The sequence below is a fragment of the Cimex lectularius genome, unplaced genomic scaffold, assembly GCF_000648675.2.
Source record: "Cimex lectularius strain Harlan isolate CLEC.00 unplaced genomic scaffold, Clec_2.1 scaffold213, whole genome shotgun sequence".
Taxonomy (NCBI): Eukaryota; Metazoa; Arthropoda; class Insecta; order Hemiptera; family Cimicidae; genus Cimex; species Cimex lectularius.
In genome coordinates, this window is record NW_019392753.1 from 15,705 (window position 1) to 87,793 (window position 72,089).

The 72,089-nt window shown below is 31.9% G+C and overlaps 1 protein-coding gene across 2 annotated transcripts; it reads left to right on the plus strand.

Moving 5' to 3' along the window:
* The first annotated feature begins 5,579 nt into the window (after positions 1 to 5,579).
* Positions 5,580 to 55,429, plus strand: LOC106669203 (potassium/sodium hyperpolarization-activated cyclic nucleotide-gated channel 2). 2 transcript variants are annotated; one of them, XM_024227276.1, is made up of 10 exons: positions 5,580 to 5,776; positions 24,224 to 24,360; positions 26,619 to 26,756; positions 43,289 to 43,390; positions 44,992 to 45,141; positions 45,213 to 45,431; positions 45,712 to 45,858; positions 46,282 to 46,399; positions 49,810 to 50,086; positions 54,941 to 55,429. In XM_024227276.1, the coding sequence occupies exons 1-10, from the start codon at positions 5,632 to 5,634 to the stop codon at positions 55,269 to 55,271; spliced, it is 1,764 nt and encodes a 587-aa protein (XP_024083044.1). In that variant the 5' UTR covers positions 5,580 to 5,631; the 3' UTR covers positions 55,272 to 55,429. The 2 variants fall into 2 exon arrangements, with proteins under 2 accessions (XP_024083044.1, XP_024083045.1); XM_024227277.1 differs by lacking the exon at positions 43,289 to 43,390 and having other exon boundaries at positions 54,941 to 55,427.
* Positions 55,430 to 72,089: the final 16,660 nt, after the last annotated feature.

Below are 72,089 nucleotides of genomic sequence, written 5' to 3' on the forward strand. Positions count from 1 at the left end.
CTATAAGATTCATTTTTTGTTTGTTTTTATTGTTACTAAGCAATCAAAGTACAAAATAAGTTAGAACATAAATTTTTACGGGTTGCCAAAGCTCGTGTCTAAGTTTAAGTGAGATTTTCTTGGTACTTTTTTTTGGAAAGGGTGGTTCTACTCACAAACTGCAGTTAGTGAGTAAAAATCGTTTCCAAAAAGTGAATTGTACTAACCCACCTCAATTAATTCTGTTAAACCTTTCTTAGTTCTATTTGGTGGTGCAAAAAAAATTGCCCCTGCTATCTAGCATTAAACAAATGTACTTCATTTCTCAATGGTCAGTTATCACTAATGTCATTGTAGTGTTTAATATCTAATAATTTGACTTTTAGGTTATATATGGTTTGAAATTAATAAGTCATTAGGATATTTAAACTTCTAATCAAAATAATGAAAATTAGAGAAGAGATGCAGGATGAATTCTTAAGAGGAATAAAATCTGTCAGGAAAAGTATCATACTTGCATTATTCAAGGACGTGAACATGTTGAAAATATAATTTAATTATTCCAATTAATTACTCTTTTCATCTAAGGATTTTGGTTAAGATGAAAAAAGATTTAATTGTAATAATTAATATGGTCAATGATGGCACTAAACAAGTATGGATTAATTGAATTGAATTTTTAAACTTTTTTTTGTTATGATCAATTTTGTGCGAAATTTTTTTGTTTAATTTTTATTACTTTCACCATTTTTAATAAGTATACTTTTCAAAAGTTTAATGATACTTTTTTTACCGTAAGTAGCTCAGTCTCTGCGTATTTTAAATTGTATTTCAATTTTCTGTCTCTCAATTGTAATACCCATCAAAGATATGGAATTGCATAATTTCTGGGTTATGCAAAAACTGAACAGCTTGATCAATTTTGGAAAAGCACACAAGTAGAAAGTGGATGGTTTTCCACTGTCTCACTCACTCACTCACTCACTCACTCACACTCTCTCTCTCTCTCTCTCTCTCTCTCTCTCTCTCTCTCTCTCACACACACACACACACACACAATAGTAAAAATGGGAAGAACTCACCCTGTAGTGAGTCTCGTATAGAAGAAATAAGTAACTTCGTCACTATGTAGGGGGCATAATGTGGTCATTGACGTTTCCGTCCATGGGGAGGATTACCTGGGATGGTGGTGGAATTGAACTGATGGACCAAGGCATAGGGATGTGTAAACAGGGATTGACGGAACGTTTGGCAATAGTTTTTATCTACTTCTGGAGCAAAGGAATATGTGTAGGGTGAATTTTGATACATAAAAAGGAGGGTTAACTATTTTTCTGAAGACATTTGATTGGATTCATTGGATGCGTTGGGAGATTTAATGGTTGGTTGACCCGTACAGTTTTATACCATAATTCCACATAGGTTTGAGAGCCATGGTGTAATATCGACCTTTTGTAGTTAAGTGGCAATTGGGATTCTCCTTTGACATATGGAAAATAAACTGAGATGGAGCGAGGCAGCGTCTTGTTTCATCGTACTTACAATTGATCGATGTCGCATTTTTTGAAAATACCGCTATTTCAAAACTACTAGGAACTGAAAATTTGTTCTTCTGGGTTTCATGAAGTTCATAGTTTGATGACTGCCTCTGGCTTACTATGTTCTTCCCTCAGGCGTCGACACGGCTTTGGCAGTAGTTCCTTCTTACAAACAGCAGTGAATGAAGATGAAAAAAGGAAAAGGAACCCTTGTCGAGTAAGGAGTAAGGGGTTTCGGACAGATGTTTTGTCTGCTGCTGAATAACCGATGTGTGAGAGTGTTAGCAGAGGCTCAACTGGTTTAAGTGAGTCATAAATCACTAATGGAGCAAGCACCTATCAGATGCTACAAAGATGGTCCTCTCTACAGCTAACACTGTCACACATCGGTTATTCAACAGCCGACATTTTTACAGAAGTCCGAAACCCTCACTACCTACTAGACAACGGTTCCTGTTCTTTTTTAATAAAATATTTTTCTATATATATTTAAGTGTATACAAATGGGTTGACTTGTTCTTTAACAGACTGTAAGTTTTTCGTTGACGCCAAAGTGTCCTATTGTCGTGGGTTCGATTCCCACCGTCGCCTCTGGCCCTTTTTTCCGATAACCCCCAATTTGAACACACTAGTATTCGTACTATGGCTAATATGCAAGATGATAAGGCCAATAAAAAAAAAAAAAAGTGTCCTATTAACGTTATCACTTGAAAGGATTGCATAAATAATTGGATTCAAAATCATTTAGCTTGTCAGAAGGAAGAGTTTTGTAATTTTAGTTTAATAATGCGATACTTGGTAAAACGCTGCAACGGGTGTTGAAACAGCATAATTTAATTTTCTGAAAGCCCAGAAAATAAAAGATAACACTGACTGATTGTTCGATAGGATTGGAGCCGGGCAACATCACATTTCCCCATTTGGAACAAATATGAATTCAGTTTTTATCGAAGATGAGTAAAATTTCCCCTAGAAGAAAAAAACGGCATTTCCCAAGTAATAAAAGAAAATTATCTCAAACTGTCTGTAGAGCCATCCTCAGCTACCATTGAAATTGTTTAATCCAATTTGCTTCGAACTTTTTAGTGTTATATTTAGTACGGTTTAAACCTTTCATTTTAAATGTTTACCTGTTTCTATAAAGATTGTATTTTGTAATATTGAATGTGCGGTGAAGATAGGAGGGTTGCTATATATCCTCTAAACCCGAAACGAACGCGAAACACCTGCTGGTCTTGAGTCAGATGCGGTAGAAAAAAGAATATATGAGCGGACTCGAACCTTTGGGACGTTTAGGATGCAATAGGGTTTCGCCCTAAACCAGAATTCCAAATAATCTATATCGTAACAATAGTCGCACGCGACGGACGTAGGACTCTTTTCACTATTTGTTTATATTATTATTATTGAATATTATTTTTATTAGACTTTGAAATATAAATTAAAGAGGGGAACAAATGTCCGATATATATGTCGGTATAATTGGATTTTATGTTATCCTATCATCTTTGAAGAGGGAAAATGTATTTTTTATCTTGACATCTGTGAATGGTGTTCTCCATCTTAAGGATTAACAATTCTTTATCCTTTTAACTCCGTTACAAATGTTAATGCGACCATTTTGTTATACATCGGTATAAATATATTTTTTGATATACAATTTTTCTAAATTTAAAACTTTTTTAGTTAACTAACCAAGATCGCTGTTGTAAAAATAACTCCGTTTCGCACTACACGTGTTATTCTGCTGTTCCTAATGCGTACTAATTGTTTGCTGTTGTCATTTGTAAACTTTTTATATTCAGACAAACAAGTGGTACTGCCACTGTAGCCGAAGGGTTAAAAAAACCGAAGGGCCTAGGGCTTGTGAATGTGAAATGGGAGTTGTTCTCTAAGGGCAATTGCAGTTGACCTCAATTCATACAACAAAACAACTGAAAACGAAACCGACTATTCGACGCGACAATAGGCACAGAGAGAGAGGAAGCGCGCCTTTTTAATAAACGCCCAATTTTAATCATTTTTTCCTATAGGATTATTTAATAAAATAATTGTTAGATGTTCCATACAGCTTCACAATTGCATAAATGCATTGGCAAAAAAGATAAATTACAATAACTTTTTGTGGTAGTGTACCAACGAAAGAAAAGGTAGATCCGCAAACAATTCTACAAAAAAGATAGGATTATTTAATCACATATGAATTACGTTATTTAATTTAGATTTAGATTTAGTTGAAATTGTAGATGTGTTTAGTCAGAAAGGATATAATTTTGACTGATTAATCCTACCATTTCAACTAAATGCGGTATAAATCTTACATTGGACAGTCTACAAAAACACAACAATATCATTTATTTAATACAAGAATTGATGCATCAATTTATTTGTTTAAAACTACGCAATGCTGGTAACCTAATAAGTAATTTTTGTTCAGTAAAAAAGTCTCCATTGTTTTTAAAGGTAGACAAGACCAACCACACCCACACGGGATAAACCCCTCCGCATTTGTGTACTTATCTAAAAAAAATTTAATTTGTTCAAAAATGTTTATGCGTATTTGTGAATGCGGGACGAATAGTTATGGATAATAAAAATTTCATAAAGTGAATTAGTTTAAATTTGACGGGAATTAAAATTTGTAAAAAGTCGATTTTACTTACTAATAACTTCAAACTATTTTTGCTGATAAAGTCTATTATTTTTATAATTCCTTAACGCTTACTCCTTGAAACTATCTACTAAATGATGTTAAAATTTTCTGGATCAAAATCACTTGTTAGCATTAAGAGAAAAGCTCATGTGCGTGAAAACAGAAAAAATATCCATCAGGGAGAGGCCAGAGGCTTCCTAGGAGGTCTCGTAATTCTAATTTTAACTTCTGTTCTGAAGTTCTCAAAAAATTAACCTTCGAGCAATAAAAAATTCAAAAATCTTTAGCCAAGAGGCTGCCAAAAAAGCACTAAAACCAAAAAATGTTAAAGGTTAAAGAAAGAAAGGCGTATAGATGTGGGGGGTTAATTAATATGATAATAACTATATGAATAAGTAATAAATCAAATAAATTAGTTTCATTTTTTCTTTCCCTAAGAAATTGAAAAACCTGCTAAAAAATATTACAAAAAGAAAATCAGTAAAAAGATAATTAAAATGAAAAACCAACACTCCTTTCTTCCGAATCTACGAATACCTAACTTCCAGTTTTTAAATTCTTGTTTTGAAAACAACATTAACTGCAGAAAAGGCTGAATTATCTTCTAGGCGAATAATATTTTGTTTAAATGTTTGGTCTTGTCTGCCCTTAAGTCCAAATGAATTTCTGTTAGACTTTCTATTTGGTTAATACTACTTAAGCACGCTGAAATATATTCGTTGAGATAATTCGAAAATAAAGGTCATGAAAATTTTAATTTTGTTTCCTTAATAAAAAGAAGAGGAAAGCGTACATCGTGCTAACATCTAGATCCTCAAACTATTTTGCCATCAACGAAACATGAATTTCTAAAAATACCGTGCGATAATGCATCGCAAATGAAGGCCAAATCATAAGAAAACAATTATTGTAATAAATTTCGGTTTATTTGATTTTTTTCGATTATCAAAATTTACGTTATCTACCTAGTTTTATTAAATTTAAATAACTGTTTATGAAAATTTTTCTGAATAAGTTTTTTTCTACGTTTTTCTGATCCGTTATTCAATTGGTTTTCGCCATTTTTCATAAAATCGAAATGAATCTGCTAGTGAAAATGTAACGTAGCATTGAAAAAAAGTTCATTCTTTACCTTTTATAAGAAAAAGAACAAAATTCAATATTTTTAAACTAACGCTTATGCTAAAAAAAAACCTGTTAATTTTTTTCTAGGATGAGTAATTTTTCAAAAAATAAGGGTGTGACAGTAGTAAGTTGCACCATATAAAACAATCGATGGACTTACAATCACAATTTCTATTAATTTTTAAGTGGATATAAAAGTATTTCTTAATTGAACGGTTCTTGAAATTATTAATTATTATTTAGTTTGAAACAATTAAGGCACATGTCTGTTTATTTTATCTTGCACACTATCTGACCGGATGTTTTAAATGTTGCAGGTTTTATTGGGATCTCTGTATGCTCCTTCTTCTAGTTGCCAATCTCATCATTCTCCCGGTTGCTATTTCATTCTTCAACGATGACCTTAGCACGAGATGGATCGCCTTCAACTGTCTTTCCGATACGATATTTTTGATAGATATCGTAGTTAACTTCAGAACAGGTAATGTGTAACTTCTTTTATTATTCGCTCTCCAATTCGATTGCGATATTTTTAGTTTACCTAACTCTTCTTTTTTTGAGTTGACAAAGGTAACTGATAACTTCTATCTTTTTGCCTTATTCAGTTTATATTATTTTTACCTACTCATCATACTCTGTAAGTTCAGTTATTACATGTTCTATCCCCCATACCATAAATTTAAAGAAAATGTAACTTTTTATTTAAATAATTTGTCTGTAGTTCAATAAGATGACTGTCATAAACTGACTTTCAATTAGATTAAAGATTGATAGAAGGGTAAAAGAAATCGATCACTGGAAGGATGAAAGGAAAATGTGTAAGCATAAAAACCGAAAAGGTTTACCTTTCGGCGTGCTCTGATGGCGATTGCGTTTCACACCTTTCTATCTCTCTCGTCCATACCATCAACGCCATCACGACAAATTTCAAATCTGCAAATAAACCAGCTTTGATGTTTATTTTGGTAACGGATGATGTTAGCGATTCGATTGTCTCTCGCCGCCTTAGAGCGAATTTGATGGACACGTGTGTTGTGGTTTATTATGCACGGCGTTGTTTTACATATTCTGTTTTCCTCGCATACATTTTAATTTTTTTCTAGGGATAATTGTACGTACAAATCAGCCAATATGCAAATTTATCATATTTCTATTACTTACTGAATATTACAGTTTTTTGGATAACCTCTAGTTACTCGGAAGTTTGGATTTGGTGTTCCCCATGAGCTGCAGCATTTTGGCTTATTGTACAATTCCTTGTTTCTTAGTCAGTTGACTCGATCCTTCAAGAAGTAGTAGGTAACTGTCCTTGCAATCGTTTTTTTGGGTCTTCTTGGTTTAGCCTAGGACCTCTCCTTTGAAGATGAAATGGGTGCAGTTTCATCCTCCTTATTGCATATCCTTCCAATGGCGTCATAATGCAATATACTCTTGTTATGTAGGTTTATCAGATGCCAGTGACCAATATCGAGCCCCATCATTCCCCTGAGTTTTTACCCTGATTGACTGTAGCAATGTGTTTGCCAGTTTTAGTGAGAGTTCTTGGTCATGAGCTTACTGTGTCTGGCTTTTTTTTAACAATCTGAGATCCGGAAGACTTATGTTTGGCCTTGATATCTCAATTAAAATATCTGGGATAATAGTTCAACTTTCAGATTCTGCTTTGTCTAGTTTGCCTTTTGCTGGTACAGAATGTATTACTAGGACGTTTTTCCAGGTTTTGGACTGATTTGTTTATGCCCTTCTTACGGGCAATGAATGTAGGTGGTTCTCTGATCGTACGAGGTATTTTTCGTCCGTGTAATTTCATTAAAGATTTATCATGACGCAAGCAATAATTTAAATATATCAGCTTGCCAGACCGATGTGACCATCCCTAATTAGTGTTTGCTTACATTTTGGGCTTGCACAGAATGTTCCTGACGCTTCATTCGTTTTGAAGCCATCTGCATGCCATATAATTATATTTGACTTTCTACTGATTTCTTTTTTTTTCCTTACTCTGTTAAAACATTATGTTGCGAAGTTCCCACGGTCCATTTTAAAGAATGGATGACTGATTTCCTTTGTTATTCCTCTACCCCGAAATGTTTGTTCCCATTAAAGTTATTTGTTTATGAGCCTGTATGAGCTTTTCTTAACTTCTTCCAGTCTATAAGTTCCCAATTGATTAGGTTAATAGTGTTTTTAAGGCAGTTGATAGGTTGGCGTCATTACACCTGTGAAGCACGCATTTGCCATGCGGTACCTTGATTGAGCGTTCCTTCCATGAGATTAATGAATCATAAGATCCCAAAGGTCTTATTTTTTCCGTATATAGCTAGTATGCTATTTTTGGTTTTGGTCAAAATTTATCTATGGTTTTTCTTGTTGCTATCAGTGTATTTGTCGCTAGTTGATCCTTCTCTGCTTTTGAGTCTTTCTGACTTGTGGCTATTTGATCTTATGAGGATCAGTGTATCCTCGTTTAAGATTATCTATGGCGCTGCTCAATGACCAAGGGGCATTTTCCTAATGAGTTTGATTGTTCATATTATGGGGTTGCACGGAATACCTCACTATTTCCTTCACTGCTTTTGAAGCTATTTGTAAATTGTAAGCGACCGTATGATTATATTTAATTTTCTACTAATTTCATTTTCCCTTTTGCACTAAGTTAACACTTCATAGGATTTCAGTTAATTATACTTTTTTATAAGGTCTTCTGTGAGATGAAAAAGATAGTGCCACGAGCGGGATTCGAACCCACGACCTTGTTATGATGTTTTTACTTATGATGTGTAGGTGTGGGCTTCAGGTTAATTTATTGACAAAGATAATTTCTAGATATTTAATTTCATCTTTAAACTGCAGCTCTTCGTTTTACAAACAAGGGCCTCCGATTTCAATGTTTCTTTTCCTGGTTAATTGAATACTTTGTGTGAGCACTTAAAATATATTGTTCTAAAATTTTCCCCTGACTAAAATGACAGAGATATGAAATAAATTTTCATGTTCTTCTAATTTCTCATTTAAATATTATCAAGAACCTGGTTTTTTTGTGTTTTTTTTTATATTGGTTGAGTTGCGCGTTTCCATCGAGATTTGTGGTTTTCCTCGACTACTTTCTGTCAAAACATTTTTTTTTAATTTTACAACCAAGAGACGAAACCTAGTCTTTAATGATTAATGGAATGCATTCATACGGCAATGAAATATACTATGTAGATTTGACGGTTACCAGAACCGTACAATCAGCGTGAATACACCTATAGGGTTGACCCAAACCCCACGGGATTTGACCTTTGGAATAGGAATACTGGAGTAATCGGAACATGAATTTTTTAATTAGAATTTTTCAGACTTCATGATAAAATAAATTATTTTATAAATATTGGTTTATCTTCTCCGCCATTTCATTTTTTATCCACTCCCCGTTTTACAGATTGATAACTACGACATATTGATTTCGTAACTTCTCATGAAATATCACAGCTTAAAGAAGCATGGAAAACTTGATAAAAACGGTGCAAAAATATTTTCTCACTATATCTAATCTCTTGAAATTGTTCCTTTAGAAAAATGAAAATCAATATCCGATTTGTTTTTTTTATAAACTGACATAAATAAGAAGTCTCTTGCACATTTACTAGGGATATTTTTTGAGGGTTTTTTTTCTGCACTGCTGTTGTAGAATTTCTGTTGGGATTGCACTTTGTTGTTGTTTAAAATGCCACGAATTCAACACAATATTGGTCGTCGCACAAATATTGCCAAGTGAATTCGATATGAAAAACAAAATGAAACAGAAGAAGAAGCAGGACAACGAAATATATTTCATATGTCACACTCACGTGCTACTGAATCATCACAACATAACGAAGCACGAAATGAAGCGACTCGAGTAAGAATTAAAGAATAAAGACAATCCGTATTGCGATCGAATTGAATCATGTGACAATAGTCGATTACGCATGCAAATGACTAGATTAAATCAATTGGTAAAACTGTACATGATTTTGATGTATTTTGGAGTGATGTTACACTCTGACTTTTTGACTCACTGTAGATTGCATTTTAATCCAAAACAAAAGTATTATTGCATATGTAAATCTCTAAAATCATGACTACATACATTCATATCAATTATTCAAATGTGTTCATTTAATTTATATATAGGCTCCTATCTAACAATAAAAATATGTATACTCAAAATAACGTGTTAAATAACACTTTTTACTATCCCCCTGTGCAACGCCATGTTATAAATCTAGTTTATGAATATACGTAGTTTATTAATTTGGGTGTCGGCGGCCCCGAAAGCCAAGACAGACCTGAGAGTGACCGTATATAAATAATATCAGAACCACAGTGGTGTTTAGATAGCCCCCATCGAGTGCCCGAAAACTTTGGAATATGTTGTACAACTTTCCCCTTTTCCTAAAAGCGATTTAATATGTTCTGACCAATTTAGATTAGAATTGATGTAAAGTTCTAAGAATTTAACGGATCATTTGACCGGGAAAATATAATGGCCCATTGTGACTGATTCCGGCAGATCATGCGTTCTGTTACGTATGAACGGACATAAATATGTTTTAGTTTGTGAAATTTCAAGGCCAATTGATTTTAACCATTTTTGGAAATTCGGGATGAACGCTACCAGTTTGTCGTTGGCATTCTTTCGCATCGAGTAAAGGCAGATATCGTCGGCATATTTTACGATCTGTACGTGCTGGAGAATGATGGTTATCAGTCCGGTGACGCATATAGCAAACAAATTAGAGCTAAGAAGCTCTTTGGGAGACCCTTGAAGGATTTGAAGCCTTTAACCTAACTATTCACTATAAATTCTTCTGGCGGAGATAACCATTATATTTTGGACAAAAATCTCGGGAAGACCTATTTCTGATAAAGTAATCAAGTTCACGTTATCGTAGGCACCACTTATATACATATATTATGCAGGGTGGGCGACCAAGACCCGAGGGGTTAAATGCCTGGGTAGACTCGTACCCCATCCCTAAAAGGCTAAAAGGTCCGGGACTTGGTCGGCTCATGTGTCCTGCATAAACCTCTTGGACCTGTTCACAAACCCCAAGATTTTGGACCATTTAATCTCAGGGAGTGATTTGGTGATGTCCTCTCCTTCAAAGATTTCAAACCTAGACATCCTATCACACTCTGCGAGGTAGTGTGCCTTGCAGTTTCTTCTTTTATTTCGCAAAAACGGCAATGGGGATCAGGTAGGATACCCATTACGAAGAGGTGTCTTCTCAGTGGGCAGTGGCCCGTCAGAATACCTATCAGCCTCCTAATTCCCTTCCTTGAGATAGAGAATAGCCATTTCGATTCTGCTGGTTTGATCGCCTTAACAAACTCTTTCGATTGCCTGTGTCCGGGGGATAAATTCCACTCCCTAAGGAATTGTTTCATGCCCCAGTTATTGATACTCTTTTTCGCTGTGCTCATAGAGTGAGGTAATACCGGATGTGGTCCAACAAACGCAATATTAGAACCTTCTTTGGCTAGGCCATCCGCCTTTTCATTGACAGGTGTCCTTTATGTGCTGGTATCCAAATAAGGGTTACCTTGTTCTCAAACCTGAAAGAGATCCTATTGATAAGAGCTATAGTTTCCTCCACCAGTCTTGATGTTGACAAATCTTTTTGTATTGACCTAAGACTAGCCTGACTGTCAGAAAAAATTCTAATATCTTTTCCCTTAATTCTATTTTCCATAAGTGTTCTACAATACACATTGATGGCCGAGATTTCCGCCTGAAAAACGAAGGTGTTATTGCCAAGAGGGGAGGAGATGCTGATTCCTAATTTTGGTATGTAGATTCCTGCACCACTCCCTCTTCCTTTGATAAGTGATCCATCTGTGTAGCAGTCAATGTTACGATGGTCATCATCCAGACTGTAATTATAATCACAAGGGGTAACTACCTGAAAGTGCGTTTTCCCCGAAGGGGTTTTAATCTTTTTTATCACTAACGCTTAATAATTGACCGTTAACCTTACTCACTAGTTGTGAGATTTTCGAGTGACTTATGTTATTGCACTTATGATTCCAGCTGCCCTCGCTAATTAATCTGTAGCAGCTGATTAGTGCTCTGACCTTAACTTCAATGTGAAGAGGTGTGGTATTGGTTATGATTTCAAGTGCTAGGGTGGGTGTGGTCCTGTTATCATCAAACAACCTAGTCTCTGAAATAACCTTAATTTATTACTATTCCCTTTGTTTTCTAGACCTTTCCACCATACTAAAGTTACGAAAAAGAATCTAGGTAGAATTATTTCAGTATAAAGCCATTTGGCTACCCATGGTTTGATGCCCCATGTTTTACCCACAATTCTCCTACATTGTACCATTGATATGCCTTTCCTGTATATGTTATTAATATGACCTTTCCAATCAAATATCCTGTCAAGTGTCACACCAAGGAATTTTATGGAATCCACTAACTTTAATTCTATGCCCTGAAATGTAGGGTTTTTAAAATTACCTAATGTTCTTCTCCTGCTAAACATTATCAATTCTAGTTTAGCAGGATTAATTGATAAACCTTGGCCACAACACCACTCATATAGCAATCCCATGGCGTTTTCCATCAGTAGTGAAAGAGGCGGGGGATCCCTACCTTTGAGCATTATGAAATACCATCATCTGAAAATAATTGACTGTAGAAACTTGAATTATTCAGAAGTTCTATTAAGCTGTTTACTGTAATTAGCCATAAAAGAGGTGACAAACAGCCTCCCTGTGGACAGCCTCCTTGTAGGCACCACTCACATCTAAAAAGCGGCCTAGTACACATTCGTTCGTAGACAAACCGATATACACGTCGCTAATAAAATATAACTGAGTGCCAACAACCGATTTATTCCTCCTAAAACGAAACTAATTTTCCGGAAGCTGGAAACTTCTCTCCAACCACCATTCGAGGCGTGTCTTTATCATACGTTCTTAGGATTTAAGCATGCACGACATTAGAAAATGGGGCGATAATATTTACAGTCATCACTGCTTTTTATCAATATTACAATTGTGTCCCTCCACCTATCAGAAATGATTTTCTAAGGCAGAAACCGTGATATATGTATACCTAAAAGGGCTACTTGGCTGATTGGGGGAGATTACAGATCACGCTATTGGGCTGGTGCAAAAATAATGTAGGTTTTGGAAAGGCAGTCATATCTATTTTACGACGAAATCGATGGTAAATATCGATCCAAATCGATTTTAGGTTGATCGATAATCGATTGTGTAGGAAGTGCGTCTTGTGCTGACCCAAGCAAGCGAACGACTCATTTGCTCCCGTGTAAAGGCGGAAGACATAACTATCGCTTGCCAAAATAAAAAAAACAATAGGGCCTTCAGCAAGTTAAACAGGGCCGCCTGAAGCGAATCTTGGTCAGCCGAAAACAACAAAATAAAATGAAGCTTCTTGGCCGTCAACAACAACTTTTCTACTTAATTTAGAAAACCAATTTAAACTTTGTCTTTAAAGATTCGAATTTAACAAATATATTGTAAAATGATGTACAGATTTTCAACATAAACTTTATTCAAGTTTTAACGTTTCTTCTACCAATTAACTTCATAGTTTATTCCACAACATTTGGAGAACCTCAAATTTCAGCCAGGTGATTATTTGGACATCGTGAGATGCGGTCTGGTCTGAGGTATTAGAAAAACATTTTCTTTTTCGTGCCAACGTTTCGGAATTTATTGAGATAAACTTCAGGACCTGGGATTTATAAACATTATTTATACAAATACATGTAGGATATGAAAAAAATGAATTTATACAAGATGCTAGAAATTTCAGATCCAGAGTATTTGCACTCAATCGAAGTGTTTGTTTTCTGTGTAGATGTGTCATTATCGTGTGTCGAGTTGAGAGTGCCTGTGAGATATTGATGTTTTATATTTATACCCGTCGGATTTTGAAGGGGTGGGAAAGGAAGTTGGGATAGAAATACATTTGTGTATGATAAGTCGACTTCTTTGAGGTGAAAAGAGCCGACGATGGGAAAAATGGGTAATGGTTCGGCCTGATTATCCTTTCAGGATTACATAGACGGGGATAATTAGGTAAAGGAAAGCCAAATTGTTGAAGAATTAGACTATGTAGAAATGTTTGATGTGAGGAATGTAATAATTGTTTTATATATTATATGTTTTATATGATGTGATGATGATATATGTATGTTATTGATATTGAATTTGATTAATGATATTAGCGTAGTTGCGACTGAATTTACATGTGTATGTTCTCTAATTGATGCTGTGTTTATCTCTATTGATGTAATCCATTTATAAAAAGTTACGTTTATGTTTGTTTTGTTCTGTGTGTAATATTTTTGGATTGTTGAAGTCGTAATTGTGTTGATGTTCAAAATGGTGGGTAGCCAGTGGTGTAGGATTTTGTTTGGGTTTTTGCAATCATAGATATGTTGCTTTACTCTGCTCTACCTACGTCAACCAGATCGCATCTCACGATCTTCAAATAATCATTGATCAACGATCACTAAACACCACACTTTTCAGCCTAATGTTTATTTACCAACCTTGTATGAAATTATTTTAAGTAAAATAGTTTCTGTCGGTCTTATGCCATACATAATACATCAGTATTGCTACTAATGATCGTAAATGCCCTATCCAGATAATTTGATAAGCAATAAGAGATACTAGGTGGTTTACCTCATTTATCTTAACGTTTAGGAAGTGCCACAGTCTTGATTCTACTTACGCACTTTGGATATCGAAATTCGTAGTGAAGAAACAATCAAAGGAAATTTTTGTACATGTATATTCAAGCTTGATTGTTCATAACAAAGCGTAAATAAATGAGATCCAAATTGGTTTACGTTATTATCATCCAAAAGCTGTTACTTTTTTATTAAGTGTACCTTTTTTATTTATCATAAATCAATTTTAATATTTATTACATTTTTATTTGCCTGTCTTACCAGTACTTTTGAGATTGCAGGACAAACAACACGTACTATGCTTTATATAACGGATTCCCAAACCAATCGGTATTCTTGGCCTTTCAGACCGGGAATGCAATTAATTGTTCCGTGGTCTAGGTAATCGGTCGGAAAACGACGAGAATATTTAATCTTGAGCACTTCCAGAATAGTTAATCTAAATCTTAAAAGCGTTTGCTTCAATACCAAGATAGGTGGTAGGTCCGAGTACCAAACAGGGGCGGACTTATGGCCTATTTTTGTTTAATTCCATCACTAAAGTGTCTTCGATTTACAGACAATGCAGAAACCTCTGTTATTTCCAAGTCGGTATCAAATGTAGCTATAATTCACGCGGTTTTAAACAGTCAATCCATTAACTGACCTAGACTATTTTTGTTAATCTAACACTTCTCTTGCTTAATTTTCCTTTTTAATATTATCTTTTAATTGTCCTAACACAACACTATCAATTTCAGTTTTCGACTAGGAAGGATGAAGGCCCAGGGTATCGACTTCTGGCGTTTTCGAGAACAAATTAAGAAGTTTGTATAGAGACAATTAATTAAGGTTTTTAGTTGAGATGAAAAAAAGTTAATGGCACGAGAGGGATTCGAACCCACGACCTAGATACGCCGCTGCTCTACCACCTGAGCTATCATGACCTCGATCCACTCGGACATCAACTCCCCATCTCAACCCCACCTTATGAGTTTTCCCTCCTTTTGCCATCTTTCAACTTAACTTTTTTTCATCTCAACTAAAAACCTTAATTAATTGTCATGTATTAATAGGTCAAGCGGGCCACGAAAGTAGTGAATTAATTTGTATAGAGAGTAAAATTGGCTACGAAATAGGGAACATGAGCAATGGTTTGAAAGCTTCTAGAATGGAGATTGGATTCTTTAGATTTTGGAACGCTTGCCCAGATTGGTTGTACTTATCAGTAGATGAGGCTGCTATTTTGCAGTGAGAGTTTGATATGTTGTCAACTAGTCGTATGTTTAGTTTTATTTTCGAGTAGGAGATTCCAAGTAAGTCTTTTGTCGATGAACTGAGTTGTAGTAAATTGAGAGAGAGGTGATATTGCAAAAAGGGTGAAGGTTCCTGGGATTAGGTTTCGTTATGTCTGATCTTCCATTTCTCGGACCATTCAAAAAAACCTAGAAACTAGAACCTTTAGAATCCTGGAGGTTCTAAAGTCCAAAAATTCACTGGGTCTAATTTGCAGAGAGAACAGCGGTATCGTCTGCATATGTCAAGAAATACTATATCGGGATTGAAAGGAAAAAGGGGGGCAAAGTCGATTGAAGGTTTGCGTCACTCGACAAATTTTTGTAGAGCAAAACGTGTTGAAGTAAAGTCACTCCTTCCGCCGAAAATTTGGTCCTACTGACTCTCATGATGAAAAAAGTATCTTTTATTAGCTTTTTTGAATATTGTGCCTTTAATGAACTCATTAACTTTGATAAATCAAAATTTATTGTGCCCCGACTTATTACTTATTATTAAACTTATTACTGTGGAACTGAACGTTTGACCAGTGGCATATCTTTTTCTCATGCACTATCCACGAAAGACCACGGAGCAGTAAACGAAAATGCGCCAAGAAAAAGTCTGACCAGTTACTTGTAACTAAGAAGAATTTTATGACTAAACTAAGTAAGTAACTTTATGAAAAGCTTATATTTTAAATAGAAAAAGAAGTAATATCGTTGTTGTTGGACTGAGAGGCAAAAAAGTGGCCACCCTTAAAAAATTTAATTATCTTAGACAATCCTCCATTGATTGATTACCTTACAACAACATTTGGTCCGTTTTAAACTATTGTACGAAACGTAATAAAACACAGATAAACTCTCCCATTTGTGTTTACAATTGGATTTTGAAATAAATCTTTGAATAGTCGTTCTCTTCATTGTTGGGTTTTCTGTAAAGTTTTTCTTTCTGTTTTCTAGCGTTCCAGTGGCTTCATTTTTATGTTTTACGATTTTTAAGTTCCACACTTGTTTCAGTGATGGTTTTAAGTGATACAGATTCGACTAGAATCATAGCATTGTTGGAAGATGGAAGCAGTCAAGCGTATGGCCAAGGTGCTTAATTTTCCCAGAACAACTGTCCGAAGGGTCTTCCATATCTGCAAGATAATGGAGGCTACTCAAGAAGACATGTATCAGGTCTTCATCGTGTCACATGTCAGAGAGATGTTCGTTTCATTGTTTCGTTTGTTCTCCGTAATCGACATAATGACATTTAAGAAATAATAAAAAAAATAAAAATAAAATTTAAAAAAAAATATATATGTAGGAGAAATCTCTCCGTCTTCACGGGGTAATAAATGATCCATTTCACTTGGTTGTCTCTCTGTTTATTTATTTAAGTACAATTATGACGATGCTCTCGCTGTGAGGACAAAGGCACGACTGATCGACTGACTGACTGACTTTGTCCTTTGTTCTTCTTCTTCTTTGTGATCCACTCGTTGTCTCGACTATGTCACGACGTCACAGTTAGCCAGATACGTCACTGCATTCCATTTCATCTCCGACATATATATATTTCTGGGAGCTAAAGTGCACTTATTTGATAAGATGTTAAGAAAAAGAAATTGATGATTCTGAAGTCAGATATTTCGATCGTTCTAAAGCGATGTCCTTTCACGACCGAAAACAAAAGCATCGAGGTTACCGATTGAATTTCTATTGACTTCGAGAGAAATTCGTGCCGCTTACAAGTTGGAACAGACCGTATGTCACTTCCCCTTTCATTAATAAACTGAATTTCGTTCACAATTGAGTGATTAATTTTGGTTAGACTTTACAACCTGAGTATAGGGAGAGACAAAAACCGTTCGTTAGTCCTTTACACGTCCTCCGTCAATGTCTCTTTGTCTTTTTAATGAGATTCGGAGTGAATTATTGTCTAATTCAGCAACTATCAATCACGAAAGTCAACTGCCAACAACTCTGTCGATAAAACTAGTACTTAAATAAAAAATAAACTTCTGCAGCCACGAATTCAAGGGACACCATCGTTCCGACAAGTAGATTGTTCAAGAAATAAAACGAATTGGGTGAAATTTTCACAGTTGAGATGAGCAGCCTTTTTCATAGCGCTGTCCAGTTCTCACGGGTTGAAGTGTAAATAAAAAATTCTACCAGTCTGTCGTAGCAAAACCTAGGAAGTCATATTCTATCGATAGTATTTTTTGACATCATATAAACATTAATTTAGCTATGGATTATTTGAGATTTAGGTCGTGTTCCAGGCGGACAAGGTCACACAAGGTAACGGAATATTTCAAGCTACGCCGAGAAGAGCCTTAATGCAAGGAGTTGGATCCGTTCTAGAATATTTGTGTTAAGTAGACCAGTAGACGAATGATCCTGTTGACGTGTCGTTGCTTGAGAATCCTAGAAGGAGTTGCAGGGTAGATGGGAGAGTGTAGAAGGTAATATTGGGATTATCTGAACGGTGGTGTTGAAGAAAGGTTAGTTAGCGAAACCAACTCAAGGGGTTGAAGCGGCGAGGTGCAAATAAAATTCGAAGTGTGTGGATGCAAAAACGGTTAGGAATAACCAACATAGACGTGTAATAGCGAATTAAACTTGTAAATAAAAATGTCTTCTATGAAGGTTGCGGATCTACGATAACGTGCGGTAGTGAAGAAGAAAACTCGTTGTCAGCCACAAAACCCGTCGCTTCACGGCCTTATAGGTGCATGAAGTACATATCATCTAAGCGTCCAGATGTTTATAAAAGCGGAATTACCTTGTAAATAAGAAGCCGTAACAAATTCACATTTTAAATAATAAAAGATATCTTACATACAAATTATTTTGAAAAGAAAGTAAATGTATATATGTACAAAAATAACTTTGCCTGAATACTCTCAAATATATGAAAGTTCGACCTTAGAAAATAAGTTGGTTTTTACCTTCATGGCTTCATCTCTCGTCTCCCATCTTTATCATTTATCATCGAAGGCGGAATTACCTTAATTACCTGAATTACCGAATTACCGGAATTACCATACTCAAGGAATGTCAACAACATTTAGATAATATATCATTAGTTATAAAATTCGACAGTATTTATTTGCGGTTTTGTTGCTGACAATAAGAAGATTTAATATCCTAAAAACTTGTATTGCAACAAGATATTTCCAATATTCTTTCAAAACAAACAAACACCCTCAAAGATTTATTAATTCGGTCAACCTTTATATGACACGCCAACCATTACGGAACGTCTGTTCTACTTATTACTTATTATCACTAACTATTTTGAGAATCTCTCTCTCTCTCTCTCTCTCTCTCTCTCTCTCTCTCTCTCTCTCTCTCNGTCACTCTCACTCTCTCTCTCCTCTCTCTCTCTTGTATTTTCTCTTTTTTCCGGGTTTTTGATAGATTCATGACAATCTGTTTTCGTTGAGTTTTGTACCGATTGGTACCTCCCATCCGAAAACACACATCGCTTTAAAGGATATGATACTTTGGTTTCCTTTGATTCCCTTCATAGTCTTTTAACGTTATAGCATCTTTTAGGTTCTTAGTAGTAAGTTAGCATCAGGTAAAGTATCTCGCCCTTCTAAAGTATACGGGATCGCTTGAAATGCCCAAATTTCACCGACTTTAGCAACGCATTTATTGGTTGTAATTACTTTTGGGAAATAATTTGAACGTGATTTTTCCAATTGAAATGACTATCAAATGCTACCCTGCTAAATTTAATATGGTCCACGGCTTTTAAGTTTTTTCCAGAAACGAATAATTTAATTGCATGATCCGTTCGACTTTTCAGCATTGAACTAACTATAATTTTTCCAGCATAAGACCCATAGTTCGACCATCAAGCTATGTTTTTCTGTTATTTGAGGGTTGACAACTTTTTAAACTGATTGTGACAATATTGATAAGCATTCTACAGGCATTGAATCCCAGAGTCGAAAATGTCCTTTTTTTCAAACCATCGTTGAAATAACAGACAGTTATGTTGTAAAAATGTACCAAAGGCAAGATTATATCACAATGATTCCCGGTTCCAAATCGCCTCAGGAAAAGTTCATAGTATTACGTAAATTCTAAAATATTAGACTTCGATACTTATCGAGCAATATTTTATGCCGTTCGTTATGCACGTAATTACTAAGCGAAGTTAATCTCATTTTTACAGCCCCATTTAGTAAGAGTAAAAGACAAAATTGTTAATGTTAAGTTTCACAATTGTCTTCCAAAATTTAAAAAAAATGTTACGCCACTATAATTATACACTATACTGATTGCGTTTAAATGTTCATTTTAAGAGACTTTAAAAGGCTGAAGATTTTTGTTCATTCTTTAGCAGTTAGGTTTTGAAAGGACTTATTCAGATGTACATATATTTTTTTTAAACAATTCATGCAGCTAATTCCAAAACGTCAGCTGCAGAAAGAACGTCATTAAGCTTCTTGATTAAAATGATTAAACCGGGTATTTGTCTGGTACTGACATCTCATTTTCCGTTGTAGTAAAATCCATGAAAACAAATTTAAAACTTCACTCAGAATAAAGGAGTGATACACTATACTATTAATATACATATAAGCTTCCGAGTCGGTTTGGATCTCTCGGACTTCGGATACGACTGCTTTTGTACAGATTTCTACAGGCGACTTGTTGAATACGTCAGATGACTAGGAAAATGTAATATATACATCGGTCAGTATATAAATTGAGAGGCAAGGAACCCCCATCATTCCCACCAAGTGCTCCCGAGTTCTGACTCGCTCATCCTTTATTCATTAAACCTTTATCTAAGAAAATCTTATATCTGTAATTATTTAAATTATATTCTTTATTTCTGTTTTGATACACATGATTTTTGCGAAGGCGGAACGACTTAGCCATGCGATTAAGCAAGCATCTTCGCTTTTAACATCCGCTCCTCGATATTTCATTGACTTTATAATTATATTTATTTCTGTTATAAATTCCTAGATGGATCGATATTTTCTGATATCTCGTTATTGCTTCTTGCTGCTCTCGTTTGCTAAATAGATTTAGATAAATCTGCCCTCCTGGCTAATTTATCTAAAAAGGCGAGAGCAATCATTTTCAATGAAAGCTCAAATCTTATTAATACTTACTATCCTTTTAACCCTCACAGATGTGGAAATTCGTTTCCTAGCGAAACACCTAAAATTCGAATACTAGTTGATTAACAAAATCAAATATCACATTATATGTTCGACAAATAAAGTAAAACGTTTTGACTCGTTGAAGACATTTTTAATAACTGAATGTTTCTATACAGTAATAAGATTTAGAGAAACTTGGGAAAACTATGAGACATGAAGTGAAAGGGCCAAAATGGAGAAGTCCGTGGAGGATCTTTGAGTTTCTTTCTCAAATCGCGTGTTTGGCGTGCATGCCTGTCACCTGCCACTCTCTCGATTCTCTATAATAAGAAACTGCTCATAACGCTGCATCTCAAAAATAAAACTCAACGGTTCTATTGCTCTGGCAACGTTTATGTTAGAAACTTTGAGCAATCAGCAGTTAATTAAGAAATGTAACAGTTTTTAGCAGATTTTTATTTTAAATGACGACATGAGCAATCTACATATACATTCGTGAATACAATCCTTATTTATTTTGAAATCAGGCTAAACGAAAATCTGAACCGATCGATGACTTATTCACACGAAAAAATTTGTGTTTGGAGAACTAATGGAAAACAATTTAAATTGCCAATATTTAACGAGAGCGTTGGGTAGGTTAAATTATCCATCAATTATAGGTATAAACTTAAACTAAGCTCTGTACTAAAATATATTTATTAAAATAGGATAATAGTACTTACTTATAATGTATATAATTTACATTTAAAAAAATTATAATAACCTTACAAACCAATAGATTTCAATCGTTGTTGAATCCATTCACCAGGTACATACAACGAAGCGACGTAAACGTAGGTCACCTAAAACTAATTTCAGTCGCCTTACGTTCACAGAGGCTCCAAAAGTTAGGGCCTTCAATCGTCAGGTAGCGCTGTAGTGTGGCGCTACAATATTTCCAATTAACTTTAAAAACTATACGTTCGCATAGGTTCCAACAATTGCTGGATCCAGTCGCTACTTAGAGCTATACAGTGGCTCTACAATACTCCAAACTATCTTACATTAAATACATAGAGGTTCATAAAATAGTTGGATCCAACCACCAAGTAGAGCTGAGTATTGCCAATTAACTTGAAAAAATATACACTTATAGAGGTTCCAAAAATAGCTGGCGTCAGGTAGTTCTGTAGAGTGGTGCTGCAATACACCCAACTATCTTTAATAACCTTAAAAACCAGAGGTTCTAAAAAATTTTGAATATCGTCATAAGGTAGTGCTGTAGCGTCGCTACAATACTCCCAACTATCGTTAATAACTTTACAAACACAGAGCTTCCAAAAATTGTTGGATACAGTTGGTAGGTAGCACTGTACGGTGGCGCTACGATACTACCAACTATCTTGAACAAACTTACGAAGAGGTATAGAGAAAACAACTCACCCAAAACAATAAATACCTACTAAAAAATTTAAAGTATTTTTTTAAAGGAAAGATATAATTCTTTACTACTGTTAAAAATAATGGTAAAAACATTTTCAGAAAATAAAAGAAACGTCGCCATATTTACAGATCGTTCAAACAACCGACTTCTTCTCTAAAGTCTATATGGTCACTTTGTTGTTTTGTGTAAACCGTCATTTCTTGATGAAGCTAAAAATTGAAGGCACATACAAATACCTTTCCCCGTTCAATATTAATTTGCCAAAAAAAGTACTAAGCGTTTCGCCTAATATAAATAAGCCGTGGCGTTTACAAACCGGCGAATGAAGTGCAACAAAAATACAAAAATGACTCGAACCACAAATTGAGCGGTACTGGTGAAATATGTGGAACCGTGGAAAAACCCACGGGAGCTATTGGGATGTGTGCTGCGTCCGACTAATCCACACAAGTACCAATCTCACATTTTATACTGCCGGTCTTTTTGTACATTTCTCATATTTCATTTGGGACTATCAATTGGCGTCGGTCTATCAAATTCTCAAACCGTTCATTATTTACTGAATTTTACGACCCTCCATAATATACCGGCCATGACTGTCTTACCGCGTGGTCCGCTGTTAGTGGCCGTCGACAAAAATATTTAAAAATATCACAACTGTTTTCAATAATCGATCATTAGATACTTTTCGGGTTATTAAATATAATAAAATTTTGTATTGTAGACATTGATAGCTGGAACCTATAAACCTGCATTATTGCTATTTATTCTTAACGCTTTATTCTTAATTCTTAATGAACATAAATATTTATTTTAATACAAACTTAATATGTTGTCTGGTATACCCCAAATTCTGAAACCGTCCAGGGGCAAATTTTCTTTTTTACATTCTGATCTAACAAGTCATAAAAGACACCACTTCATTATTAAAGTAAAAACTCTTTAAAAATAGTGCATTGTCTAACACGTGTGAGACGCCAGCACCAGAATGATAATTCTGTACATAGGTGAGTCTTGAAAGACATTCAACAACAGTTAAAATTTTCTTCACGGGCAAACAATTTTTAAAAAGGATTTAACACTTCACTCACTCCATCATTCATCTTTTTTTAGGGTCTGTAAGATACAAAAATGGTGAAAATAAAAAAATGCAGGTGCTCAAATGCGCACTAAGAATTCCAAACAATTTGTTGAAAAGGATTTTTTTAAAGTTATTATAAATGAAAAAATTCCAATTATTTCACCATTATTACAATAATCTTAATAATTTTGTTATTATGAACGAGGAATTACTTAAAAAACACAATTTTTGAATGATAAAACCTTGCGAAGTTAAAACATTGTTCCGAAGCAATTTGAGCTAGTGTTGATTTGACAAAGACTGAGACTAGATTCCAAATAGCAATGCTCTAACTGAAACAGAAAATGGAGAAGGACCTTCTGATATTAACAAAGAGGTCTGTCTCACTCGTATGAGACAGCAGCAGTCAACGTTTTAAATTATTTATCTGTTTATTTTCGGACTTATTTAAGTTAACATCATGAATTTATCATGTCACGAATTTTTTTATGTAATTGATTACCTTTGTTGTGCATAATCATATATGTTATTAAAAATTATTCGATTAGTTTGTGTTTTTATGTAAGATAAGAAAATATAAGCAGGATTGGATTAAATGAGATTAGATACATAAAATGTTACAAAAATCAAAAGACGCAAAGATCTGACAAAGATCAAGTGAAAAAATTAGAGATGAAATCAACAAAATCTTCTCAAATATTTTATTTTTAAAGTTCTACTTCATTTACGGAGCCACATTTGGGTCATTTCGTGTAGGTTGTAGGGCTCTATCTTCTTGTAATATTCCCTGTGGATTGATTGACTTTTTTAAAGTTATCACCGTTTTAGTAGGAGGTAATTTTAGCTTTTTTTTTTACTTTTCATTGAAGGTTTTGTGAGGTGCAAAAAAAATGTTTACCTCCTCGCCAAATTTCATGAATTTCTTGCTATTTAACTTACCCTCTCACATGTCTTATAAACTTATGACAATAGAAAGATCATCCAAGACTGTAAATATAAGCAGAAAACCTAGGTTCGAGGATTGGGATGGGGTAACACATTCGAAGAATGCAGCACTCTGATTGCCCACTCCTCAGGTTGAGTACACTTCGAATCCTTTTAAGGTAGGACTTAACAAGGTCCCATTGGAGATTAAGTTTAGCACCAGCAATCACAGCAATTCCAATTGCAATGGTGTGCAATTAAGAACGTTTCCTTTAAAATTTAGGCAGGTGAAGGCTTAAATTCTTCACACATTATTTCTTGATTCGGTTAATTGTAGCTTCATAAAATACAAATTAACAATCTATATTTTATGTTTTATATATGCATATCACTAAATTTAATGTTTCCTTTTTTAGGGATAATGCAACAAGATAATGCGGAGCAAGTAATATTAGATCCCAAATTAATTGCTAAGAATTACCTGAAAACATGGTTTTTTCTAGACCTCATCAGTTCGATACCACTAGACTACATATTTTTGATATTCAATCAGGTAAGATCCTTCTTTTTTTTATATAGATAATATATTTTAATTCAACTATAACCTTTTGGAAGGAAAATTTTTCTAATCATTAACCATCATTAATTGTATTATTGATAAGACTATCCAATTGCACTTTATACACTCAAATACAAAAACCGGAGACTCGTCAAGTTTGTTGTCTATTTCAAACTACATACATTTTTATCGTTATAATAATTTCAACATACTTATTTTAATGTAAATCAAATTAAACGTGATCAGAAATTCATGAGTTTTAATAAAAATTATTTAATTATGATGGTTTGAAAGAAAATTCAACGAAACAGTCATCTCAAAAATCATTTAATGATAGATTAAAATTTAACTAACAATTTATTACCTAGTTTGAGTAAAACTATATAACTTAAGAGCATTAAGAACGTGTGTTACCTCCTCAGGCCTCGCGGAAAGCCTTAAGTCTGCTAGGCATCTAGTATATGCCTATATATAAGCGATCCGGTTCTGTCTTGACAAACAGAATCTCATTCACCAAAAAGAGTGGTTTGAAATGTTCAACGCTTGTTAATTGTTGGAGGCACTGAACGACGTTCAACCGGCCTCTTTATCATGTCCCATAAGTGTTCTACAGGATTAATTTCAGGAGAAAGTGCTGGCCAATTCATTGTGGTAATCCCTACATCCTCCAAGTAATGGGTGACAAGTCGAACTATATGCGGTCGAGCATTATGTATATACATAACCGCTAAGTTGTCCCCAATAAATGGAGCGAATGGGACCTCAGCTTCTAGAAAAACTGAAGAATGTACCTTAGTACAATTAAAGATACATTCTATATGATAATCAGATCGGTACGGGCATGGACATTGATCCATCCCATACAATAACTGACTGTCTTTGAAGGTTATGATATACGCATGGCACATGAAGCAAAGTGTTCTCCATATCTTCTCCACAATCGGTCCCGATCATATACTTGCCACAAACCAAACGGACATTCATCAGTGAAAAGAACTGCCCTCCCAAGTGGCTAAGCACGATGTTGATTTGCCAATAGTCGTGTTTCTTCTCGATGCCTCTCCAGAGAACCTGATACGGGATGTCTAGAGACTAGGCTATTTCCACAAAGCCTACTGATGACTGTTTTAGAGCTCATCCTTACATTACGGATCGTTTGTGGTTTACCTATCAAGGAAGCCTTTAAATCACGTTTCCGTAGTGTGGTAAGAGCAATAAAATGACCACCTTATAGCCGTTTTATTTTATATGTGAATGTGATATTGAAATGTTATCCTTTAAAAGAAATTGTATGTGCTAACTTTTGGTTTTTGTCCCCAAGATTTACCTAAGGTTTGTGGTGGCCATTAGAACTTTTTTTAAATCTTGTTTTTGAACACAATTCATCATAGCAAAAGGTATTAGAGGTTAAAGCAAAAGGTTTTGGCTGGGTTAACCTCGAGGCCCCAGTTTTGAACAATGTTCTACAATGTTGAGCGATCTTTTGGTTAGCTCAAGCAATGTTGTAGCAAATTTTCTTCCAATTATTGTGATATCTTTTGAATAGCCTTAGGATAGATGTCACTTTCATTTAATTTGCTTATAAGGTTTTCCACTACCAAATGAGTTTATCCATTACAGTTGACATACAGTTCTATTCGACATCATGTATTATGATGTAATAAATTAAGTTCTCGAGTGGTTTGTGGCAATATTATCATTTACTTAAATATTGCACTTACAAGTTAGTGCTCATACATTTCAGATGCCTTTAAGACTTTATGCCTAAAAATTGAGATAATCCTGGAAACCTTAAACCTGAGGTCAGCTGGTTTGGCCATTTCGCCAGCCTCTTAGATATGTGGGATCTTATTGCCATGGAGGGCCACTTTAGTAATCGATTTCATTTCACTGTTTTGCTTTTACTTTACTGTGGAAATCCTAAAACATAATCTTTATAAACATAGTTTAGTACTTACAGACCTACCTTTTGATCATGTGAAGGCATTATATCGAACATTTTTTTTTTTTTTTTTTTAATATGCATAGTTCCAGCTATTCTTTTTTGGAATACATTTTATGAAAATTCACACAATTCTTTGTAATTTTGTTATAATATATTATTTCATGTATCTTCTTTTCAACATTGGCAATAGTACCATTTAATGTGATTTTTTACAATAAAGAGTTAAGCTGCATTCTGATTTATATATACTTTTATTTTTATTTTTAAAAAATGGAAATTTTAAACGTTAGTAAAATTAATGTTGTAGGACTTCAGTGAGAGCTTCCAAATACTGCATGCTGGTCGAGCTTTGAGGATTCTCCGATTAGCGAAGTTATTGTCTCTTGTCCGTCTGCTGAGGCTGTCCAGGCTGGTCAGATATGTCAGTCAATGGGAAGAAGTATATGTAAGTATAGATACGCTAAAAAGACTTCTACTAAATAATCAAAGAGATCCGATAGCCCCAAAGTTCAAAGTAACTTACGTTTATATTATTGATTTGATGTACACATCTGTATTATTATGATTATTTATTCCACCAACACACAATAATACTTTCACTGGGTTGTTATGCGTCGGTGTATGAAATACAGAAATATCTCATGCAATCAACTTTTTTTGTATTTTGGAGCTTACGTGATGGCGAACTTATAACTGGTGATCCAACTTTAGATTATATCATTTAAATATTAAAAATTCATGTACAGTTTAACATTATTATAGGATTTTTTTAAATATTCATACTGATGTTATATTTCATTAACATTAATGATTTATCAATTGGAACAAATAGTTGGTTGAAGAAGTAGCTCTTATCAATATATCTATATTAAAAAACATAAGTAACAAGCATTATAGTCCAAATTTAAATTTTAAAGTTGCTAGACTCTCTACACATTTTTGACAGTGTTATTTACTTTTTTTATAATGTGATTCTTTCTAATAACTAATTGATAAATGTTAAAAAATTTAAAAAATAAAAATAAAAAATAAATTAAAAGTCATTCCTTAGAATAAATAACAAAAATGGGATATGTCCACAGAACGTATCGATAAAATTATTATCCGGCATCATTTCACACATGAAACACAATCCATTCTTTCCATTTAATATTTGTATATATGTACATGTAATATTATATATCTATATTATATATATATATATATTATTTAAAATGCATGTAAGATGTTATTTTATTTATCTCAATATTTTCTTATTCAGAGTGAATGATATTAATAAAAAAATACACATTTATTGTCTTTTTTTTCATTTTGTATATTTGCTATGCTCTTTGTGTGTCAGCAGCTTCCTTGCTATTTTGTAGCTTATTTGCATGAGTGCTGATCTGCTGCTTCTAACTTTGTTCCATAAAATATTTTATTATTGTAATAATCATTTCACACTTATATACATTTTTTTTTAAACAAAAGGATTTAAACCGTGTAACCTCAAAAAATTATTGAAAATTAATATCAGTGACAGGAACAAGACATTTCTTTACTCTGCAATTTTGACTGTTTTATAAACACGATGGTAATTTAATAATTTATTCAGTGTATATGCAGGAATTTAAATCATCTCACAGTTACACAATTTTGTTCTCAACGTTGTCTATATAACATTAATGGATGATTGTCTAATGAGTTAAGTTTTTCTTTATTTCTTTCAAATTTACCAATATCTTGACCTAATCATGTGTATAACAGGTAGTATATTAAACAATTGAATAATACTTGATCAGATAATGAAACCTCATTGTCGATCACATTGACACCGTATACTCATTATACATTAATATTTTAATGTCAATACTGTATATGCAAAATCAGAAATTGTGTTGATAAAAAGTTGCTACATGAAATTGACCAAAATGAGATTTCACATTTTATAATATTAACCAAACTTTCAAGTAGTATATTGAGAAAAAATGTTAAGCCAAGTTATTGTGTTACATATATTGTCAATAGGTAAAATACTAGATTCCAAAATAAACATTCTCATTATGAGCTGTGACCCAATTCCTGTCGTATGGGCTTTTATGTTACTTATCTCATCTGCTTCCAATGTTTTCAGTAATATGTTTGTTTTTACTCATTTTTTAATTTACTCTATAGTGTTCTGAAAAATAAGTAAAACAGATATGTAAGCAAATTGATTGACGTCTTATAAAATATTTTATGTTTATGTTAATATTTGAATAATTAACTTTATTATCTACATTTACCTTTGTACTTCATATTAACATGCCATGTTAACATACCATAAAACATACCATTTTGTTTATCTGAATTTGTTTTATCCACGGGCAATATATGCTTTTTAAAATATATGAATTTTTACTAGAATAATAATTATGGCTAAGACTAGGTTAAATCCTTTTTTTTAAATAGTTCTTTTTTAAAAAAAAGGATTGAACACTGCACTCACTCCATCTTTCATCATTTCTAAGACTAGGTTAGGTTACTAGGATAGGCCTTTTTGTGTCTATGCACACCATAAACAATATATTCGTCTATTATGCAAGGTTAAAATTGGAAAAATATTACTCTTAAAATAAACTAGTTGAAAACTCATGATATCAACACATTTATGACATGAACATAAATTTGTGTAAACATATACAACAAAGAGATGAATTTAATTTCATCATCATTGATAATAGACAAAAATTATTTAGGATTTGTGAAGAAGATAGAGAATCAATTAGTTATACAGTTAAACTGTAAGTGTTTTAAATGTATTGTCTAAGCTTGTCAAAAGTATTAAACTAGAAATGAAACATGTTACCAAAATATGTTTTACACATTGTATATTTTGATTATTAACTTCAAATAAATCAAAAGTTTATGGTGAATTAATTCACCAATGGATAGTGAGATCTGTATAAAAAGCTCAAAATTGGTATCAAAACTGCAGTTAATTACTCGATCATAATTTGATATTCTGTGTTCATAGATTTGTTTTATTTTGATTCTTTTTTTAATTTAAAGATCTTTGCCTTTTTTTAAAGATAGTTATTATCAGAGTTGACAAATCCATCCACTTTAGTCCATATCCACATGTACCATTTTATATTTGCATGTGGTATTTTGTGATTAGAGTGCAAACACTTAAAACTGCTTAAGAAAATTAAAAATAAATGTTGTGCATTGGATCCATTCTTTTAAAAAATGTGATAAAAGTAAAAGTTTTTCCAGGCTTTTTAAACTTGAACTTGATGATGTTAGTTTAGTTAAAACTTATCAAAATCAACATTCAGGTGGGACATCTATGGATTAATGCTATCTGTAAACAATGCCTTTTTTTCAAATACCTATTTTAATTTTTGTTGTTCCAAAAACAGGATTTTTGCTAGCAATTTTACTTTTTTTACTTTTTTCTAAGGTGAAACTGTTTTTATTTATATTTGTTTTTTCGTTTGCATTTTGTATTTTTAAAAATCCTAAAATTGTCATTGTTGTCTGTGATAGTTAAGAATAACCATTTGTTAACTTTATTATTTATGTGTGGTGTTTAGTGACCGTTAGCCAATGATTATTTGGAACAAACATAAATAAAATATTGTAAGTATTTAGTATGTAGTACTATACTTATGTAGTAAGTATAATATATATGTGCATAAAAATATAAAGGAGAAGGAATAATAAAAATTTAATTAAACAGCAGAAATATATAAATAAATATAAAGGAAATGAGAATGAATGCTAAAAATATAATTAAACAACAGAAATGTATAAACAAATATAAAGGAAGTGGTAAGGAATGATAAAAATTTAATTAAACAACATAAATATATAAACAAATATAAAGTAAGTGACAAGGAATGATAAAAATTTAATGAGAACGTCAGAAAAATAGTAACAAATCTAACATAATTGCCAAGATCAATAAAAAAAAATTAAATTGACTTAAGGAAAAGTAAAGAGAGTCACAAGTGGTTAGAGTTTCAGTGGTTCTGGGATCAAATCTCAGCATAGACCAAGGCTGTGTCCACCCAACTAGTTGCTGACATTATGCCTTCCTGTGTAACAGGAATTACTTTACTTTCTTTAATATTTACAACATAATTTTTTATTATATTTTTAAAATCTTGGTAGTTAATTGTTACTTTACAAATACAATTATAACTTTACAAAGTTCTTCTTTCAATTTTTGTACTATTTTTGCTGAAATAAATCAAATGACTATTGTTAGCCACCAATAATCAGCAATAAAAATAATAATAAAAATAAAAATGTGGAGGGCCTTCACCTACATACTTTGGAACTGAATTAGTTGAAATTTAGGATGTGTTAAGTAAATCCCTATGCAAGCTGAGATTTCTACTCACAGGAGAGGAAAACCCTAGGTCTGAAGAATACACACGGGAGTCCTTAACAAAGCTTTGATTTTCGATAAAAAGTATTAAGACTGAAATTGGTTGTGGTGCGTTCTTAACTAGGCCGAGTTCTTTCAACTTTATTCTTAACCTTAGCCGTTGAAAAAGGAGCTCTCAACTCTCTGCATTGGGTAAAAACAGTTCTAAAAAAATATATAAATTTAAAAAAAACAAAGGAGAAAAACAGGTTCTGATGATTAAGAAAAGGTTTGAAACAGTACAAAACATTTTGTGAGAGAAAATCAAATAGAGTTACCACTCCCGGTTTGAGTAAACCAATTGTTATTGTGGTAAGTTTATTCTTGTTATGAATCATTTTTGGTTTGATATCCCCATTAGATAGCATGTTGGTGTATAAAACATAAATAATTTTATAATATCCCACATTTCAAAAACACAGAAAGCTATTTTATAACTATAAAAAAACCAATGTCATTTCTAAGAAGAAAAAAAACTCTAACAAAAACAGCGATTTTGTGTACATAAATTTGAATAAAATTAAACTCATAATATTAATTAAATAGATAATAATCACACGTTATTCACATTGATTACTAAACAAATGTTGGCATTGCAGCTATATATTATTTTACATATGAAGACAGTATGAAAGTCAAGTATTCATATTACAAAAACAAAGTTAAACTGATAAATATAAAAAAATTCAACACATAGTTCCTACAAAAGGAATAATATAGGGGCAAGTCATTAAACCCTATCACTGCAGTCACCACACATGACAGCACACTTCTATCGGAGCTGAGACAAAACACCTAAAGAACACATCAAGCGATATACTCTACAATGTGGACGAAAGGTTCAAGTACTTCAGCCGGTATATTCTGTGTAATAGACTATTTCCCATGCCCAAAGTCTGTTTACTAATGCGACATGCATGCCAAAGTCCATCAGATGGCTTAATACATCTTACTGAAGTTAAGTGTATTAACTTATTGCTATTAGTTGTGCATTGGCAGAAATAGACAAGGTTGGATATGTTGGATTTCATTATCTCTACCAACTTTTTTTTGTAGAACTTACATTTAGTACAATATATCAACAATAATATTGTAATAATTATTTATAAATAAAACTGGTCAAATTATTATTTATTATTTTGTTCAAAGGATCAGAAGGAAGTCCACACATTAATTATAGTTTCACCAATCTTGCAACATATAATACGTCATCACTAGAGCTGCCACCAATGCCATTTACAATTAATATAAAATCAATGATAAGTTAATAATTTAAAGTAATATTATTACCTGTGTGACCACTTAAGGCTAATTAAGTTGTTAATTTGAGAGGCCTGAAGCTTCCATCTGTATCATGGATAAATCACTGGCAGACAAAAAAATTGGGCATCTATTGACTATAATCAAGATAATGATATCACTAATAAACTATCATTTTATTTAAGTTATTTTATTTTATAATTATTATTTATCCAATTAATTTAATTCAAAGGGTCAAGGTCAAAGGGTCACTAAGAAATCATTCCGCTAATTTTGTATTTTATGTAGGGTGGTTCTTGTGTTTCAGTCTTATCATTTATTTCTAACGATGGCACATGTATCTCAAGATATTACTAAAATTTAATACTTTAGAACAGGGAAAAAATATAAAATGCGTTGAAAGCATGGTGAAACCATAATTAAGGAATTATTGTCTCCTTATAATCCTTGAAACAAAATTAACAATTGTACAACATTAAAACACTGAAATAAAACAACTAATTCAAAAAATGAAAAAAAATATACTTAAAAAATAATATTGTCAGTTATAAATGAATAATTAAAATAAAGGTAGTGTATTGATGATAAAGAAAATATAATAACCCTGAAAAACATTCCTTGATCATTCAAAGAACCATCAACTTTAAACTAAATATATCTGAAGTTGGGACACCTATAAAAATTCGCCTTTTCTAATAGTCCAGCTGTTATCAGGACAATGGCATGTACATCTTAAAAATACCAACTCAAATGTCTTCATTGTTGCATTATTATATGCTCTGAACCTGGGGCTAAATTTAAGGAATGATGGTATTTAATATAGTTAGTACTGCCTTTAGTTGTAGATTATGCAATGAACAGTATTTGTTTATTATAAAATTTAATGTACTAATGTACTATGCTGTCTGGAATAAGGAAAAAATTGGTTAAAAAATAGTTAAGCAATCATAATTTTCTCTTTTGGTCATTACACTACATATATCTGAAAATTTCAGTTTCGTTTTTAAAGTTTTTGGTATTTGCTGGAGAATGATAGTTTTTGCTATGTTAAAATATAAAATTCCAGTCAGAATTATACATGCGCTGAAACTAATCCATGTATTAATGTTTATAAAGAGATTTTATACGATAATACAAAAATACATGCCACATAATTTTACATTTACATGACATAATCAAAGATTGACATAAAAATATATTTACATTGTTTAATTTCTTTTTAAATCTAAATATATTATATTAATAATAAAAATTGGAATAAAGTATGAAGTTTGAGAACTGTTTGCAATCAAAAAATTATGTGAGTTGCTAATCACCATTTGAATAATTTAAAAAAAATATAAAACACATTCCAGTAAATTTTTACTGCTTCAAAGTGGCAATAGAAAATAATTTTAAAAGTTACACTTGGTACACAAAGTTACCATCAATACAGTAATCAATTCATTAAATCTTCAGGAACATGGAAATGCAATCAAATTTTTAACCTCTCTTTTTAAATTAATTCTCAAATTTGTGCATCCAAAGATACTTGCAAAGTTAAGAGTTAAACTTTTAACAAAAATGAAAATTTATTAATTTTTAAGTTAGCTAGCAACTCATAAAATCACTATTTTTGAAACCAAAGGCTTCATCTCTGTACATAGATGTTTATATTTGTAACCTAGTGAATTATTCATAAAAGTTTCAAAGTTCTGACAAAGAAAATATTTTCCTCAAAAGCTTGACAAAGAAACTGGGTCTTATATTGTTTAGTTGTGGTTCAGTTAAGTTGCATTTTCAGTGGAATTTTTTGAAATGAGAAAAGAATGAATTAGTATTAGTATTAATTTGGTTTATATTTAATTATTGCTTGTATATTATTATTACCTATTATGAATTATTTGTTTTCTTCAATTATACAGTGCAAAGGTTTTTAAATATTTTTTATCACAAACTTATTTTAATTAAAATTTTGTAACAGTAAAACAAAACATTTTTAAACATGTTCAACCTTAAGCCAATTTCAAGGGTCAAGTTTTAATTGTGTGTGAAAATTGCAGTCATATCTGTTTTACATTTATCCTTTTCATTTTATTTTTTATTACTAGTCTATTTGCATGCATACGAATGAATACAGATTTATTAAATCTGATTTTATTATTATTATTTCCATACATATGTATTGGTACTATTTCAATTTTTTGTATACATGTTATAATGATTCTTTATTAAAATTAATTATTTTTCAATTTCATAGATTAATGAATCAGATGTGTTAAAAACAAGAGCATGCCATGTAATTGTTTTTGCATATAGGAAATAAGCTGATAGCTGTTTGTTAACTTAGCTTGTCTATTATATTTAATCTCTTTCTCTATATAATTTATGTAGAATCTGTTGAACACAGAATTTGGTGTCATGCTCTTAAGGTATACTGAATAAAAACATCAAACGATGTTAGTATATATATATAAAATAAAATAGAAATCCATGCAATTAACCATTGTATTTTGTTTAATTAAGGAATATATACTTTTTAATAACTAATAATTTTATTGTTTCAGAATTATTTGTTTGAAAATGGAAATTTTAAATTATTTGTGTAATGTTTATTTATTTTCCATACTAGGTTGACTACTAATTCAATTGAATCCCTAACACTCACTTACACATACTATGGTACTTCTGGAGACAAATTCCATGGGTTAACAAGTCCGAAAATATTGATTTTGTTAAAATTCAATTTAACAAATGTTAATGGAATTTGATACATCAGAAAATAGTGATGCTTAAATACAAATCCATGAAAATTAAACACAATATATAACTGACAGATTGTACACCGATGGATTTTCACTGGCCTTATATGAGAACGACAATTTTCATTATATTTTATTATTGCACAAAAATATAAACTTTGAATTACGTATTCCACTATGTACTCGGTTAGTAATATATAAACCACCAAATCTAAATAATTGACCCAATTGTAACAACTATTATTATTAAATAATAATTGTAGATCCTTACTCTAGAAGCTCTACATTAACTCTTCAGACTTCCTTGCATCTTTCACTTAAATTCTGAGTGTAATTTCTAAAAACAATAGCCCCTTTTTTTGACACTTGTTAAGAGAAAATTTTTCTTTTTTCTTTGACATTTCACAAAATAGTACAAACATGTACTTATGAGTTAAAGAAAACTAGCAAATATAACACCTCGTTAATACAATTAACAACACTTTTATTCTTACAATGACTAATTAACAAATTTCAATGGATTAGAAAAAAAACTAAGTTAAAATACGTTTTTTCCATATCCAAAAACCTCTAAATACCAATTTCTTTGGTAAAAATTAAAAAATATATTTTCTATCTGATTTTTTTTTCTTTATTAGTCATCTGTAGTTTCTGAACGTCGAGTTGGTTTGTGGTCACATTTTAACATTAAACCTTATTACTTTTAAATATTGAATTCTTGTACAACAAAAATGACTATTGTGAATTATTAGAAATCAAATAAGAAATTGGATTCCTCCATGTCTGCTTACTAACAACTTCACCCATAAAATCATAATTTGGACTTTACTGTACCTAGCTTAGAGGGTTTGTGAAACTCAGTAAGTAGTATCATGTCAAACTATTGAATTAAAATCGGTGCTTTTCAGGAGGGCAAAGCGATGCCATTTACCAATGAATCCCAAATCATCGCTTTATATGTCTCACTATATATGACTTTATATGTCCTATGCATTTTCAAACCCTTTTTAGGGCAGAATTGCAATTTATTGTTTTTTACTTATCAAAAAATCATACTTATCACTAAGCATATGAGCGCTAACCAATATTTTCCATTTCTTTGTTTCAAAACTGCGAATGTGGCATTTTTGATAGTTTCATTTGAGTAGGGGATATATANCGGCGGCGATATTGCGAGATTCGGCATTAGTAGTGGAGGGAGTTGCCAAATTTATCGACTTTGATGGTGTTGGGTGGAGGATTTATCAGCAGTTGGAGTGGTGGGGGGCCATACATGTTCGGACATGCGCCGTGAAGAGGATGTGATGACGTAGAGATATGTAAAAACATGTTCAATCATTTAGAAGAGTCGGTCATGCACCCGTGTGGCTTACGCTATTAAAAACAATTAGAAAATTCATTTCGTATTGAAAAACGGTGCTACTCTACGCTAAATAATTTTTCACAGAATTTAAAAATACAATTATCCCAACTCACTTGGTCAACCCCCTTTTCTCAAAATAGAGGGTGCTGATCCGAAAATTTCCTAAATTTGGCAATGTCGCCGCTGCCACCTACTCCTTCTTCCAACCATCACCCCAGCCGCTGATAAATCCTCCACTCAAACCATAAAAGTCGATAAATTTTGCAACACCGCCGCCGCCGCCTCCTGTGCGAGAATATAAATTCTTCCCCTACTCATCTATATGTATACACGAGAACACACCACGTCGCCTTGATAGATTCCACCTGAGACCTTCGTGCCCCTTAATCCGTCACACTGAGTGCCAGCGTTGGCTAGTTTCTCATGTCATGTATTCTCCAGGTGCAGCGCTAGCATTAGTGTTAGTGTTGTGACTGTGTGAAAAAAAATTGTAATCACATTTGTAACATGTATAGGGTACAAATAAAATAATTTTAAACAATTATCTCGGATAGGCCACAAAATTGGGGTTACTATTCCAACAAAAACGGAGCTAATATTTATAATTATTCTTTACAGCGTCCCTGATAGAAGCATGTCCGCCCAAGAGTGCGGAATTTTTTTTTTTAAATTTTCCAAAACCCACATTAATTTTTGGGTATTTTAACGCCCTTCGTCTGCCCTTGGTAGTCGTTATATGATAACAACGCCATTTAAGAATCAGACTTCTTATTTCTAAATAATGGTGAAACAACCCTAGTTTCTACAATTGCTCAAAAAAGCCAATAGTGGAGGATGTTACTTTTGTAGTTCTAACCTGTCTGGCAAACTTGACTGGAAAGTGAGTGGATGACCCTCTTGGTTCAATCAATTTCTATAATACAATGCCCATTTGTTTTTCAAACCAAAATCCGATTAGAAAATGGAATATAAGGCTAATTAGAAAACATTTGAGAAAAGGTCTAAGAAAAACAATACAAAATCGCAATAATGATAACTGTAATGAATTAATTTTAGCAACAACAAACTTGCTAAAAAATCAATTCTAATAATTAAAAAACAAGCACAGGACGATTTAGATGCTTCTAGTGGAAAGAAAATACATAAATAAAATCGCTGAAAAGAATGTTGCGTTCAATCATTATGTACGATTCTCAACATGAAAATTTCACATTCTATAAAACGTGTTGTGTTGAAACAAAAAAGATAATAAAACGAGCTAAAAGAGATTCTTGGAAGACATTTTGTGAGAAAATTAACGCACAAACATCAATTAAAAGGGTATGGACTCAAATCAAAGCTATAAAAAAATTACATAACAAAAATGGATCATCCATTCAATATGGCCCATGGACTGATGCATTTTTGCAATCAATAGACCTAACTTCGTACCAAACAACTTGCATATAATAAATGATAATTATTTTATATGTTGGTGATAATTAGACTATATGGATAATTATACATATGTTATTTAATCCTTTTACTATATAGGAACTACCATTTGCTCTTAAAAATTCCAACAACTCGGCTAGGGGAATTGACAAAATCCCGTTTGTAATGTTACAATAGTTGCCTAAAAATAAAAAAATGTAAGTTACTAAATCTATACAGTGGTATATGAAAAAATGGCAGGATTGCATGGACATTTCACGTTTAATGGAGTGCGTCAGATATGCAGAAGAAATGAAACACTAGATTCTATTAAGAAACGTTTTAATTTACCACTCAATTAAATGTCAAGTTTAGAATCGGGTGATGTGCAAGTTTACCGTCCAGTGTTAGAATACTTTAAGAAGATTGGGCATAGTGTGTGAGAATTATTAAGTTAATTAATAATTAAATAAATTGAGACTTAGATATGGCTGGCCAGGCTAAAACCAAAAAAGTCCAATCAAATCTGATAAAACCGAATTTTTCCCATTTGATAGTTTAACATGGTAGCGATGAATCATTTTGGCTTAAACGCACTGTGTCTTTTGTTTTAAACAATCTTAATTTAATTTGCCATATTTTGTTTCTTTTAATAATTTTTCCAACAACTTAATTTTTTTCTCCAAATATTCATATTTTATACTATGCTTAGCATAAGGCATGAATACGAAAATAAATTTGAAATTAACTAAACAAACATCTGACATAGTTTTGAAATACACTTTTAGTGAGCTTAAACAAAAAATGTGTGGTGATTAGTGACCGTTAGTCTATGATTATTTGGAAATCGTGAGATGCGATCTGGTGTGACGTAGGTTTCAGAAAAACATTTTCTTTATCGTGTCAACATTTCGATCTTTATTGAGATCTTCTTCAGGGCCTGGGATTTACAAACATTGTTTACCTTTAACAAATACATGTAGGATGTGGAAAAAAGTGAATTTATACAATGCAAAATATTTTTTTATATTCAATCAAAGTATTTCTACTCACTCAAAGTGTTTGTCTTCTGTGTAATTGTGCCATTCTTTTGTGGCGTGTTGAGAGTGCCAGTGAGATATTGCTGTTTTTGTTTGTATACGTTGGATTTTGAAGGGGTGGGGAAAGAAGTCGGTATAGAAAGACATTTTTGTATAAGGAGTCGGCTTCTTTGAGGTGAAAAGAGCCGACGAAGGGAAAAAATGTTGGTAATGGTTCGGCCAGATTATCCTTTCAGGGTTATATAGACGGGGATAAATTTGAAAAGGAAAGCTAAATTGTTGAAAAAATTAGACTATGTAAAAATATTTGATGTGTGGAATGTGATGAATGTTTTATATGTTGTAATATATATTTTGTGTGATGTGATGATATATGTATGTTATCTATATTGATTTTGATTTGTTCTGTAATTGATGCTGTGTTTATCTCCGTCGATATAAACCATTTCTAAAAAGTTAGGTTTATGTTTGTTTCGTTCTGTGTTTAATAATGTTTGAATAGTTGAAATCGAACCTGTGTTTCTGTTCAAAATGGTGGGTAGCCAGTGCTGTAGGATTATGCTCGGGTTTTTTGCAATCATAGATATGTTGCTTTACTCTCTTGTCCAGATATTGGGATGCAAGACCGATGTAAGTTGCCGGACAATTTAAACAATTGATTTTGTAGATTACGTCAGATTTATTTGTTATTGGTGTGGGATCTTTAATTTTGGAAAAAAGTGTGTGAATTGTTTTATAGTTTTTTTAAAGCTGTTTTAAAGTTATCGGAAGAGAGAAATGTGTTTAATTTATGTGATAGGCCGTGAATGAATGGCATGGAAATGTATGTTGGTTTGTTTATATTTGATAGATTTGATGTAGTATTATAGTAATAGTGGATGGGGTTAGTGTTGAGTTGTAGTTGTTGATTATTCTGTTAATTATGTGTTTAGGGTAGAGATTGTTATGGAGGATCTGTTTGTATATCTTTTTGTTCTTGTGGTGAAATGATTCATAGCTTAGGGTAATAATTCTGAGAGGTACCCTTTGGCCTTGTTTATTATTGTATGAAGAGGATGGTGAGATGTAAAGTTGAGGTAGCGATCTGTGTTTCTTGGTTTTATGATACCAATCTGTGATTAATGTGCCATCTGGTTGTTTTATTACGAGTGTATCTAAAAACGGTATTGTTTTGTTGTTTTTTATTTAATGTGTAAATTGTATGCGTGGGTGAAAGCTATTATAAATATTATGTATAAGCTATACATAAAACAGCAATATCACAACACGACACACAAGAATGGCACAATTACGCAGAAAACAAACACTTTGAGTGAGTAGAAATACATTGATTGAATATAAAAAATATTTCTTTTGTATTGTATAAATTCACTTTTTTCCACACCGTACATGTATTTGTTAAATTTAAACAATGTTTGTAAATCCCAGGCCCTGAAGATGATCTCAATAAAGATTGAAGCGTTAGCATGATAAAGAAAATGTTTTTCTGAAACTTACGTCACATCAGACCGCATCTCACGATTTCCAAATAATCTTAAACAAAAAAGTTTGAAAAATTAATCTCTGATTCATACGATGTAACATTAAGCTGTTGGGCAATTAAACATATTGTTAAAAAAAAATGGGAGGAAGCCATTTCAGCAGTTCTTGTTGTGTTGCCAGCTCACTATCACTCCAAAGAAGGAACAAGAGGAACAGGCGAGCACAGTCAGTTCCAACGTAAGGACTGAGAACATCGCCACCATCCTCTCTATGTATTCCATTATTGGTGTTCATGCAACTCTGTTCAGTTTATAGAAGTCCAGCATAAGTGTTTTTGTAATAACCTGGTATTTAGCTGGATGAAAATTGTATATATTTATTGTAAAATTATGATACTGCATTATTCCAGGTTATGACAAATGCACTAGATATGCTAATATCCAGTGTTTAAATGTTGAATGTAGTATACATTGTATGTTTTGTTAGTGTGCGTTTAGGACCTAAATACAGTATTGTTTACATAATTATTTGAGGACATTAAACATCCAAAAGATATATCAACTCAATTAAAATCACATATTACAACTCAATATTCACAAATATTCTTTTTTTAATTACACTAAAATTAAAGTACATAAAACACTTAAAAAGTCTAATGATGTTTTAGCAATATTTTTTGTTTGAATTTTTAAATTATTTATGAACAAGTCGTAGTTGATTCATAATCTTAGAACTACATCACAGTGCAATTACATAAAGTAACACATCTTAAAATCCACTACAAAATGGGCCTTTTATTAAACAGTAGTTCTAGTAAAAGAAGAAACATTGTAGAAAAACCTTGCCCCTGCATATAGAGGTCAAGCTAAAGGGATCTTTGAATAGAAATCTTGCATGCACAAAACAAACAAAAAAATTGTTAACTATTTTGATGAAACATATGAAAAAGTGGACTTTAGACATATAAATTATATTAAAAAATTTAATCTTTTTATATTTATTTATCTATTATACATTTATTTATTTTTATTTATACTTTATACATTTTTACAATGAAAAGTTTAAAGATAAATATTTTTCCATTAATTATGAAAATCAATTAATTTATGTTTTCTGCCTGCTTCATTTGACCTTCCTGTACTCGTGAGTATTCCACTTCTACAATATTTTAAATATGGAATCCATGACTGTAATAGTTAGTTATTTCGAGTGCTTAAATAAACTGATATGAGTAAAATCATTTAAATAAATGACAAAAAATTAGAGTATCGCTGGATCCCTGATAGATTTGACTCGTTGATGAAGAGGCAAAAGTAAACCCATTTTCAAACATTTTATTTTATTTTAATTTGTAATTTAACACTTTAATAAAACCTGAGGTGTTTCAGAGAACTGTAATTTGTTCCCATACTCTATATGTGACAAAACACGAGAATTTTTATGAAGAAGAGCTAATTTGTGTTAAATATCATTTTTTATGAGACCAGTGGTATTTAAGAAATATAACAATTATTCATTTGTTATTTCACTCAAATTAAAATTCTAAATAGATATTTTGCGTGATTTGATATTATATGGAATATTTTTCTTCCGTACTCTTTATTTGTAAATGAGTAACATGTANTCAGAAACAGAATTAATTGTTTTTTGAAGTTAGATGTATTAGCTAAAACTTACAAATTGAAACAATTGTGACAAAGGAAATTGCTGCAAATCTTTTTAAATTGTTTAGCTTATTTACAACAAGAGGAACAACGAAGTGTCACCTTTCACAGTGTAGGTATTAACCTACCTCTCAAAGAAACCATTTAGATCAGCGCATTTTAGGTATGTCTGTTCATATATTAATATTATGAAAGCAAGAGTCCCAAAACCCTTCAGATTCATTCATATGTGATGAATATCTCTAGTTAAAGCTTTTGCGATAAATTTGAGCAGTTCTTTGAAACAACTCAGGCAAAATTACTTTTGTTCAAACAAAACTTACTGAGTAATCACAAACAAAAACAAAACAGGCACCATTTAAAAGCTAATATATTTACTTTCAGTTCCTAAAGGATGTTTTGTTCATTCTTTTGATAGATTTTCAAATGGTGTTTAATTTTTGTGGATCAGTGTATTATTGATAACACTAATTAAATGAGATCATTTTCAGAATAGTTGATGCTGTTATGAATAAAATGGTTGTTTACACAGTGCAAAACTTTGGTGGTGCTTGATTTAGTCAGTGGTTTCGCAGAAATTATCGTTGTTGGCATGTTCAGTGTTAGGAGGTAATTTTGTGCTAGAGGATGAGGTGGCTGCATGTTCGGAATATGCATTTATTTTACTGTTGTACAAGTATTAGATTTAGTTTTCTGTAGCAATATACATAAATAATGCATTCGTCATGACACAACACATATCCAATTTGAAACTTCTTGAACTTAAAAAAGAAATGTGTAACCAGCCCTGATATCACAAGTGCAATTAAATTTGGTTATATACATTTATATTAGAAGCAATTTCATCAAAAGTTGTCTAGTAAGCATTTTTGTTTTATAGAATTTTATTGACGTGAGTGAAAATCACTATTATGATTGCATAGAAGATAGAATTTTATAATATTTCAAAGAGTTCAGTTTACTCCCGCAAAAATTTATATTATGATTCAGTAGACAACTCGGACGTTCATAAAGACTCCAGTTTTGTATTTTGGCTGTTCAGTTCTTGATTAATAATGCTTTGTGGGCTTAACTGAGCAGACAGTAAATAAACTGGTGCCATAAAGTAATTTTGTATTTACCACTGAGACAAATAATATAAACAACAAAAGCCAACTAAATAAAAAATACCACATTATTTTCTTTTTTTTCTTTCTTTCTTTTTTTATAAAGCCTTGCAGACTTGTATTTTTTTCTGACGGCTATCAACCATAACGGTTATTTAAGCCCTAATAATAGACTTGTATTTTATTTTTTTTATTTTTTTTAGGCATCTTTTATCCTTTTTTTATATTTTTTAATATGTTTATTTTATCCTTAGCTGAATAAATTGTAACAATTACTGTTCCCTGGCCAGGATGGATAAATACTAATAAAATAATCATGGACCCTTATTCACAACAGCTTCACAATCTCTAATCTTTCTCTTCTTTCTTTATCCTGCTCAATCTTCTTTTCCTTACCGGGCTATCTATCTCTCAGTGCATCTTTCATTCTGTTCGCAATTTCTTACCATCCTCTTACCCATCTTTTTTTCTAACACCTTGTGGTATTTTTTCCTCGCTTCTTGTTTTTCTAGATCTTGCAGAATCTTCAAAAAAAGCGGACAGAACGGAGAGGCCGCCTCAGCTCTGACCCACAGAAAGAGTCAAAGTTCAGCAAAAGCACTCTCATTTTTAAGGTAACCCCCGCCTTGGTAGGAAACTTCTGCAGTCCTGCCCCGTTACTTGCATGCCTCTTCTTTCTGGCCAGGCCTATAACCGCTGCTCGCTTCTTCAGTGCATGTTCAATGGCTTTAACCCTGGGTGTGTAAATATTAATACCAAGTATTACAAAAATAAAAAATAAAAATAAGTAAAAGAAGGAATTATTCATGACCAGACATAAAATAATAGTACTAATTTTTCAAAGTCTAGATTTTTCAACCATTAGTAACCCACGTATTTTGTTACCACTGATCAATGATGTCCTTCCTGTTACCTTAGAATCCACTAATCATGACTGACTTGACGCAAGACACATTGTCACAACAAACTTGGGCACAAGGTTTATCATGTATACCTACAGTTTGGCACCTGAAAAATGATGTACATGCAAGTGCACACAAAACATATAAGATGCTTTTGAACAAAATATGCCAGTGAACGATCATGACCGTAACAGTTGAAAGTGTGATCACTCACTTATTATTTAACAATGTCTGCCATGAATCTAAAATTAATCTTCAAAATTAAATGTTGTTGCTTTGTAACAAATAATATACCATTTCTTTTTTAAGGCAACAGATCCCGAAACAAAATTTTCATATGCAGCCACACACTATTAGTATAATTATAAGCTTTAATTACTTGAAGAAAGGTAACATTTGTAAATATTGTTTTAGCTGTATTTGCCTTAATATCTAACATAACTTACAATTTTTTTTAACAATATTGTATTGCTTTATATGCTTTTGTTGATGTTTTATTTATAGGGCTTGCTTGCTTAATAAACATGTTAATTATCATGTAGTGATAAATAACATATAGAAAAGTATGTGAAAACTTATGGTTTTTTTTAAGTTCATAAATAAATATGTATATGTGTATATTCATTCATTCTGTATACATTTATTTGCTGGTACATATATGTATTTATTTATTTAAAATGTTATTAACAAAAAAATATATATACATATATATTTCAATTGAAATATAATACTAATTTCAAATTTATATTTGCTTTTGTCACTGAGTTTTTGCTTTTAACAGTTTATTTATTTAAAAATAATCTTTTTGCTTAATATATTTATTTTATCAACATCATGTGTTTTTATTAGTTAAAAAGTATTTGCATGGTGCGCTTACTTTTTCTAGAAAATACACATAGTATCTTTATTGAAGATAATGTGAATATTTATAATCAACTAACATGATAAAATGTTAAAATTGTATATGATGCAATAATAATGCTTGAACAAATTTAATAATTTATATTATATATTTCTGAAATTATGAATGTATGGAAATGTAAGATCAAACATAAAGCATACGTACTAACATTATACTGGTATCGAAGCTGATGAACTGCAGGCAGCATGGCCATGTTTAAAACTGTATTAAGGCTACTGGCCTTATCCCAGTCTCTGAGGGGCAGGCAAGAACCAAGGATAAGTGGGGTAAAAAAAGGTGTTTCTTTCCAGATGGTTACTTATTATAAATCAAAAATTATTTCTACAAAAAAAATTTATTTGTCACATAATTTAAATGTTTATATAGGCCGCATAAATATCTTATGTTTCAGTTTCTCAATATGGCAAGTGTCTTTATGAGGATCTTCAACTTAATTTGTATGATGCTTCTCATTGGTCATTGGTCGGGCTGTCTGCAATTTTTGGTTCCTATGCTCCAAGGATTTCCATCGAATTCTTGGGTTGCAATCAATGAGCTCCAGGTGAAAATAATTCTTTTGGTCATCCAATGTTTGTTGTACAAATTAAATTAATTTGATTTTTCAAAATATAGGAAGCATTTTGGTTAGAGCAGTATTCCTGGGCTCTTTTTAAAGCCATGTCTCACATGCTCTGCATCGGATATGGAAGGTTTCCTCCTCAATCTTTAACTGATATGTGGCTAACCATGCTTTCAATGATCAGCGGTGCAACATGCTATGCACTATTTTTAGGACATGCCACTAATTTAATTCAAAGTTTGGATTCATCGAGAAGACAATACAGAGAAAGGGTATTATTCCATACATTCATTTTATATTAGATCTGGATTGTTGTAAAATCAGTCCTTAGCGTTTTTTTTATAATAAATTTAATCAAAATGTCACATTTTGTCATCAAATTTAATAATTTTGTTCCACTATCTGTTGCCATCTCAACTTACATACATACATTCTTCATATATATTAAAAATTGCATAATGTATTGTAAAAATAGTATATTGTAGTATAGTGTATAAAATTGTATAATAATATGTGAAGCTATGTTTAGTTTAAAAATTATTTACCTTTTAGGTGAAACAAGTAGAAGAGTATATGGCTTACAGAAAGTTGCCCAGGGAAATGAGGCAAAGAATAACAGAATATTTTGAACATAGATATCAAGGGAAATTTTTTGATGAAGAAGCAATTCTAGGAGAACTTTCTGAAAAACTTCGTGAGGTAAAGTAAAGTATTTATATTAAGTATATAAAGAAATAAATTTATGTACAAGCTTCTGGTGCATAGTGAAGATTTTTGTTATAAATTTCTCTCCATTGAATTTCGTATGAACATATTCAAAACCCTTACATTTTTTTTTCATCAAAAAATCTGGTTTGTATCCATTCTCTGGTATGTAATAAACTATACATCAGATTAATAAAATGAAAACCATTCCAAATGTTACATTGAATATATCATGCTGTGCATAAATCATGCATTAGTTTCTTTAAATTTTTTTCAAATGTTTCTGTTTTGGTACAAAATTATTTAAGTACTAGAAAATACTGTGATAATGAAAGAGTAAAACACAGTAATTAATAGATTTTTTAAATTTAAATATGTTGTTTGAATTAAATTGGTTTTATGTTGTCTGATTTTCAGGATGTAATAAACTACAACTGTCGTTCTTTAGTGGCTTCTGTTCCATTTTTTGCTAATGCAGATGGGAATTTTGTATCTGATGTTGTTACAAAACTTCGTTACGAAGTCTTCCAGCCAGGTAAAAATATCACAAGTTCATTTTAATAAATTGTTAAGTTTTTGAGTTTATTAGGTACAATTCTTTATAAACTTAAACATTTCCTACCACCACTTATAAAGTAATCCTGCAATCCTTGAAAAAACTGAGGTGAGGCAACAAATACTCACAGACTTATACAAGCCTGCATACAGTAGGGGAGTATTATTAGACCCATCCTGTCATTTATACTGCTGACTTTCTTGTACATAAAAACTTATTACTTTGTCTTGGATTAAAAAACATGCAACACCAGGAACATGTTTAAAATTAAATTAAATCAAAACATATTACATTATTTATGCATTTATCTCCATGTTTAATGTTACAATCTCCGAATAATCGTTTAATTTTACATTTTTTATTTCAAATTTCTTAAACCAAATCTACTTCCCTCCCTTTATTGAAACTGTGAAACACTGTTGTATTTAAATTGGGTGTGTGTGTGTTTTTTAAAAAGTTTAAATGGTCCTTAAATTCAGAAAATTTGTTTAAGTTTTTTGGTGGGTTGGTGGGGGGTTGAATACAATTTTTTCTCCACTGCAACCTAAACAAGTCTATTGTGGAACCCCTATGTCTTATAGCCTTACCTTGGAAAGTGTGCTTTTTTCCTTATAAAACAGAGCAATTTCCTTGGTGCCTCTTCACGGAACTCTTTGGGTATGAGAAATGTCCTACCAAAGTGGCTGTACCATAAACGGGCAAATGCCGCATTCGCAAAAAATATGTGCCGATGTCTCTGGCTCTTCCTGACAGAGCCAGCATGTTTCCTTCTCAGCCTTGCCCATTTTTCTTAAGGTGATAGTTAAGAGGGCAGTGGCAGATATAAAGGCCTTTAATCCTTCTCAAATCCTGCCTGCTGAAAGAGAGGAATTCTTTCGTTTTCCGTTTTGAGATGTTGATAAATCTCTTAGCTTGTCTCATACCTAGAGTGTTTATCCAATGTTTGAGTTTTTATTTCTCATTCCATTTTGTGGTGGCTACTCCTTAGATCTGGTTTTCTTTCTTTATATCTAAGGAGTCTGTTGACACTCTCAAAAGCCACCTTTTGTACATAAACATGTAATGTTGGGAGGATGAGTGCAGTCTCCATTACTTTAGTGGGCAGGTATGCATTGCCCGTCTAGTATTGAGACACGCTAGTCCTTGTAGACTTTGTAATTTGGTCTGCGTCTCCTTATTTAGTGCCTCTGGCCACCATGCTAGAGCTTCATAAGTCTTTATGCTAAGGGTCTTACCGTTGTGCTGTACAACCAGTATGCCATTTTGAAGTATATTCCCCAATTTTTACTGCCTTTTTCTCGTTCCATCTTCCTATAATATTTAGGGTACTTTACATTTGATTTGACAGAGTGTCTTCAAATTTCCCTTTTTTGATTGTTTCCATCTGCGTAACCTATGGTATGGTATCGTAACTCATTGAGTTCTTCGATTAGATCATGATTACTAGCAGCCAGAGAAGTGGCAATAGTACCCCTTCTTGGTGGCACCTAGTATAGGTATTTGTATAGTCTGATGACCAAGTTCAGTGCTTATTATCTGATATCTCAGCATTGCTAATTTCCAATTTGTAGTTGGGAGGTCTATGCCTTTCCTCTATACAGCCGTCTCAATAGCTTTGTACGAGGTATTGTCAAAGGCTCCCTATATATCCATGAAGTAGCAGAGTGCTATTTTCCTATCTTCGAATGATTTGTGAACATGCTCTACCAATTTGTTTGGGGCCATCTCCGTGGCTTTAATGTTTTAGTATGCATGCTGCTGATCATGAAGGGTAATTTTTACACGATAATTGTCCTTAATTTCTTGGCCTATAATTTTCACCATTGTTTTCTGGACAAAAGAAGTTAGGCTTATGGGTCCTACTGCCTTTGCCGAATCTGTGGTGGAACTTCCTCCTTTCGGTATGTACACAACCCCTTGTGTGTCTACATATCTTTGGGATATGTGCTAGTTCATAGCTGAGCCCTGAAAATGTTTACCAGTATTGGTAACAGGGATTCCAGTCCCTGTTGCAATAACATAGGGAAAATATTGTCCCCTCCTGGTGATTTGTAGGTGTTAAATGTGCTTATTGCCCATTTAACTTTGTTGGGAGTAATATTTTACCTGAAAGACTCCTAGCCTTTTTGAACAGTTGGCAGTTTCTGCTCAGTTCTTTCCAGGTCTCCTCTTTGTCATCCACATGCTCTGCGTCCTTGGGAAGTGGACCGCAATCATTTCTTCCTGGGTGCTTCTCTCGTCCTGGGTTTTACTCCCATCTGCCTCTAGAATAAAGCCCTTACTTGTTTGATTTAGGCAAGTGTTTTTTAACTCTTGTTTTAATTTCTCTGCCGCTTTGCTCTATATATTTAATATCATAATCATTACAATTAAGTTGGCTTTTTGACAAGTTATCAATGTTTTTTTAGGTTTTGAAAGGATGTTTCTAAGAGAACAAGTACCTCTAGAAGCTACTCAAATACCTTCTCATCTAAGAATTTTACCTACTTTTTTGATTAGGTCACTAATATATGGCAAGCAACAGAAACCTTGAACCGTATTTTCATTAAATCAAATCCAACCTATTCATGGTCTATCTGAGATTGCATATTGAAATAGCCATGGTTGGATAAAAAAATATTGCCAAATCTTTGAAGTAATGGCTGAAGTTTAATTAGTGAGTTCTAATTAGTGCTTAGTAGATAAGTGTAATAACAGTTTTTTTCCCCAATTTTGTATTGTATCGTTTAATTAGACAACTCGACAGACAGGTTATAATATTATAAATTAAGTTATCATTTTATTTAAAAAAATCTACTTTTTATAAAATTATATTTTGTTGTATTACATATTGATGTAAATAAAAGCATTGTTCATTCATTCAGTCATTTATTTTTCAATATTCATACTTCTGAGCCATAAATTAATTCACATGTACTGTGGTTTAGTAGGCTGAACAAGCATCATGATGTAATTCGATCACTACTGATAATTTCAGCCTAATGATTTTCGCTGGGTTGGTCTGACAGGGCATTAGGGGGTGCGTTAGGGCATTTCATCATCGTCATTGTTGGGTTTAACACAAACCATTATTAAAAACTGAAGAAGGAATGAAGTATAAATGCATCCGATAGACCAAAATAGCTAGTATAGGCAGTCAAAAATAATCAAAATGACTTATGACAAAAAAATCAAAATTACTATATCCCTTGTCGTTTTATTTTATTTTATTTTTTCTAATTGTATATCACCTGATCTTTATACTGATTGCTTCTCTATTATTGCAGCTAATCCAAACAGGGCACAATCAGTCCCAATTAAGTTGAAACTAACAAGTTTCTACTGTACAGATTGTTATATTCTTACTGCTCCTAATTAAACCTTTATTAATTTTCTTTGGTTTATTTTAGGTGATATTATAATCAAGGAAGGAACGATAGGCACAAAAATGTATTTTATACAAGAAGGAATTGTTGATATTGTCATGGCGAATGGAGAGGTGGCAACAAGTCTTAGTGATGGCTCTTATTTTGGTGAAATTTGTCTTCTAACAAATGCAAGAAGAGTCGCAAGTGTTCGTGCTGAAACGTACTGCAACCTTTTCTCCCTCTCAGTAGAACACTTCAATGCAGTTCTCGACCAATATCCACTCATGAGACGAACGATGGAGAGTGTAGCAGCTGAAAGGTATCGTATAAATCGTGAGCGACAACGGGCACGAGAACATAATACACCTCCAGTTGCAGTAGATAATAATATTGAAGAGCATCGACTTTAGCATGAATTTTATTTTATATTTTCAATTATCAAATTTTACCAATGAACTCTGCTTTATTATTACATTTTTAATTTATTTAAATTACTTACATTTTTATTTTACTTTGGCTAAGATTTTTATAATTTTAATGTCTATGTTTAATTCATGCATGTACCTATTTAGAAATAGTTTGTTTTATTTGTTTATTTTTCTTATTGCTGTTCTTATTTTATTTTAATACGTGTATTTTAATTTTTTAATGTTATATTACCTATTTTATTACTTATTTTTTATGTTATCACTTGCTTAAACAATGTTATTGTAATAGTTGATTCCTGTAAGCAAAGCAATGACATAGATATGAAATCATACTCAGCATTTTAGCACTTTTTAATTGTTTTTATTTATTTAGTTTTTTACATTTATTAACTTGTCTAGTACATTATTTTATCAGATTTATATTTGCATGATTTAGTGTGTAGCATGATAATTTGATTTAACTTTAGTTTTTTATGTGTTCAAGCAGAGTAAATTATTAACTCTGCCTCTATTTGTAATTATTTTAACGTTTTTAACTAAATGCTATGTTATCTAAAGTAGACCTAATTAACTAATTCAATGCATGTAAATATGAATTTTGTACATTTTTTTTAGTTTTGTTTATTCTTTTGTAAAAAGTATAGGAATTTATTTTATTGTAAAGTGTTATTATAGTTAAACTACTTTATTAAATATGCCAATATACACAGGAAAACCTAATTGTCATAATTTATATAAGTATTTTTTTTTTTTTTACAAAATGTTAAATCTTGTCACACAAGTGAATCTGTGTGAAAGTATACGCATACGTGTGCTTATGTGCATGTGAGTGTTAGTTCTTTAATTGGTTTATTTCGTTTTAAATTTAAATATTTAAATAAAAGTACCATTTAAATTATCTGCAGGTCAAACAGTGCCAAAAATAAATATGCAATATTTAATTTTTAAAAAATATTGAAATATTCCTTTAATAAAACTTTATTGATTTAAAGTTTTATATTCATGAACACTAAAATTGAAAAAATTGTATTTACAAAGATAGTTTTACAAAACTCAACTTATCAAACACAATGGAAATTTCAAAAGCTAATCTTTTTGGCCCATAAATATAAAAATTTACTTGATGGTGCAAGGCTGTAATTCTATTAACACCTCTTAAAAAAATTGGTGATGATTCAACAACTTTAAAAAATTAACATTAGGATGATTTGACATTTTAAGTATTTTTTCATGATATTTTTACATATATTCTAAATAATTCTAATAAAAAAATTAAAATGACCAATTAAATTATTTTTGATTAAACCCTAATATCATCCTTCTTAATGTCTTTTAAAAAATTTAAAATGGTTTTTATTGTTAAAATTGCAAAATGTTTTCTATTTTTAAAATATAGAAATAATATTATTACAAGGAAGTGTCATGTCAAAACATTTTAACTTATCCTCATTCCTGCTACTTACAGTCTTTAAAAATCTAACGTATTTTAATTTATTTAACATTACATATTGGAAAATATGACGAATAAATGATTTCCAATATCAATTTCTTTAGTTATTTGTTAACCAAAGGTTAGAAAAAAGGAGTTAGCATGTACATAAAACTCGTGCTTCTTACTCTCCTATTTTCTCCATTTCACAAAAACCTTGAATCATGGATATGTAACCTATTCTTAACCTTAGCCAACCTAACTCATTCAAGGATTATCCCACCTCTTATCTAACACAATCAAACCATGTTCCTAACCTGTCTGTAACATAACATAATCAATCCCATCCCTTATCCTACCTAAATTTAGCTGTCTTTAATTTTAATTCTATCCTGTTTTATCTAATGTAATTAAACCCACCCCTAACAATAAACCTGGCTCATTTCTAACTTAACCTGAAATAACCCGGCCCCACCCTTAACTCTTACCCATCGCTAACCTAACATAACCAATCCAATATCTAGCCCTAAACCTAACCCCTTCTTTAACTTTGACTAACCAAACCCATTCCTAGCTTTACTTTACCCAAACCCTACCTAAATTATCTCTTCCCTAACATAATCTATTCTAACCTAACCAAACCTGTCCCTAACCCTACTTAAGCATAACCTTACCTAAACTAACCAACCTAAATAATCGTGACCATATCCCTTTTTTGCCCAACCTCTATTCAAACTAACCATCCCTAATTTAATAAAACCTGTCCTTAACTATAACCCAACCCATGCACACTCTCTAGTAACAAGAACTCGATTACAAAACATAAAACTAATTTGTGTGTCCAATCCAAAAATATATCAATCTCAAAATATTATCAATAATAATTTTCTAGAAAACGACTTAAATATCATTAGTATAAAAAAATAGTTTTAACTCATTACTTTAAAATAATTTTAAACCTGAATATTTGTTTATATTAATAATTGCTTATTTGTATGCTATACTATTCACAATCGCTCCATGATAATGTTTAGTATGTAATGAACCTCAACATAAATTTGGAAAAGGGCTTAATTATTTTTCTTCAAACTTTACTCCATAACTTCAAAATAGTGAACTGAAATCAAAATAATTATCTTTATTTTATTTTTCATATATTTTAATGTATTGATTAGTTTTTTTATACACCCCATTACAAGGTAATTATTTTCTATATTGAATATACATGGTCATATTTATATTTTATTTCATATTTGTTCATTATAGATTAAAAGAAAAAAGTCCCCTGCTTGAGAGTTCGTGATTGAACAGTTATTTTAAACTTTTAATTGATAAATATTTCTAGTATAACTGGTATCACCCAGCTTTAACAAATACTTTTTTTTTAAACTTCAATCATTTATGCAATTTACTTACATTAAGTTAATTTAAAATCCATTTAAGTGTGAAAAATACAACATTGTTTTTAAATTAATAATTATGGGCATATACATTAAATACTATTATTATTGACAGATTAATGTTATATGGGTACATTTAGATATTTGCCATTTCAGACAAACTTTTTACAAACAATATACAAACTTGTATGAACAAAAATAAAATTATTTTAAAATTGTAATATGAATAAGTGAAGTTCCACTGTTAACCTGAGTACTACCTGAAAGAAAGGATCCTTTCGACCAAAGAATCAGGGTTTCTCTACTTATTTTTAAAAGTGAATTCAAGTTCACAAGTAGATTTAGAACAAATTGAAATAGTATGTTTTGGATATTAAATATTTTTATAACTGATACAGTTTTTTTTTTCTGTTTGAAATGTTTTTATTGTATATTAATGATTTTCTTTCAAAATTCACATACTAAGAAACAAGTACTTGGCAGGTTAATTTAGACAATAAAATTAATGATTTAATGTGAAATAATTGATAAAACAGGGGGAAACTTGTGTATTAGTAGGCAACTGATCAAATTGAAAAAAATATTAAAGTGAGAAGAAGCATATCAAAACTATCCAGTTTTGGATAAATATAAAATAAAAACAAATCACGTTAGTTTGTAGCAAGAATTTAAACACATATAAAACCAATAGTTATCACTTATAATAATTATTATATATTGATGTATGCTTTGTGGCATGTATGGCAAAGGTGAGTTTCTTCATCTTTGCTAATCGTACTAGATCCAACACCAGCCAGAAAATTAATTGTACACAGTCAATAGACTGATAACAATAAACAGTCAAATTATCCCATGGAAGATGAATATACAAATCATACATTATTTCAAGAATGAGAAATCCTGTTTACTACAGATCAATCATTCTGATAATAACCTAATGACAAATCATAATATTTTTGTTTAAATTGATTTGAATTTGCAAATATAAAGTAATTGTAAAAGTAAACATTAATTCCTGTCATACCTGAGAAGGACCTGATATTCAACTACCAATGGGCTGTATTGGTAGAGGGGGTCAGAACAACTTTAAAATACTTTTTTTCAAATTATTATCAATTAAATTGCCATGGCTACACAGGGATTCAAACTTACAACTGTTAATAGGGGAAATAACAAGTCAGCCACTCTAACCCAATGGCACTGGCAATCCCCAAAATTTTTGTTTTAAAATTAGATAATACATTTTACAAAAATATTAGTAATAGTTTATTTATGTATTTAATTTTCTCAACCTAGTAAGTTAATTAAACAAAATTTTCCTCTTAAAGTCACTTCACAAGGCATTAAAACATTTCAAACAAAAATACAGTTGTAATTTTGTCGTTACCGATCATTCTCACGGGATGTGTTGGATGCATTTCGGCATTTGGTTATCTAAAGTGTGTCTGTGATGATGTGAGGATAGGCATATCAAAATGTGTGATATACAGCAACTGGCTGTTCAATAATTCGTTGAAGTAGTTAGGAGCGGTCTGGAATAATTATTTTAGATAAACACCTTTTTCATTTTTTACCGATGTTTGTTAATTTTTCAAATAAACATATATTTTGTAATTAACCCCGGCCCTGAAGATGACCCGATTTGAGGTTGAAACAGTGGCAAAAAAATGAACAACAAGGTGTTTATCTAAAATATTTTATTCCTGACTGCTCCTCACTATTTCAACATATCATATCAAAATGTTCGGAAATGAAATTACAGGTTCTTCACCTAGCAGACCACATGAAGAAAACTTTAAAAAAAGTTCCCGTAATATAGTAATATATGAGTTAAAAGAAAAAATATTTTGTTAATACACCATTTAAGATTGCAATTTTGAGTCTGATTCATTAAATTGTCAATTTTATTTTTACAGGTTAAACAAAATTGGTAAAAATCCTAACCTTGTTTCGCATCATGAAGAGGAAGAAGAAGAAGAAATGGGAAGTGAGAGTAAAACAATAAATGCAGTCGTGAATGCATTGTCTGAACAAGCAGAACATGCAAATACATCAGTCGAATCTGTCGGCAATAGGTCACTAATCAGTGAACTTGGAAGAAGCCTTCATATTTTAACAGCAAGCCTCCCACGTCCCAAATCCGAGACCAACTTTGCTGCTATTCATGAGCTTCAAATGAGCACCAGACCAACTTTCCATAAATCAGACACATTTAATAAGGACGAATCAAACAATACATACCAGTAACAGGAAATAACTAACACATATTTCATAAAACCATTTCACACAATACCTGCTTTTAAGTACCTACTCAAAATGAATTAATTTGTTTATTAGATTTTGGCTGAGACTAATAATACAACACTTTATAAAAAATTTTTTTTTACAAATGAAATATTATTGACTTAATATGTTTAATTTAACAATAAATTACATTAAAATGTATAAATATGTTGTTTATAAATGTATAAACAATACTTTTATGAGTGTTATATGTTTGATTGTTAATCTATTTGACTACCAATGATGCTGAAACACTTTCAACTTTTCAAGTTCAAAAGTTGACAGTTTTTTTTGCAAAATGTTGTGTACAAAAATAAATTGTTATAGTTAAATAATTTATATTTCGTTGATTGAAGAATGTTTTAATTGTGTTATATCACAATGAAATAAATGATAAAGCTGTGATTTTAAATTTAATTGTAATTTTGTTACTTGGTTTAGCATTCATAAGCAGACCATGTATAAATTGTACTTGGCAATTTACAATGTGACTTGTTACTTACTTTTAGGTTTAAGAGTTATTTGTGTACATGCTAAAATATTTTTCATGTTAAAATGAACTTTTCTGCTTTATGAAATGTTTCTTTTTCATACTTAATTTAATAGTTACATGGTTTATACACACTAAAAACAAAAATTAATTTGCCTATGCCAAAATAATATTTCTATAGATTGAAAAGTATTCTAATAAATTCTGTCCTATTTTATATAAAGAATATTTTGTCGGATTTAACAGAATTTAATATAATAACATCAATTAATAAACCAAATCTTTTATAAGTGCATCACAAAATGGTGCAATGTAAATATTAATTATTATAGAGTGAAGATCTTAAAATGTAAATATATTTTGAACAAGATGAAAAGAGTTCGTACTTAAAACATCCAGGACTTAATTGTTCAAGAGAACTGGCAATGATGGAATGGGTAAGGGATCTTTTTCTGTCCATCGTGATATAAATCACTGTAAATAATATTCTTAATTTCATTAGGAAAGACTTTATAATTAATTAAATAAATCAGCATACACACACATTCATATTTATGTAATATGTATATATTTGTGTGTGTATGTATACAAAACATACAGTATTGTAAAAACGTTAAATACTCCACATCAATTAGATTAAGTCAGCTAGAAAATGCAATATCTTTGTAGTATATGAAGAGTAAGATTATAGCTTTAAACTATTAGGGTGCTCAATTATAACAGCTGCATTTTACACTAACTTCCGACCTTGTTTTTTATGTTTGATTTTTATTTATACTAAGTTACGAACGAAAAGTAACAGGATAATGTCTAACATTGAACTAATTTATGAAACTATTATTATACTAATCCAATAGGCCTAATAATTTCATATAAAGTATGCTTTGTGGTTTTAGTTTCAATGTTCAATATCTACAAATTATTTTATTTTTAAAGGATATGTTGTATACTTAATAGTTTATTTCCCTAGTTATTTAGTACAGATAAGTAAATAATTTGTCACAGTGTAATATTTGAAGTTGATTTTTAAAACAATTTGTTTAGAAGGTTTACCCATTATGATTATTTAAGTTTCTTTTCTTCCTCATATAAAAATGACATAAACCTTGTTTGGTACCTCAAAAATTGGATGGAAATTATGTGCCTTTGCATTAAACACAATTAACATTAAAATACAAATAATGTAAAAGAGCTGAACCATTTTTGGATTGATACCAAACAAGCTATGCTGATAAATAAAATTTTTATTTATATTTTACATTTATTCATTCTGTACATAACAAATGTGTTAATACTATACCTAAAATATAGTGATATATTGGTTAAAGTGTCATTTAGTGAATGAAATTAGCTTTACCGAAAAAAATATAATTAAAAAAAAACATAAGTATATATAACATATAAACGTAGAAAAGCATTTGAAGTAAACACTAGCTTCATGGACTGTCCATATCACAATTTTGGTATTTAAAGCATTTATTAGTTGAGAAAAGAATTTCAAAAAAATCTTATTTCACATATTATTATACTAGAAGATAGGGTTTATTTTTTGTTTTGTCAATTATAGATGCTAAAAAAAGCAAAATGATGCAAAAAAAAAGGGGTTTTATAAATAATATGTTCTAGATAATTTTAGCTTTGACAGAATTATAAGATTAGTTTCTTATTGATAATGTCTAATCAATTTTCAATGATTTCAACAATATATTACTATTTAAATTGAAAACATAATTTTTAAATATACCAAAAGTGCTCGTTGCTGTTATATATTGCTGGTTAAATCACTATATTGTAGGTGCAAGAAGGACTGCTTTATTATAGCTCTTATGACTAAGTGAAAAAAGAATTTTAAAAGGAGTGGGCGCTGTGCTGACGCTCTGTGATCTGTAATTCGATAGATTGTTGATGAAATGACTGTTAATGTGGATTATAAAAACAAATTTTTAACAAATGAACCAACAGTTTAAAAATTAAAATATTGATTGTATCACAAAAAAAATAAAAAATCGTGTCCAAATTTATATAACTAGTGATAATGTCATTTGTTATTCACACTGTTTCTTTTCTTTCTTTTTTACAAATGTAAATGGCCTAAAAATAATAGATTTTTATTTAATTTCTTTATTTCACCTCACATGTGAATTTTCAATTTTAACTAGGGCTGTTATTATTTTCTCAAACTACTTTTATCAGCATCTATCGAAATTTCAAAAAACTACAAATTAGTTGTTACAAAAGACTGTCAACAGTTTTGTTATTATACATGGGGAAATTCAGAGATTGTAGGCATTCAGTTTAAGATTTTTCTTTCCTGAAATCTCTTAGATACTGTAGAAATTTAAAAGAAAAAAATATTATTTTGTTTGAACGACGTACAGTGTGCTTGGTTTGTCTCAAGGATTGTACTGGGGCAACACATGTATTGTAAATACATTTTGCAAGGAAATTGTAAAAAAAATGTGTAATTGGTCTTTCCTTGTCCCCATGTCAATGTTGTAAATAAGATAAGAATTTATGATTTGGCATATGTATTATAGAGAAATCATACATGAAAGTTGTTTGTATTAATACGAGCAAAATATATTTATTGGGTAATATGTTGTTTATAATCTCCCTATAAATAGTTTGAATAATATACTGGTGTATTGTGGTGTGTGCAAGTAATATATTAGCGTGAATGGGATCCCCAATTACCTGAGGAATATCGAGTACTCTGGGCCTGGGGTAGTGTGAATGCTAACCAGACTACAATGTTTTTATCTTGTTTTTTTTGTATTTGGGATATTTTACAATTGATGAGGCCCTGAGGTACAGAGAGGCTAGCAATAGGATAAAGAAAAGAGAGTTGGTTACCATTTTATCATAAAACATCTTAACTATCATAAGATAAGAAAAGAAAAGGTAAGAAACAGAGGGCTGGCAATGACCAATGTAGTTTGCTGCCCTTTTGCAGTTTTGACCTACCAATTTCCATGGCCAATCTGGAATTTTCAAATTTTTACACTTTTCTCCAAACCACTATATCATATTGAAATGAATGATTTTTCATTTTGCAGTTTTGACCTACCAATTTCCATGGCCAATCTGGAATTTTCAAATTTTTACACTTTTCTCCAAACCACTATATCATATTGAAATGAATGATTTTTCATTTTGTGGAGAAATAATAGGAAAATAGCGAAGCTAGGTATGTTTAAAAAAAATAAAATAAAATAAAGGAGTGGTAAAATAAATTGTTTTTTTGAAATTTTGGTTGTTGCCAAAAATAAAAGATTAACTATTTTTGAAACCTTATCTACAAGTGCATAGCATTGTAAGGTAAAACAAGTTGGTTGTTGTAATACACCAAATAAATTTTGAGAAAATGGTAACCCAATAAATGACTTGAAATTTTTGCTGAAATTCGCTGCTCTCTTTTATGAGAGTTGTGGCTTAGTGAAGTTTATTTCCACCTGGGTAAACCACTGCATCCTGCTTTTGCTCTACAGTTTAGAAAATATTTTTTTACTGGCTACATGGGAGAAGATTTATCTTAAAAATTCCTACACAAATGTGGATGAAGATAATTTTTCCTTGATGGAATGTTATAAATAATTAGCTGAATGTTTTACTTAATAAATTGTACCTTTCTAATAAACTGCAGTAGTAACGAGCAAAGATATATGTGGATAATAAGGTTATCATTTAAAACATGCTTCTTGATCTCTTTCTATTATGTTGTTTGGCTCATTTATTTGGTGGCAGTTTTATTAGTGAACTTGATTCCTAAAGGAACCTCAAATAAGGTGGAAGCTCAACATTTTTATTTTAAGATTTTTCCCAAAGTTCAATTACCAGAAGATAGAAAAGCCGTTAGAAAAGGAAAACTAGAAATTAAAAGGGTAAAACAGAAATATTGTTGCTTGAACACAAGTTTATGAAAATATCAGAACACAAATTCCAGGAATAAATAGAAACCTAATTCTAATGTCAATATTTACTAAATATTTTTAGCAAAAAAAAACAAAACAGAAAACTAAAACAAAAAAACGAATTCTTTGCGTAAAAATAGGTATTTATAAATAAATATTGACCTTTACAAATAAATAATTAGCGGACAAAAATATTTTTGAATCAAGGAAAATTAACTTTGCACTTTAAAGTTGTATTAAATTCCTAATTGTCATTTTCATATTAACTACCCAATACTATTTGCATTAATTGCATTATCGGAGATCAGGTCATGTGAGACATCCTATTAAAATATTAAAAAAATATTTCTGCATGTTGGTTCTTAACCAACAAACATGTTGGTTATTAACCAACAATTGTTGCTTATCTTAAAATATTTTCGTGAATGAGAAAATGTCATCTAGTTTAAGTAAAAAAAAGTGTTTTCTCTTACAACAATATGGTGCAAATTGTGATCAATTCCCCTCCCGTCGAACAATATGCCAACCCTTTTGAAGATTTTCAGCTTACGTCCATCAGGGTATGATGGGGTGTGAAAGTACAACTCGCTTTCAGAGTAGCTTAAGCCTATACTTATAGTTTGAGAGTAAAGCCTGTTTCCCGAAGGGTAATTTATTGCTGGGCCCTGTTTCTCGTTGGTTTTCATAGTTCCACGATGAAAATAAGACCATATTTGTGGCTTGAGCTACACGACTCACTCAATATCGCTCAAAGCACCTTTCCCTAGTCCCGCGTATTTGTGGAATTAATGTAATTTCCAGTAAATGTGAGTGGCAGTTGACAAACAGCAATTGTATAATTCCATTAATTCTTTAACTAACAACATAAATATCAAACATGTTTTGTCGGTCACCTTTTTTAAAATTCAAAACACTTTTTGAGCTGTTGAAAATAATGGTGAATTGTAGACTTTAGGTTACGTGTTGCATTGCAATTCTTGTCAGACAGGAGGGCTTTACGACAAACTACACGTCGTGAACCAGAAATTAGACTACTTCACTATTTTTTTTCGAACTATTATTAATTACAGTAACTTAAATAAAAACTATATAGCATACAAATTATCGAAGAAACTGCAAAAACCAACGCCGGGATTAAAATCCAGGACCGAGACAAATATCGAGTGCCCAATGGGTTTCCCAATTAAAATTAAAGATCATTCGGAGATGGTGAGATGCGGTCTGGTGTGACGTAGGTTTTAGAAAAATGTTATCTTTATCGTGCCAATTTATAAACATTGTTTGAATTTTACAAATACACGTATGATGTGGAAAAAAATTATGAATTTATACAATGCTAGAAAATTTTAGATTAAAAATTGTAAATTAAAAATAGATTGTAATTTACATTTTAGATTTAAAATTCTAGCATTGTATAAAATTAATTTTTTTAAATCTAAAATTTTCTAGCATTGTATAAATTCATAATTTTTTTCAACATCCTACATGTATTTGTAAAATTCAAACAATGTTTAAAAATCCCAGGCCCTGAAGGTGATCTCAATAAAGATCGAAACATTGGCACGATAAAGAAAATGTTTTTCTAAAACCTACGTCACACCAAACCGCATCTCACCATCTCCGAATAATCATTGACTAACGGTCACTAAACACCACAATTAAAGATCATAGTAAAATTTGCACGTACATTCTTTTTGTTATTGGCAAATGAAATTTTTTTAAAAAGTGATGATATTCAATAGACTGTTGACAAAGTTCATCTTAAATTCCTGAAGTATGAATAAGAAAATCATTATGAAAAAGAACAATAATGGCCACATACCAAATAACAACAGGTTTTTCGTTAAGAACGATACACGATGGGAAAAGTCTGCTGTACAGAAGAAAAATCAGCCTTTGCAGTAGCAAAACTTTGTTAAAAACGACCGAAACTTAGAGCAAAAACTGCTAGCTAATACTTTTAAATGATTAATTAGTTTTGTAATTTAAACAGAGAGACTGTAGCGCTCAAGGGCAGTAAATGACAGCAGTTTGTGAAAGTGGGTGACAACCGTCGGAACAATCTCCACAAGTTAACATAGTCAAGCACAGCCATCCGATACAAACTACAGGAGATTTCAAGAAACGTATAAAATCAGAAATCTCACTAGTTTTAATTGAAATCTATCCACGTTGAATCTAAGTTTGCCGACAAAAGTTTCTCACATGATTTAGCCTGTCTAGGGAAAGTATAGCTTACAATGATGTTAAGTGGGCGGAAAACTCTATCTGATTTCTAAGTATATACAATAGTAAAGCATCTCGCTCATAGATTAAACATGGTCTTTTGGGGACAATTTCCTCAGGTGTGTGTGGTGTTATTGATACCTTTCCTTAGGGTAAGCAGTATCCTTTTAACTTCCTGCTAGGTTCCTGACAGAAAAAATGGTACGATTCACCAGAACTCATGCGATGTACTTACGTATGAGCATATGAGCAAAATGAGTCAAAGTCCTAAAGCTGAGGGACCCATTCAAAATTGTGCCGTGTTGTGCACATGGTCCGACAACGCAGTCACAACCCCGTTCGGGTATCTGGCGTCCGATTGTGTTCATTCTATTTTTAATTAACCGCTCGGTTTGTCGTTAATGGCATCACAGAACAGGCAATTCAGTTTTTATATTACTTATGTACTTCAGGTACTTTTACTTTCAGTAAAGATTAAATATGTCAATATTATTACTGACATTGCTATTATTTTTTGCAATTAGGAAATTATGGATGTCGTTCCACTTTATTAAGCAAAACTCTGAATGTGTACGTAAATATTCAGAATAAGTAAGAAAACATGTAAACGAATGGCTGAAGAGTTATCAAGAATCAGAGGAAGGACAATTTTATAAACAACTAGAACCCAATTACTTAAAAAATAACTTGTTCCATAAGCAAATCGTAAGTAAGATGTTGGTAAAAAGGATATTTATTTAATATTTGTATTTTCCATATATATTATCCCCCAGTAGTGTAATAATATTGAAATTAGTCATAAAATTAAAATACAAATATTCAAGCCGCATACTTCTACTACTTCTACCGAGTAAAAAGTTTTTGATATCAACCATTTTTTAAATATTTCAGAAAAAATGCTAATTAGCCGCACTTTTGACTATTAGCTAACAATTTAACAAAACACTTAACATCTAACACGTTGGGAGAGAGTACGGCTTGATGTAGGGTGGGTTACCTGCAGCTGTCTCCCCCCCCCTGGTGTTATTGCCGTCAAAATAACTTTATTTTATAAGTAGCCGAAACGAAGAAGCATGTGTCTTTACACAACATATATATGTGAGTTGACCATTTTAAATCAGTCTGGACATTAAGTCCCAAAAACTATGGCAATCAACCTCTTGAACCTTTTTTACTTTTAAACTTTTAAAATGTAGGTCAAATACAAACCATGATATACGTTAAATTAATAGTAGACCAACATAAATTACCATTTTTCAATCTGATAAGTATGACAATTGTTCTGCTACTTGTTAAATGGAACATCTAGTCATGAGATGTCCATTTGATAGCTAGGAAAGGGAGGTTCTGTTTCATTCCTTGACGAACTAACTTACTCTACCATTCACTTATAAAACAATATTAACTGTCTGAGTGCATGTATTTATTAGCGTGAATGGCGAGGGGTGAGGGTGAAATATAACGTCATCATCACCCCTCAAACGATGAGAGCGTAAGAGTGTGTGTTCGGGGTCAATGGCGGAATATTTATAAAAGTACTTCATCGACCCCAATCTAGATTAGTTTGAGTAGGAATATCAAGTACTCCACCGACCAAACGGAATGAGTGTACTGTATGGATGTATTTATGTGTATGAATGTATTTATTTGTATGAATGTAGTGTTCGAAATAGAATTTAGACATAGTTGAAATGACCAAGATGTCGGAAGCCCGTCAAAAAAAAAAATAATAATAATAATAATAATAATAATTNTATATATATATATATATTAACAACAACAAATAAACAGTATTCACGATCTTTGTGTAAACCCTGTTAACTCCGTTAGGTGCTCTTATATCGAGAAAAATGCTGACGTGACTTGTAAGAATCGGCTAGTTAACATTGCTCGATCTAACAGGCCAGCCACGAATTTAACAGCTGGTTTTCTGTATTCTTATTCTTAAATAAGCATTAATTAAATCAGACCAATACATTTCTTTTGTTAATTTCTGACCTGTCTTATACTCTCATTCATAATAGATACATCCCCTATCCTATAAAGTTGAAGGCTGTTAGACATTAGGATACATGGTATGTCGGCACGAATTGAAGCGTGTCATTTGTTAGTACTTTTCGAGTGCATGATAGCATTTTGAATAAAAGAGTTGATTAATTTTTCTTTGTTATTAACTTCTGGCATCTTACAATTTAATACAAAAGAAAACCAAAACAAACAACAAGCATTCAAGGACTGTTACAGCTTTATTTTTGGTTCTACTAGCCGCCACGCGCAGCATTGAGAAAAAATTAACGTTTAACATGCTAAGAAAAGAAGGGGGCATTCAAGATCTTATTGGACATTTCTCTATTCCAGTTAACAATCTTACAATCATCGTGAATACCCCTAATATATATCTCATTGTTAACATATTTGGAAGCAACAATTCTGAAAGTCTGGACTCACCTAATTAGCCTTGGGACTCACCTGGACTTGGGATGGAGCGGGCGGTAAATGGCCCGAGTCTGGGCTGAGGTTCTCACTACGTGCAGATCTTTTTTGGGAAGCCCGTTATTGAATAAAGTGTGTGATGTACTTGGCGGCAAAGGATCGTAGTCCATAGGCGGGTCGCGCTGACGATAGCGGGTCGTCGTTGTAAAAATAAAATAAAATAATATTCAATAGAATAGAATAATATTGAATAGATAAATAAATGGTTTAATTGTGAGACGTCAAGAAACGTTTTCGTTCTTTCAAATGCGCCATATCCCTGATCTCTTACCTATTATATTTTTCTATTCTTCTTTAACATAAATTTGCACGACCAGCTTACAATTAGTTTAAAATGGCCTCAGCAGAAAGGAGGATCAAGAGGCTTCTACTAGAGGATCGATGAATCTATCAGGGATTAATGTTTGTTTTTTTCCCGGTCACTGAGGACGTGAACAAAGGGGGATCCTCTGGGAGATCGACTGGACCGTGTACGTTCACCAGGATAGACAGTCTGAACCCACGGGTAAATTGTTTACTAGGTGTCTATCTCAATCAGATGGCGATGTCCTTCGACAGTGATTTTACTTCGGTCAGTTGCAGATGTGGATGGATCTATTTTCGTTCAAATAAAATTTACACGATTTTCTTCTGTACGTATAATTCAAGTTGGTTAATATCAAAGATAATGAGGAGTGAACTTTGTTAAATCCTGTGTATCATAGACAACGATTTTCTGCTTAAAAGAGGAGGTTATGGACGTCGAATGGAAAACCGCACGAACTTTTCTGATACCTGGTGCACATGTCTAACATTTTCCGACTGACTATCCCAAAAATATTTAAATAAAATCAGTGATCCCAAGCCCCCAGTCTAAGCCTGTTTGTTTCAATTTAAGGAAACATTTACAAAAAGTTTTCAACTAAAGGAGTTTTGTAAAGTAAACATTATTTTTGTTAAATTATCAATATAATTAAAAAAATGTTGGCATGAAAATGAGTTTGTTTGAGTTATCCCCGAGACATGAATGACAGCAGTTTAAAAAGTTTAGATAGTTATTTGAATAACTTAGTCTGACATAAAACCACGGTCTTTCAGCGTCCTTGACATACACTTTTTTTTAATGCAGGGCCGCTGGATTCGAACCCGGGACCTTTACCTTACAGTGATGAGCGCCGTGTCAACGCCTATACCGTTGCGGCCACCGACGCCCCGACGCACACTTTACAAAATATTTTAAACATGTGTGTTTTTGGTTTTACAGCGTTGAATCTTTCGGGAAAATGGAAAAAACTCTAATGTACGCCTAATTTCATCGCATACTAATGTATTAGAAATTAATTTGTGCTTAAAGAGTGAACGCACCTTATTCTAGATTATTAGGAGTTCGTGAGATGCGGATGTGATGTAGGTTTAGAAAAACATTTTCTTTATCGTGCCAACGTTTCAATCTTTATTGAGATCATCTTCAGGGCCTGGGATTTATAAACATTGTTTAAATTGTACAAATACATGTAGGATGTGAAAAATGAATTTATACAATGCTAGAAATTTTAGACTCAATCAAAGCATTTGTACTCACCCATAGTGTTTGCTTTCTGTGTAGATGTATCATTATTGTGTGTCGTGTTGAGAGTGCCAGTGAGATATTGATGTTTTATATTTATATACGTTTGATTTTGAAGGGGTGGGGAAGGAAGTAGGGATAGAAAAACATTTTTATATGAGGAGTCGGCTTCTTTGAGGTGAAAGGAGCCGACAATGGGAAAGAATGGGTAATAATTCCGCCTGATTATTGCCCTAAGCCATGAATCATTTCACCACAAGAACATAAGAACATACAAACATATCCTACTTAACGATCACTACCCTAAACTCTAATCAACAGAATAATCAACAACTACAACTCAACACTAACACCATGTGCTATTACTAATAATACTACATCAATCATATCAAATACAAACAAACCAATATACTTTACATGACATTCATTCACGGCCTATCACATAAATTAAACAGATTTTTCTCTTCCGATAACTTTAAAATAGCTTTCAAAAACTATAAAACAATTCACACACTTTTTTCCAAAATTAAAGATCCCACACCAGTAACAAATAAGTCTGACGTAATTTACAAAATCAATGGTTTAAATTGTTCGGCAACTTACATACCAATATCTGGATAAAAGAGTAAAGCAACATGTAACTATGACTGCAAAAAACCCAAACAAAATCCTACATCGCTGGCTACCCAACATTTTGAACACCAACACAATTTCGACTTCAACAATCCAAAAATATTACACACAGAGCAAAACAAACATAAACGTAACCTTTTAGAAATGGTTTACATCAACAGAGATAAACGCAGCATCAATTACAGAACTGACACATGTAAACTCAGTCGAAGCTACGCTAATATCATTAATCAAATTCAATAGCAATAACATACATATATCATCATCACATCACACAAAACATATAATACAACATATAAAACAATCATTACTTTCCTCACATCAAACATTTCTACATAGTCTAATTCTTCAACAATTTGGCTTTCCTTTCCCTAATTATCCCCGTCTATATAATTCTGAAAGGATAATCAGGCCTAACTATTATCCATTCCTTCCCATTGTCGGCTCCTTTCACCTCAAAGAAGCCGACTCCTCTTATAAAAATGTTTTTATATCCCTACTTCCTTCCCCACCCCTTCAAAATCAAACGTATATAAACATAAAACATCAATATCTCACTGGCACTCTCAACACGACACACAATAACGACATCTACACAGAAAACAAACACTTTGAGTTAGTACAAATATTTTGATTGAGTCTAAAATTTCTATCATTGTATAAATTCATTTTTTCACATCCTAAACGTATTTGTAGAATTTATAAATCCCAGGGCCTGAAGATGATCTCAATAAAGATTGAAACGTTGGCACGATAAAGAAACTGTTTTTCTAATACTTTTTAAAAGGATAGTTCCTACTCACAGTAAGTTGTTTTGCAACGATCCGGATTTCGAGCCTTTTAGCTCATCATCAGGTTGAAGGACTTCTACAACCACGTCTCTCGACATGAATTGCCAAAGTGACTAGAAAATTAATAGAAATGATAAATGATGGAGTGAGTGTGGTGTTCAATACTTTTTAAAAGGATAGTTCCTACTCACAGTAAGTTGTTTTGCAACGATCCGGATTTCGAGCCTTTTAGCTCATCATCAGGTTGAAGGACTTCTACAACCACGTCTCTCGACATGAATTGCCAAAGTGAACCGCTGATACCTCCGCCAACGCGACGTTCCAATTATCAGCTGATTTTTTTAATGACGCTCAATTTGAACGTGCGAAACGCGGAAATTATAACACAAATAAATATTAGAATAATAAATACTTAATATTACTATAAATTACTATAAAAATAATAACAATTAAAATAATTAGATTAATTATTTGGATGTTTGATATTATTTATGTACATATTTAAAATGGGAGGTAGATCAAAATCTGTTATATTATTAATGCATTTATCACCATGTTCAATTTTACATTTTTTAATTTCAAATTTCTCAAACCAATCTAGTTCTTTCCCTTTGTTGAAACTATGTAACACTCTTGTATTTAAATTTAAATTTGTATTTTGTATTTAGTCGTCCAGCCACGAGGGTTCCGGGGGCTATCAACAGCTAGCTCATATTTCAGTCTCCAACGTAATCAATTCCGAGAAACCAAACCCCTTCACTCATTCACTCACGCTCCAATACATTCTTTCTTATTCACATACCATTCTCAGTGGGGTATTCCTCAATCACTCTTTACACCTATTATAAAAACTAACCTAATTGAGGGTCGATGGGGATACTCAATATATCGCCATCGACCCCCTCACACTTCACATTTATGATAAAAAATGAATTCACTCTCACCACAAGATATGAAAACAAAACTATTAGTTTAATATACAATAAATCAATCTTTTTTCTCCAAAAATCGGAATAGGGGACCCGTTACTCGCCGCCTTGCTCAAGCTCAATTCTCGTTATACTGCCCTATATTTTTATAATGTTTATCGTATTATTATGTAAGAAAGAAGTCGGCCAAAAGGTAATACAGCAAAAAGTAATATTTACAAGACTATAATCAACCGGTTTTACTTATGAATTTGGAAACTGAAATACATTTCTTCTAAATAAATGTTAATTATAGCAAAAAAATTCCCAATGGCCGGAATTCGGAATCACAAGCACACATTATTGTCAGTTAAGATTTATATTTTATCTGAGAGAATAAATCATAAAAAGAATATGGCCAGTTTAACAAAACACCTATTTCTGCTCTTAGATAGCAAAATGAATGAGTAATTGCATTTAAAATAACACTTCTAGATCCTAATCGTCTAAAAATAATAACTTTTTTCCAACTTTATATATTTATAACTACAGCAGAAAATACACAAGTTGAAGTATAAATTACCCGAGAGAAAAATTCGGGGGGTCGCAATAAAAATTAATTTAACATTAGGGGTTACATTTTACCACGTGGTCTTTATTATTCTTACAAGACATTGTTATTTTATTTTATGTTATTATTTTCCTCCTTTTCTAGTTATAGTATACTGGGTATGTTTTTCATCGTTTGCGGTGAAAACCATTTATTTTCCCTCGTGAGTTGTCTGAGGAAATTTTTTATTATCTTTCTCTTCTTCTTATTGCTAACCTTAGCGGTGTAAGCTTTAATAGAAAATTCGTCGTATCTCTGGAGAGGATATTACACTCGAGTACGAATCGGTGAGGGTTCTCCTTTCCAAGTTGTTCCTATAATTCATCTTTACTTTTTTCACACAGTAAAGTATTTCGAGAACCGAAATGAAGCATTATTATAACTAACTACTATTTTTAATTTCCAACTATTTTTATTTAATAGTTGGAAGACTAGAAAACATTCATACAAAACAATGTATTTCCAACAAAATTTACACGTACATTTTTTTCTATTAAAATTAATTAAAAATAATGAGATATTAATATTCCCGTATGCTGTTCGATAGGTTTTTCATTTTAACATAAAATGCTTTTTAATTACTGAGTTCTGGCAATACAATTATTTTTACCCTCGTGTCGTCTTCATTGTTTTGGATGGTCATCAGGTCTGGCCACGTTTCTTTCAAAATCACCTTGTGTCTTATTTTCAGTGGGGCCTCGTTTTTCTACTTTTCTAACTGGAATTTATTTTTTATTTCTTTTTTCACTATTCTCGCCCAAATAAATGGACGTTTTTCAATTTGGATTCAATGTGACTTCTTTTCATTTTTGTTCCAGAGACACTTTCTATACAGCAGCAATGAAGACACAACATTATTAGTCACATTTGCACGACTAATGCTGAGGAATGACGGATAGCTTTTTACACTCAGATTCATTGGAAACAATAAATTAAAGGAATGAACTGATTCCATTCAACCAGTAGATACCGAGCAGGAAAGGAAAATTTATATTTACGAAGCTTGTTCTTGTTTTAACATTATTCAAGTAGTAAACGTCGGTCGTCTATATGAAGAAGTGCTATTCTTTTGTCATTATACAATAGAGAATACAATTTTAATATGAAGAGGACATAAAAGTACATCGGCAATTGCACAAAATTAGCGTTATTAAGAAACCAGAGCGCAATTTTCTCAATAAGAATACCACAGTTGAAGTTTTTTAATGAAGGACACAATCTTGTTAGACACACATTTGATTCGGGAGCAGGACAATTCGTGGAAAATGAGGCAGTAATGGTGCAAGAGTGCACGCACACAATTTCCCACAGAGAAGAGTACCTCATTTGAGATTTTTTTTACATATTGCCCCAAAGTTTCATCGGACTCCCTGGAGAACCAACATCCCCAATCGATCCAAATATTCATACTATTGTATAATAAGTTGGAAGTAGACATTCTGATTTGCAAGAATGAAAATCCCAAGTTTCAGTTGAAATAACGCTACGTTAAACGGTAAATCATGATGAAGAATCATAATTCCCCCAAAAACGTTTGATTTCTTCGAAAATAAGTTTTTGATTTTTATTATTTAAAAACCCGATGTTCTTTTCCGTTTGATTGTTAATAAGATTCTAAACCCTGCCCGTTAAATTTTTCAAATATTTCAATTGCTGAAGCAACAAAAGAGTTACAATTTGGCTTGAAAAAACATTTGGCCTTACTGTCACATCAGTCACATTTAATCCAAATAGCATCCCGCTTTCTAATCTATTAACCATCCAACTATCTATAGTACTTAGGTTCGTATCATGTATTTCAAAGTCTAAATTATGATCCTCAACCTCGTTTTCATGGATTTCTCCAATTCGTTCTTCTCGAATACATATTTTAATTGGCACAAGCAATTGTCTGTTGACCTGTTAAATGCTTAATGTCTTCCTCTTCTTTTTAATTTCCGGAATCTTCACATATAAATTGATTGATGTCATTTTTTTTCAACACACCAAAGAATTTTCCATGGCGTCTTCGAGACCTATTCCAGGTTAAAATTATTAAAAAAAGTTAAAAAACTCAAACGTTTGAAGGTAAAAAAAAAATGAGTTAATAATATTATAATAAATCCAAAACTTTGAACATTTGTTTATTTGAAGCATTTGATTTTGAACAACAAGTAAAATTGATTGTCATAATATTACATCCATACGGCTACGCACGAATAAACAGTGACTCCATATAACGAGATTTTACGAAAAATGCAAATCATTCCCAGTGTTGGAATAAATAACTAATTCGGGTTAAAGTAAACTAAAAGAAATATTACAAATTTGAATATAAATTTACTTATGCTAGTAAATTCTGCAAGTAGTAAAAGTCGCACATTTTCAAAAATGAGTTATTTGTTATAATAAACCTAAGAGACGGCTAATGTTTTTTATACGTGTCTGACAAAGGGTTCCGAAACGAAAAATAGGGCATTTATAGGTTAAAAATATAGCAAAAATTCCAAAATTTATACAAAATAACGACCATTTCCAATGATGCCGTATGTATGGGTTCACTGGGATATAATGGGCTTCGATGCGGTACTTACTCTTCTCTAGATCGATTTAAGAGGAATTTAGTTTTTATTTTAAATTTCTGAAGTTTTATGAACAGTGGTTTTTGGTTTTATCAATTTGATTAAAAGAAATTCGTTTGACTCGGATGAACTGCAGTTTTGATTTGCTAACCGAGTTTGTTTTTTCATGCTTCTGTTAACAAAAAAGCGCATACCGTAACCCGTTCCTCCCACAAACGTAACTTCTTTGGAAATTAGGAGAAAGCAGTAGGTTTTGGTTTAAGGAGGAATCAGAGTGGAATCTGTGGTAGAGGAAGAAGAGTGATTGGTGGTGTGCGGAGCGGCGCGGCGTGGGACGGGATGGGGAGGAATACATCTCAGGGAACGGTAGTTTTCCTGTCCCTGGCTCTGGAATACAAATTGCCCGCAAGTCCCTTACAAGACGCCAACTCTGCGATTTGACGAAACAAGATTGGAGCAATGTTTAGAAAACCTGGGGCGCAATTTTATTTTTCAATAACAAAAAAAAATTCTTAAAAAGAGTACGTTAGGTACTTTTATGAAGAATGTTTGACTAATTCTAAGAGAGAGCGAACTACGGCCTTAATAAATTTGTAATTGTAAATAATTTACA

Bases quoted from the DNA above. Each gene is read 5' to 3' on its own strand.
- LOC106669203 (XM_024227276.1), top strand. From the start codon at position 5,632: ATGCTCCTTCTTCTAGTTGCCAATCTCATCATTCTCCCGGTTGCTATT. The intron at 26,757-43,288 runs GTAAGTATAGAT...TTGTTTTTCTAG, and splicing joins GTCAATGGGAAGAAGTATAT to ATCTTGCAGAATCTTCAAAA. The intron at 45,142-45,212 runs GTGAAAATAATT...TTCAAAATATAG, and splicing joins TTGCAATCAATGAGCTCCAG to GAAGCATTTTGGTTAGAGCA.